Source organism: Quercus suber, unplaced genomic scaffold (genome assembly GCF_002906115.3).
Source record: "Quercus suber isolate HL8 unplaced genomic scaffold, Cork oak 2.0 scaffold_870, whole genome shotgun sequence".
Taxonomy (NCBI): domain Eukaryota; kingdom Viridiplantae; phylum Streptophyta; class Magnoliopsida; order Fagales; family Fagaceae; genus Quercus; species Quercus suber.
In genome coordinates, this window is record NW_027070300.1 from 141017 (window position 1) to 213105 (window position 72089).

General features: G+C 35.8%; 1 protein-coding gene, 1 long non-coding RNA gene and 1 pseudogene across 2 annotated transcripts; 1 reads left to right on the forward strand and 2 right to left on the reverse strand.

Annotated features, from left to right (window-relative positions):
- Positions 1 to 7376: 7376 nt before the first annotated feature.
- On the reverse strand, positions 7377 to 8357 carry LOC136065171 (uncharacterized). Its single transcript, XM_065767966.1, has one exon. The coding sequence runs from the start codon at positions 8355 to 8357 to the stop codon at positions 7377 to 7379; it is 981 nt and encodes a 326-aa protein (XP_065624038.1).
- A 4728-nt stretch (positions 8358 to 13085) lies between these two features.
- On the forward strand, positions 13086 to 13193 carry LOC111984620 (U6atac minor spliceosomal RNA; annotated as a pseudogene).
- A 4613-nt stretch (positions 13194 to 17806) lies between these two features.
- LOC112013976 (uncharacterized) lies at positions 17807 to 24162 on the reverse strand. The gene is made up of 6 exons (XR_010626797.1): positions 24064 to 24162; positions 23775 to 23975; positions 22604 to 22666; positions 20510 to 20553; positions 20321 to 20384; positions 17807 to 20134 (listed from the first exon to the last, which is right to left on the reverse strand). It is a non-coding gene; the product is annotated as an uncharacterized LOC112013976 (long non-coding RNA).
- Positions 24163 to 72089: the final 47927 nt, after the last annotated feature.

Sequence of the window (72089 nt, forward strand, 5' to 3'; positions counted from 1 at the left end):
TTTAAATTTGAAGGGGAAGCTTCAGGGGGACTGCAGGTAATACCCTCCTCAGATTTCGAGGAGGAGGCCGATAGGCAATCCAGTGTCTGCCAACCACTTCTACTAATTACTCTCCCAGAGGACTCTTCGGAGGAAGAAGAGATGTCTGACTTAAAGCTTCTGCTGAAGACAAGAGGTAAGAAGGCTAAGTCCAAAGGGACGGGGAATTTTCGACCAGTGGTGAATTTACCTCCACCTCCACCCCTACCTCAGGTTCTTGATCCGGCCTTGAAACCAATACCGGACCTAAAGAAAAAAAGGCCTCTCGAGCCTGAGGAGCGGGAGGTGGTGGTACCACAAAAAACCACAAAGCAACAGAAGGTGGTAAGGGACCACCGGAGTAAGAGGGCCTCATCTGTGGAGAGTAGGGAGGAGCCTCTTGTGGCCAACGTGTGCTGAGGGCAACGCATGTGGTCTCCCAGATTGGAACAAGATGGCGTTCCTTTTTCCTGGGAGACCTTTGTTAGGAACTACGATGGGGGTAGAGCGGGGCTGATAGCTGAAGCCTTAGAGCAACCACTGCTCCTCCCCCGAGACATGGAGTCATACAGGCGCTTCAGCCAGTATGAACTTTTCATGTCCCTGAAGAGGGACCTGGCCATGGTAAGTGTGCTTATCCAGCTCTTCGATTGGCATATTAATTTTCTATACTTTATGCTAACTCTTTTACTTTACTGTTCAAATTACCTAGCAAGTCTTCGTGGCCGAAGAGTGGAACCGAAAAGCCTACGTTGAAACCCAAGCAGAGGCCCACTCTAGGTCCGAGGCGGAAAAAGCATTGGGCAGCTTAAAGGAAGAGGTCTCTCAGATCTCGGACCAACTAAAAGGGGTGACCCAGGAAAGGGATAGCCTCAATGTTGGTCTCAAAAATGCTGAGACCCAGGCCGAAGCCCAACGCAAGCTGCTAAATGATACTCAGAACAATCTGGCCTCTAAGAAAGCTCTTGTGAAGGAACTTCGAGCCCAACTCCAGAAGGCCAGGGAGGCTACTAAGCAGGCTCAGAGTGACACTCAGCTGGCCAAGGAGGCGACCGAGGCCGAAAAGAAAGCTACCTACCAACTGGGAGTGGAGGTGACCGAAAAAGGTCTTACTGAGCAGTTTGCCTCGGTCAGCTAGGACTACTGCGATATAACATGGGGCAAGACACTGGATGCTGCTGGGGTGTCTGCTGACTCGGAACTGAGGCTGCCTAGGAGCATTTATTACGTCCCAGACATCCGAGAGCTCCCAGAGTCTGATCCCCCTCCTCCAACACAACTCCCAGAGGCCTCGGAGCAACCTTTAGTCAGTTAAGCTCCTCCAACCACCCTTGAGCCTTCCAAGGATTCTGGCCAACCAGGTGATGAGAGCACCCCAGCTGAGCCACCCAAGGATATGGGTGAGGGCTTGGAAAAAAAGAAAACATCCTCAGAGCCCAAGGACTAGGCCCCGGAAGCTGCTGCTACTCGGACAAGCTAGGCTGCCGATCCTAGGGTCCCTCAAGCAGAAACTTAGATACTTAGTTTAGTTTTTTTTTTTTTTTTTACTATTTTTTTTCTTTTGTCTTCCTTCTATGTAAGGGATTGTAAACTATCCTCTTTTGATCAATGAAACAGTTTCTCTTTTACTTTTGGTGTATTTGATGCATACCATATGGCTTACTTTTGCTACAAGTAACTTCACTCTGTAATTATGGTAACGTAGGTAAACATAGTCATTAGATCTGGCTAATAATATATATAACTAAAATTGATTCTGAGGAGGACAGTACATAAAAGTTGCTGTTAAGTAATGAACATAACAAGTATTATAAAAGTTGGATAGATCTTTTCACACGAACACTAAGAATATTAGCATAGTTTAGAGTTGATATTAAATACAGTTAAGAATGTCAGGCAAGAGTCATTCTAAAGTTAACCTTCAGTATTCATAGCAACACAAAAGTATTAACTAACAAAAAAATCACCTCGGCCGAGGGTCACAAGCATGACTGGGTTTAAGTTTAAATACTTAAAGAGAATCACAAAGGGGTATTTAACTAACCCAAATCATCTGGTCCGAGGACTACAGGAATGATTGGATTTAAGTTTAAACACTAAGAGAACCGATAAGAAGTGTTAACTAACCCAAATCATCTGGTCTGAGGACTGCAAGTATAATTGGATTTAAGTTTAAACACTTAGAGAACTGATGAGGAGTGTTAACTAACCCAAATCATCTAGTCTGAGGACTACAGGCATGAATGGGTTTAAGTTTAAACACTTAAAGAACCGATAAGGAGTGTTAACTAACCCAAATCATCTGGTCCGAGGACTACAGGCATGATTGGATTTAAGTTTAAATACTTAGAGAACTGATGAGGAGTGTTAACTAACCCAAATCATCTAGTCTGAGGACTACAGGCATGATTGGATTTAAGTTTAAACACTTAGAGAACCGATAAGGAGTGTTAACTAACCCAAATCATCTGGTCCGAGGACTACAGGCATGATTGGATTTAAGTTTAAACACTTAGAGAACTGATGAGGAGTGTTAACTAAACCAAATCATCTGGTCCGAGGACTACAGGCATGATTGGATTTAAGTTTAAACACTTAGAGAACTGATAAGGAGTGTTAACTAACCCAAATCATCTGGTCCGAGGACTACAGGCATGATTGGATTTAAGTTTAAACACTTAGAGAACTGATGAGGAGTGTTAACTAACCCAAATCATCTGGTCCGAGGACTACAGTCATGACTGGATTTAAGTTTAAACACTTAGAGAACAATTAAGAATGACAAATTATCACAGTGACCAAAGAAATGATTCGATTAATAATAGTACCTTTTGAGGTTATTTACATTTCAGGGGCGTGGTATTACATGACTATCCAAGTCCTCTAGGAAATATGCCCCAATGCCAACCCCTGAAGTAATACGATATGACCCTTCCCAGTTTGGTCCTAATTTCCCCCATGTTGGGTTTTTCGCAGTGCCAACGACTTTCCTGAGTACCAAATCACCGGGTTCTAGGGGCCTTAGCTTTACGTTGGCATCATAGCCCTGCCTGAGTTTCTGCTAGTAATGTGCCAGTCGAACCATTGCATTTTCTCTCCTTTCTTCGATCAAATCCAAGCCTGCTTCTAGAAGTCTATCATTGCTAGTCGGACTGAATGAGCTAGTTTTTAGAGTTGGGAACCCCGTCTCCAAAGGAATGACAGCTTCAGCGCCATAAGTCATCGAAAAAGGGGTTTCTCCAGTAGATCTGTGAGGCATAGTTCTGTAAGCCTAAAGCACATGTGGCAACTCTTCAACCCACTTGCCCTTCGCATCGTCCAACCTCTTCTTCAATCCATTAACTATGACTTTGTTAACTGCTTCAGCTTACCCATTCTGTTAGGACATATATGTTTTAACTTGTTTAAGAACATATGTCACTTATTTATGTATATTGGCTAATCCTTTGACAAAACGCACTCTACTTGTAATTGGGTAGTTCTAGGTGTTTTTAATACTTCAAGAAACAATGTTTCAAGGTCAAGTGTTGAAGTCATCAAGTCTGTCCAAGAGAAAGCAAGCTGAAGTGCAAAGTTTTTAAAGCTCGACACCTGCTCGACAGCTACCTCGACAGCTACCTCGACACCTGCTATCTGTCGAGATTTAAAAATTCAGATTTCCAATCTGATTTTCTTGGAATCCGTGAATATGTTTTTGGGCCTTCTTTTCTTCTAACCCTAAACATATAAAAGGATTATTTTAAGAGCCATCTAGGGTGACACAAGTTGCATTATCATTGAGCAATCGCTGTTCAAGCAAATTGTGATCAACAGACGAAGTTCTTGACCTAGTTCATCTTCCATCAAGAAGTTGCTGTGTATTTGCACCATAGGGTTTTGTAACCAAGCATCTTCCTGCTATTCATCATAAAGGATGAACTGAAGAACTTTGCAGCCAACCATTCTTCCTCAGTTGGTGTTCAGAAGTCGCGTACTTGGATCCGCGCATTAGTTAGTCACGTACTTGGGAGCCATGCATCAAAGGTGGAGACTGTCACTACAAATCAAGTCCAATTGGGTATTGGGGTAAGGGTTCAACTGTAGATTGGTAAGGTACTTGGGATTCCTTTACTTGTAACCGCTTGATTTGATAATAGTGGAGTTTCGGGAGTGGTAACCTGAAAATCACCCGGTGGGATTTTTGCCGTTAGGGTTTTTCCCATTCGTAAACAAATCACCGTGTTATTTAATTTCCGCTGCATACTTAGTTTTTGGTGATTTGTTTGTTCTTCCATAAAATTGCATGATTAATTGATTAATTAATTACTTGGCTAAATTAATTAATTAGGGTTAATCACAAGGGGTCATTCAGATTGTGACCTATCACATTCTCCTGAGGGTAGGTAGGGGTAGAGTATCTATTCGTGATTCCCAGTTCGCTACAATAACTCCGAAACGCATTATGTTAAACTGTAAGCCGTTGTCCGAGATGAGAGTATGAGGAACTCCAAAACGAGTAATGATATTCTTCCATACAAATCTTTGCACATCTATGTCTCGGATATTAGCCAGAGGCTTAGCTTCAACCTATTTGGTGAAATAGTCTGTGCCGACCAGAAGGTACTTCTTGTTTCCTGCAGCCTTTGGGAATGGACTCACTATATCCAAACCCCACTGTGCAAATGGCCACGGACTAGATAGTGGGTTGAGGACTCCACCTGGTTAGTGTATGTTTGGCGCAAATCGTTGACATTGATCGCACTTCTTTACATAATCATGGGCTTCTTTTTGCATGTTTGGCCACCAATACCCTTGAGTAATGGCTTGGTGAGCCAAAGACCTACCTCCAGTGTGACTCCCACAAATTCCTTCATGCAACTCTTCTAGTAGCGACTCAGCTGTCCCTGGATAAATACATAATAGGTATGGTCCCGAATAGGATCGTTTGTATAATTTTCGGTCCTCGGACAGCCAAATCTGGTTGCCTTCCTTTGAATTTTGTCAGCGTCCCCCCGTTCTTCCAGCAAAATGTCATCTTTCAAGAATTTGGTTATTAGGTCCATCCAGTAGAGACTATCTCTGATTTGGTGGACTCGGACTGCATCCCCTCCTGTCCCGGTGGGCTCATGGAAATCCTTGACGATGATAACTCTCAGTAAATTTTGCTCCAAAGAGGTGGCTAGTGTGGCCAAAGAATCTGCATGTGCATTACTGCTTCTAGGAACATGTAGCAAGCTGAAAAATTCGAATTCTGACTGCAGACGTTTGACTCGATTCAAGTATCCTTACATTCTTTCATCCTTCGCTTCAAACTCCCCCTGTACTTGGCCCACAACTAATCTTGAGTCCGAGAACAACTCCACTGCCTTTCCTCCCATTCTTCGGGCCATAGACATTCCCATCAATAGGGCTTCATACTCTGCCTCGTTATTGGTTGCGCCGAAATCCAACCTTAATGACTTTTCAATGATGATCATCTCTGAAGATATCAAGACTAACCCTACTCCAGAACCTTTCCGGTTCGCAGCGCCGTCCACATATACTTCCCAGTGGGCAGGATCTTGTTGAGAAATCATGCCAACCGATTTTTCATCCATGTCTCTCTCTGTCGTTATTTCTTCTAAGCTGGGTTCCATGAACTCAGCCACTAAATTCGCAAGGATCTGCCCTTTGACTGAAGTGCGAGGCATATACTTAATATCAAAAGCTCCTAAGATAGTGCCCCACTTAGCTATCCTCCCCGTGTAGTCGGCACTTCGAAGTACGGTCTTAAGCGGGAGTTGCGTGAGCACAACGACAGTATCTGCTTGGAAGTAGTGGGGCAATTTTCGTGTTCCAAGTACTACTGCCAAAATAGCTTTCTCCAGTGGCAAGTATCTGATCTCGGCCTCATGTGGAGACTTACTGACACAGTAAACCAGCCTTTGTATACTTTGATCCACTCTTACTAACACTAGACTTACAGCATGGGGAACCACTGCGATATAGGCAAATAAGACCTCATCTGGCTCAGGGCTAGACATAATCGATGGCCGAGCCAAGTAGTCTTTAAGTTGTTGGAAAGCTGAGGCGCATTCTTCAGTCCATTCAAATCCCTTCCATTTGTTGATCAGTGAGAAGAAAGGTTTACACCTATCCGCGGACCTGGAGATGAATCGGTTCAAAGCAGCTCATCCCTGTTAACTTCTGAACCTCTTTCGGATTCCGAGGAGGCTACAGATTTTGAATAGCCTTTATCTAATCAGGATTGACCTCAATTCCCCTGTGCGTTACCATGTAACCCAAAAATTTGCCTGATCCCACCCCAAATGAGCACTTCGAGGCGTTCAAGCGCAACTTGTGTCTCTTTAGGGTTTCAAAAATGTTATCAAGGTCCTTCACATGCTCAAAAATAATTTTGCTTTTTACCACCATATCGTCTATATAGACCTCAACGCTTTTGCCCAATTATGATTCAAACATCTTGGTCATCATCCGCTAATAAGTAGAACCTGCGTTTTTCAAACCGAATGACATCACTTTATAATGGTAATTACCAATGGGGTTAACAAAAGCAGTTTTCTCTTGGTCATCTGGGGCTAACGGTATCTGATAGTAGCCTTGGAAAGCATCCAAGAAACTCATCCGAGGATGGCCAACAGTAGCATCTACTAATTGATCGATTTTCGGCATAGGGAAAGAATCCTTAGGACAAGCCCTATTTAAGTCCGTGAAGTCCACACAAACTCACCACTTTCCGCTCTTCTTCTTTACCACCACAGTATTTGCCAACCATTCGGGATAAAAAACTTCTTTAATAGCCCCAGCTTGTTTGAGCTTCATCACTTCTTCTTTGACTGCATCCGCATGCTTTTTGGATGGCCGCCGAGAAGGCTGCTTCTTGGGTACACTCAACGGGTTGACCCTCAAATGATGGCAAATGAACTTTGGATCCACTCTTGGGGCTTCGTAAGTACTCCAGGCGAATACGTCAATATTTCTTTCAAGGAAATCAATTAGCTCTTCCTTTTTTGGTTGAGGTATCTGAGACCCGATTTTAAAGAATCTTTTGGGATTGCCCCCAATTAAAACTTGCACTAAGTCCTCGCATTTAGCGCCTTCATCAAGATCTTCGTCGGGTGACAATCGTCCTCTTAATTGCTATAAGTCTCCCTCCGCCCTAACTGAGGATTCAGTTTCAGGTTCGCGTCGTATGGCAGCCACCAAGCATTATCTAGCTGAGGATTGATCTCCGCAGATTTCACAAACGCACCCTTCGGATGGATATTTAACTTTTTGATGCAGAGTGGAGGAAACAGCCCCTAGCGTGTGTAACCAAGGTCTAGCCACAATTGTCGTATAAGGGGAGTAAACATCTACAACAATGAAGTCCACTTCCACTACTTCTGAGCCAGTCTATACGAGCAGCCATATCTGTCCTTTCGGGGTGACCATCCTTCCCTCGAAGCTAACCAAGAGAGAACAGTATGGAGTAAGTCATTAAGCCTGAGGTTCAGCCCCTTGTAGAGGTCAGAATACATAATCTCTACTGCACTACCCTGATCCACCATCATCCTCTTCACATTATATCCCCCGATTCTGAGGGTGACTACCAAAGCATCGTCGTGAGGTTGAATGGTTCCAGCTTTATCTTCGTCCGAAAAGCCTAAAATGAGCGGGACAGCCTGTCTAGAGCTCCTCGGATCTCGACCAATATCCCCTGCTGGTAGCCGAGCCACTGACATAACTTTGGACGGCCAGGACCCTGTCCTTTCTGGTGCTGCGAAAATGACGTTAATAGTACCTAATGGAGGTTTCGTAGAATCTCTCTTCTCGGACTCAAAATTCACTTGACCTCCTTGGCCACTAGAGTGGTGCAAAAGATGCCTCAACCTGCCTTCACGGACTAGCTGGTCCAAATGATCCCACAAGCTTCTGCAATCTTCAATGGCATGCCCATGGTCTTGGTGGTATTGACAATGGAGATTGTGATTGCGTCTCTTAGGGTTCCCTACCATTTTACTCGGCCACCTAAAGAATGATTCATTTTTGATCTTTTCCAGAACTTGATGAACTGGCTCCTTGAACACTGTATTGACTGCTTGAGCATTTGTTGACCCCGACTGCCCAGCAAAATTTCTCCTTGGCTTATTGTTGTTGTAACGATCCGACCTGAAATCCTTCCTGTCCTGGGGGATAACCTTATCGTTACCCTTCCCTTGTTGCTGATCTTCTTCAACTCTTTTATATTTTTCAATACGGTCTATAAGTTGACGCATGTTAATGACAGGTTTGCCGGACAAGGATGTCCTTAAACCATGATCAGTGGGGAGACCCAGCTTAAACGTGTCTAGGGCCATTGCATCAAAGTTGCCCCCCATATCATTAAACATCTCTCAATATCTATCTGAATACCCCTTAAGGGATTCACCTTCACGCATGCTCAAGGACAGCAGCAAAGACAAGGGCCTGGCCGCCCTCCGGCATGTGACGAAACGTGAACCAAAAGCTTGAGTGAGCTCTTGGTAGGAATTTATGGAGTCTGCTTTCAGGTTGTCGAACCACCTCATTGCCACGGGTCCAAGACTAGAAGGGAACACCTTACACATCAGAGCTTCATCTCTGGAGTAGACAGCCATCCTTTGGTTAAAATGGCTCACATGTTCCACAGGGTCCGTTTTACTGTTGTAAATAGTGAAGGTTGGCTAATTAAAGCGCTGAGGAAGCTTTGCTCCTTCAATCCTGCGCGTAAAAGGTGACCTAGAGATTTGATTCAAAGCCTTGCTCATGGCATCATTTCCCACCCCTCCATGTGATGGCCTTTGAGGTTGCTTCTTGCGAGGGTGTACATCTTCATATGAAAAAGATTCACTGACTGGAGTTCGAGACCTTTGTTCATAAGTGATGTCTTGTTCGTCACCCGAGTCTTCATCAGAATGCGAGGCAGTACGTTTTTTTTTTGCATGGCTCAACTCCTTTCTTAACCTTTCAATCTCTATTTGCATGCTATTCTTCTCTGCATGAGACACATGACTTCCACCACGAGGTTGACTTCGCCCAGTGTGTGTAGTATGCACACTGCCTTCACGATCTTGTCTCCGCTCCAAATTGAGAAAAGGGTCTATATGCTGGGACGCCCTAGATTCTGCCGGTTGTTGCCCTGGTTCAGCCATGACCAACTGCTGTTGCTTCCCCTTACACTCAAACTCCTCCCCACAGACGGCGCCAATTGTAGGGTTAGGATTTGTGGCCCAAGCCCAAGACAATGAATTTGTAGAGAATGGGTAAAAGAGCTAAGCTGATTATGGAATCGACAACAATGAATCACAACCCTCAAGCATAAACCAACATGAATTTACACGTAAAGAATTGGTGTCCGAAAAGGTATATTATTGATTATGTGGTGAATACAAATCTTGGGGTTACACTAAAACTTTTTTGTTTTCTTCTCCCCTCTCCCCTTTCTCAGGAGTTTCTTTCCTTTATATAACCTCCCTTCTCCTCATCTCCATCGTCCACTTGTACCTCATCCGTGAGCCTACTTGAGTATATGTAATGTCAAATATCTCCTTTAGGTCTGAGTAAGTGGCGGTAGGTGAGGATACACTGTTCAGAAGTCTTCTCCACATAAATGCGGCCAGAGAAGTTGTTGCAGTGCCTTAAATGCGGTGGTAGTAGCTTTTCCTTTAGATATTTCATCATTCTTATCTTCTCTAGATATACCCAGAGCTTATCTTGATCAGGAGGAGTTCTCAGAAGATCATTTTGACCTTTTATATGTTCAATTGATCCATACTATTCGCGTCAGAGAAGTATAACCTCTTCAGACAGAAGGCGATCTCTTTGAATTGTAATCACTTTTCTTTTTGGGAGTCCCTCTTCCAGATGGGCCTTGCCCTTACCTCTCCTTCTCTTCGGACGCACAGTAACCCTTACATGGGACTCTAGGCCCACTATGTTAGATTGGGCCTTTTTCCCCCCACACCTGAAAATCAGAAATGCTATAAAAAATATATATAGATTTATTTTAATTTTAGTTAAAGACATTAAGGGGTTGTTTGGTTTTTTTTTTTTTTCATCGCTCATCACTCCTCACTCAATTTTCGTCACTCATCACTTAAAATATCACAATTTCCTAAACCCACCAGTTTGGCACACTTCACTCAACTTTTCATCACTCAATTTTTCCACTTTTTTGTGGGACCCACGCTTGAGCACAATGTCAGGCCACGGTTAACCTACCCGCGTAACATATATTCATTTCAACCCTTCAGCCCACATATTTTTTCCCTTTATTTTTCCCCTTTATCCTACATATTCTCCTAGAACCCTCAACAAACCCAGTGAAGTCGTCGACACAATCATCACTGTCTAGCTTAGCTGCTGCTTCTTCTTTATGCCAAGCTTTGAGGCGCAGAGGAGAAAAGATTCCTCTGTGAATGGTCACTCATTCCAAATGTTGAGAGGTGGGAGGCATTGATCTTGTTGGCTTATCAAAGTTGCTTCTTCTTTATCTTCATCTTCTATTGCTTCTTCTTCTTCAGCTTGGTCTCCGTTTGCTCCGATGGTGAGCTCGAAGCCGCTGGCACGGTGGGGAAAAGATGATATTTGTGGGTCTTTGGGTTCTTCTTCTACGGCTTCTTCTATAACTTTTTTTTTTTTCCGAATCTGTATCCCTAAACCCAGTAAAAGTCATGTTTTTATATTGATTATGGATTTTGATGTTAAATTTTGAGTTGATCTTGAACTTCATATGTTTAGATTTCTAAGTTTAATTTTAGTGAGTTTTGTATGTTTCTATTTGGTGCTAAATCTGGGTTTTTTGGGACTTGAAAGATTATAAAAAAAAAAATCTGGGTTTTCTGGGCGTCACGTTTGCCAGTCTGAGCTTGGGTCGGCGTGGGTTGGCTGAGGTGGGGTTGGGCTGAGGGTGTGTGTGAGAGGAGCTCTGAGGTTGGATGTGGGATATTTTTGTGTGGTTTGATTTTTGGTGTGAAGACTGAGAAGGAGCGGTTGGTGGATTCGTCAAAAGCAGCGCCCGGTGTGACTTTGCACTGACAGTGGGTCCCATGTATATGTGTTTAATTACCAAAATTCCATTGGAAACAGAGTTATGGAAACTGAAAACACCTAAAATGTGTTTTCAGTTTCAATAACTCATTACTCAAAAATAAAATAAAAATTGAGTGATGGAAACAAAAACTGGAAACGGAGTTATGAAAAACCAAACAGACTTCTCAGTTATGGGTCCCACCATTTTTGAGTTATGATTGATGGAAACAGAGTTATGAGTTATGGAAACAAAAAATCCAAACACCCCCTAAATAGTTAATAGCACGTGTCACTATTTAATTGGTCCAACTAGCAAATGTCACAGTATGATGTGGCACTTAACGGACACATCAGCAAACCACTAACGGAGGGTTTGATTTTGCTAAATGGAAGTAAACTTCAGGGTGTAAAATTTAATTTTTCAAACTTCGGAGTATAAAATCCAAGCAATCCCAAACATTAAGAGTGTATTTTGCAATTTACCCTAATTTTTAAGAATAGTACATATTTTCTTAGCAAAAAAAGAGAAAGAAAAAATGAATAGTATAAGCCCGTTTAGTTGGAGATTTCTAGTATCGTTGTTTAAAATTATGTGAAAATAAAAAGTGTTGTGGAAACATGTATTTTCAATTATGTGAAAACTGTGGTTTAAAAAGTGTTATGGAAACATGTGTTTTCAGTATTCATAAAGTAAAAAATGTATTTGGTACCATGTTTTAGTGTGTGAAAAAACATAACTGTATGTTTGGTATGTGTGTGTTTTATTTTAAAAAAGCTGACAAGTGGGCCCTATGGTTAGAGAGAGAAGTCTGTTTTTTCTAATTGAGTGGCCTCATGGTTTTCAACATATTTACAAAAGTGCTATTGAATAACGTTATTTGAAAACTGAAAACTAATTAGAAGAGTTTTCTAAATTCAATATTTAAACATCCTAAAATGAGTAATATTACTCAAACACTCTAGTAAAAAACACCCTTACCAAACTTTTTTTTTTGAAATCCACAATTTTCAGTATTTATACATTAAAAACTGTTGTTCATACACCCTAACCAAATAGGTCTATGTATTTGTCTAGCCTTTTGTGTGTACTTATGCGCATTAACAATTTCTCTAGAAGATTTTTTTTTTTTTTTGGTGAAAGAAGAAAATTCTTTTTAGTTGTCAACAAAAGGGCATTAACAATTTCTCTAGAAGATTATTATTATTATTATTATTTTTATTATTAATTTTTTTTTTTTGGTGAAAGAAGAAAATTCTTTTTAGTTGTCAACAAAAGGTCTTAATATTTAGCTGTCAACAAAAAGTCTTACTAGCACTCTTTTTGCACACAGTACAACACCTTTTTTGCACAATTTCACAGGCTGCATAGAAATAATATCTCCATCCCATTTTTTCAAAGGTATGGTTAATGTGTGCCATAAGGGCACACATTAGCATAATCCTTTTTTCAAAGGAAGTACCAAAGTGAAAAGACTAAAAAAGCCTTAAGTTGATGTAACTCATAAATGCTTTAAAGGGTACAAAAGTGACTTCATGACCTATAGCACCCCACACTCTTATTGGTATCCTACTAAACTGTACATATTCTGACAAAGTTTGGAAGTCCACATGCTTAAGGGAGATCATATCTCATTGTACAAATCTTTCATTTGTGGATGTGGCTGATCAAATAATGCAAAGAAAAAATGACCTAAAGATTGCAATATTTTTTACAACTAGCTGGATGATTTGGAATAAGCAGAATGATGCTTGCTTCGGTACTCTACATCCTAATCCCCCTTTTCTAGTCATGTCTGCTGCAACCCATGCTTTAGAATATTTAGAAGCTAATTATGGAAGTTTGTCTTGAGTAATTGTAAGATGTTTTTCACTCAAACTCTTTTTTTTATTATTTCTGAATATATAGTACACATAAAATAAGACATAGGTCAAAATAATAAGTAGGGACAAAATAAACATTAGCTTCCCATAAAAAAAAATTAAAAAAAAAAAAGAATAATAAATAAACATTAGTTCAACGCCTTCTTGTATTGTAGTGTTTTTCAGGCCCACTAGGAGTGTTTGCAAAATGGACAGATGGTTGGCATCTCCCCTGACAGGGACGGGGAAGTCGGGAACGGCTTTCGAGCTTACGTGTTATATGTACTTTCGAGCAACTAGTTTATGGTTTACTCAATTCAACATTTAAAAATCGTACCCGTTCTGGTAGTTGAAAACAGTCTCACACCATTAATGGTATACCTAACATTAATAAGTGACCGTCTGGACGAGAATTATTTATGGCGTTTTGCGTTTTTTATTTTATTTTTTTATTTTTTAATTTTTTTTTTATTATTCACATGTTTTCTGCTTTTCAGAGATAAATAGCATTATTTATTACTGTTTATATTATTTATGTACGGTTCATAGATGGACCACGACAACTTTATTCAAAAAAAAAAAGGGTCTCATTGTATTATTTACACATTTAAAAATTATTTTACTATAGTTTTTTTAGTTTTCAACAAAATAAGCTGTATCTAAACGGACCCTAGCACTAACCGGGGCTTTTTTTGCTTTGAACAAAATTGTCTTCTTAACACATTTTCTTCCTTTTCACTTTTTATTTCTCACCAAATCTTATTTTACCAATATTTTATTATTAACTTTCTTTCACTTTACCAACATCAAACTAAAATTTTGTTTAGTGGAATGAAATATTTCGATACTGGTCTATTTTGGCGTACCATTTCAAGGTGTTTCGTAGTTTCTAAAAAAAATTAAAAATAATATATATTTTTATTTTCTTATACAACATAAAATTATTGACCCAAATATTTAAACCTCAAATAATGTAAATCATTTAATTATTACATAACAATTACTATTTTAGAATATTAGAACATAAATATGTAATTAAATAATGAAAAACAACAACCAAAGACAGTACAATAAGAGTGTGTGTGTATGTGTGTGTATATATATAGGATTAATATCACATGCAATACCTAGGGGTCTTGCACGGTGTGCAATAGTTTTAATCCCAACCGTTTATTTAATTCAATGCATAGAAAATTGACACCTAATAAGGATAGGTTACAAATCCGCGTGACACCCACCTTCTGCCTTTTCAGCTACCCAAAAAAAAAAAAAAACTCTCTCACACCATTGTTGTGTGTTGTTGTCTTTGACATCAGTCCAAAAATTATTTGCTTGGTCATGAACTCATGATGTATGCTAAAAAATCATTATGAAATTTCTCTCTTTTTTTTTTCTTAATTTTTTTAGGTATCTGATCCTTTTCTAAATTTGGATTGACTATGCTGGTGGGTATTTTGCTAGTGGATAGTATATTTTGTTTCTTGAAATTCATTTTAAAGGTACAAACTGTGGCCCTGTTGGTTTCTAGTGGAAAATATTTGCATTTTTGGTTGCTTGAATTGTTACCAATCACGCCTAACAAGTTTAGTCCAAAATTTTAAGTTTATATGTTAAGGCCTTCCAAAATATTCTGGTGATGCTATTTTGGTTCTAAAGAATGTTCGAAATTTTGGTGATGCTATTTTTCTTTTAATAAAAAAAATTTGAAATAAAAAAGAAGCTAAGGTGTGTCAGGAAGAATAGTCTCGTCACTGAGTGATCTTGTCTAGTAATTCTAGTCATTTTTTTTTTTTTTTTAAATACTAAGTATTTTTAACACACACACGGGGAGAGGAGAGTAAGTTTTATTTTTATTTTTAAAAAAAAAAAAACTTACAGTAGTGTATGATGGTGTAAGTAAACGCCAAGCTGATTTCTCGTCCATATGGCCGTCCATAACAACGTACAAAATGGAGAATGAGTGGTTGTTACGCTCGTCCCTCTCTTACCGTCCTCTTACACTCATCCTTCATTTACTCGTCCAATGAAGGACGTACTAGTAGCGAACCTCGTCCGTCCTTAGTGATGGACAAGTGAGGTTCACCAAGAGTTATGACACTTCCAAAAGCCAAGAGTCATGTTGTTTGAATCAGAACACAAGTCCCGATGAGGTAATTCCCATGACAGTTATGAAGGTTAAAAAAAAATGCCATATGGGTTAGTCACTGTGTCTTACCACATGCGTTTTTTGAGAAAAAAAAGAAAAAAAAATGATATTGTATTATCACTGTTGAGTCGCCGATGGAATCACTGCTATCACTGTGCAAGATATTTTTTTTTTTTTTCTCTTTGAGTTCAGCCACACACGGCTTGTAACTCTTGTCTTATCTGAGACTATTGAGTTGTCTCCTACTCAGCTACTCCTCTTTACACTATGTTTGCTTGGGTAGATTTTAGGGAGGATGCAAAAAAAAAAAAAAAAAGGAAAATAAGAGAGAAAATGAGTGGGAAAAGTGTTTGGTTGAGAAGGGGAGGGGAGAAAAAAGTGGCAGGGCCCAGCTGTTTTCTCTCTGGGCCCACCACAATTCTATCTCTCCAAAATGGAGAGAAAATAAGAGAGAAAATGAGGGAAAGTGAGTTGGACAAAATTGTCCTTCTCCATCAAATGGCCAACTTTTTGTCTTTTTCTACTTTTGTTTTTGTTGTTTTTTTTTTTTTTTTTTTTTTTTTTTTGCCAGGATAAAATTTCTTTTGGTTTACACAATATGTTCGTTGGTTTGGTGTTTTTTTTTTTTTTTGGATAAAATTTTGCACAGTAGACGTTGGTTCTTTTTGTTTGTTTTTATCTTTTTTTTTTAATATCCTTTTAGCATTTGCTTATTTTATAAATAAATAAAAAAAATTAAAGTGTCCAGACAAATTTTTTTTAATAATAAATGTGTTACTTTTTGTTTATATATTTGTAAGGACATAATGATAAATTTATATCAACTTTATTTTTCATCCTCTCATTTTTTATCTCAACTAAACAAAAAAGTTTTCCATCCCTCTACTTTTCCACCCCTCCAACCAAACACAAATGAGGAAAAACTAAATCTTTTCTATTCTCCTACTTTTCCATCATTCCACAATTTTTATCTTTCCACTTTTCCATCCTTTCATTTAAACGGATCTTTAGACTTCTGCCCTAAGGAGATATCGTTTATTTGATGCTGGTTGATTCTCTGTACGGTATACAAGTAGATACTTTTAACTTATTATTATTATTATTATTATTTTTGGCATTGGGTTTGGATTTTCTGTTTCTATATTCTTGGGAAATGGGTAGATTTTGCGGTGGAATAGTGGATGCGTCATATGTGCATATGCTTTTAAAAAAAAAAAAAAAATTCTTTTGGGTTTCCAAATTTTGTATGAACTTCCATTTTTGACCTTTAAAAGTTTATTTTATATCTCAAAATTTTTAAAAAGTTATTTATTTATTTATTTTTAGTGTTTTTTTGAAATGCACTTATAAGCATTTCAAAAAAAAAAAAAAAGTTCTTATAAGCTAGTTTTTTTTTTTTTTTAAAAATTTATTATAGAAGAATTTAAGCTAACTTATTACTTATTTTTACTATTATTTACAGATCTTATGAGAGTCATCTACTTTATTTAACTTTTACTTTTTATTTATTATACTTTTTAGTAATAATTTTTTAGCAAAAACTAGATAAGTTGTTTCCAAATGGACACTTAATTTTTTTTTTTTTTTTTTTTATCCTTTAGTGTCCTTTGGGAAAAATTTATCTACCTTTTGTTGAAAGTACCTTAATATATATATATATATATAAGTTAAATAAAATAAGTAGATGAATCTATGGAACCCACAAATAATAGTAAAAATAAACAAAAGTTAAATAAAATAAATAAGTGACCCGTAAATAGTAAAAAGAAGAAGAAGTAATAAGCTGGTTTATAAATACATCTCAAATGGGCTCTTAGATTATATTTTAAAAAAACATTTTTTTTAGAAACATATAAAAAAAAATTAGTCCTATTTTTGTTGCTAAAATATAAACAAAAAATAATAATTGTGCAAGGCAATAATAGTTACCAGCAACCCAGGGATTGAGGTCTGGGCTTTGGAGGCAAGCCCACTACAATTAATTTTTAGAGATGGGTATAGCGGACCAACATGTGGGTCCCTTAGCCAATGGGCTGAAGTTAGAAGAAAAGATCCATAGAAAAGAAATAGGAACCGAGAAGAAGGATAAGGCAGAATATATATAAGAAGTATATTAATGTCTCCCTCAGTTAGTCGAGGAGAGCTTGTTACACTTTGAAGATTACAAGTTTAAGTGATTCCTCTCTAATCTTTGGGTCTAATCCTTGTTCAATGGGATCTCTCCTCCTTTTATAGTAACTAGCATTTCATCTTGACCTTCCACATGGAGGGTGGTTGATTTCCCCTAGATATTTGTCCCATCCCACCTTTGGAAAAAGTGTTGAGTGAGCTACAAGCTGTCTTGGCACTGTTTAAGTGTCATTCAACCATTAATGTGGCAGACCTAATTGGTGTAGTGCATTCAATGCGGAAGTGATGGGTGCTTCCTTGACACGTTTCCCACTCTCTTTCCTTCCATAACTCCAAACCAGGGGCAATACTCCTCTTCATTACCTCAGGGTGGTTATCACTAGGACATGGCTCCTCTCTTCTTCCTTGAGTCGTTTAGTGGTCCTCGTTCAAATCCTTTTTTCAAGTAATGCCAACTTTCCCACTATAGCATCTACCTATTGGGCTCATATGCTCCTCATGCATGGTCTAGCAAGGGTGTTGTCCTCGAACCCCCCACAATAATAATAAAACTTTGTATGCATTTTGAAGAAAAAAGAACTAGAAGAAATTTACAATGTCATTGAAAGTTTGAAACTGCAAAGTGATTAAAATCAAATTAAAAAATTTATAAGCAACATAACCATTGACATTAAGCATGAATATATCCTAAAACAAGTTTAACATTACAATGAAAACATAAGTAAATGAAATTGGAAGCTAAAGCAAATCATAGCAAGATTTTAGTTCATTGAACTAAACTAATCTGCATAACTACAAATTACTTATGAGAATTTCATCATTTAAGAGCATTGAACAATGTAAAATGATTTTTATTGATATGGGAAAATAACCACTACATGTGGAGAGAATCCGGGGAAACTTAACAACTTTTGATACACTTGTAAAAGTTTAAGTAACATCTTAAGTGTTTCATTTTGCATAACCCGTGGTTCAGCAATAACCATTTTCTCCAACACCTTTGTATTCTTAAGTAGAAATTCTACCACTAAAATGAATACTTCCTTTGTGTGGAAACTTTCTCCAAACCCAAAAATCTTGATAGTCTTAAGGCATCGTAGCAAAGAATTGAAATCGATCTCCTTTGATTTCAAATGGTTCACCTCATAAAAGCATCTTACTAGAAACTACAAAATAAGAGTACATTAGCTTGTTTTAAAGTTCACTTTTAAATTATGATATCTTGTCATGTTACGAAGGAGTTGGCACAGGAGAAGGGGAAGGTAGTTAGCTTTGAAGATCTTTGGTTTTGAGGATTTAAGGTTAGGCTTTAGAAGGAAAAAGACTGGAAAATAGTAAGAAATAAGGATTATAGGGTTTATAATGAGAAAATGAATAATAGGATTTGGAAATCCAACAAAGGGTAATTACTAAAACTTGGGTTGCTGTTCCAGGACTATGCAAAGTAACACGGGCACAGTATTTAGCCTTTTCTTGAGGGTATTTGAGGCTATTTTCATGGATTGGTGATTTTGGATTTTGGGGTTTAAAGGGTGATAAATCAATAGACAAAGATTGGGTCTACTGCTTCTGTATATTGGACCTTTCAGGATTATAATACGTGTCCACTTTTGGCTAAGTGTCATTATCTTGAAGGGTCCATGCAATGGGCCCAAGCCAAGTACTAATCAATGTGTGCATGCTAGGTTTCAACTTGCTAAAAAATTTGAAGATAAAAAAGAAACTCCTAAGCAGATGACTAATTCCTATTGCTAGTGGAACGTGTTGGACTTTTACAACAAAACCCAAACTAAATCACTAAAATTAAGTTAAAGAAAAATTAGACCAGATGGACAATTAGAATAGCCAATGTATAGACACTAGAAACTTACAGAGTTGCCCTTCACATTTAAAACTAGAGGAAATTAAAATTAAAATGAAATTGGCTTCTTGTTGCACTACAAAAAAACTGGCCTATTGCGGCGGGCCAAAACCGCCGCAAAAGCCAAAAAAAGCGCCGCTAAAGGTCCATTTGGCCTATTGCGGCAGGGACTATTGCGGCGGTTCTACCCGCCAGCCTTGCGGTGCCGCAATAGCTCTATTGCGGCGGTAACAAAAAACGCCACAATAGATCTATCATTTAACGGCGGTTTTGGTCTATTGCGGTGGGCAGAAAACCGCCGCTATATGTGGTTACATTTCAGTTCAATTGACCTTTTAGCGGCGGGATATGCGCGCCGCTATAGGTGACAACCTTTAGCGGCAGGCAACAAGTGCCGCTATAGGGCTTCATGTACAACTGACCATATGCACCTTTTAGAGGCGGTCACGCCCGCCGCTATATGTTTGAAGATTTAGTGGCAGGCTATAAACACCACTATAGAGCTTCAATTATAACATAATTTTAGACCTTTAGCGGCGCTTTTTGCCCGCCGCTATAGGTTAATTTAAAAAAAAAATTTTAAAAAAAGTCCCATTACAAACAACCCATAATAATTTTAGTCCTACTAATACCACAAATGTCTCCAAACAAACATTATATTGACATAGAAATATAATTGTATTTGTGGTAGATTTTCTAGTAGTAACAAAAGGTGCTCTCATTGGAAAATACATAAACACAAAACAGAAGAGTGATGCAAAATCCAAAATTGAAAAGGGAGAATGAATAAATATCATACAAATCTAGAGTACATGATTCGAGTTTCTCTTGTTGTTGGGGAATGTCCCAAAAATTTCAATGCTTTAAACTCTCAACAATTTTGGAGAGGGCTGAATATGTCCCAAAGGAACATGATACAACACCTATTGAAATAATTATAATACAAAGTGCTGCTTGAAAAAAGAAGAACCATATAAATAATGGAAGTGAGAAGCAAATATGATAATCAAGCTGTCAATATTGCCCACAAGACACAACAACAATGTAATGATTGAACTTCTAGTTTAAGCTCCATAAATCATTTGCATGCATTTATAAATCCTATTACCCTGCAACCCCCAATGCAAGGAGGTGTTCAAATTCAGAGTGATTCAACATCAAAATGGTATAAAGGGGGTTCATAGCTATTGGCTTCAAACAAATTCCAAAATGGGTAGAGTTGGAAAACCATGATTTACAAAGGACATACATAACTATAGTTGTAAATCAATAATAATAATATGTAGATGCCATACCTGCAACCGGGTTATTTTCCCTCTCACAATGCTCAGGAAACAAAGCACAAGGAAGTATCAATGTCTGCCATAGAAATAAGTGTTAATATAATAAAATAGACAAGTTTCAGAATTATATATCCTTGAACCAAATGCAACATAACTACCACGAGAAGGAGCAGACACATGAGTTTGCAGAAAAAAACTTACTACAAGCATTGTGAACAAAGATCCAATCAATGACATTACCAGACCTGAAATAAGATTAACAAAATAATTTATTAACTATAATTTCCTTTATTTTTAATTTAATTTTTTTGGTACACAAATGCTTACATACATACATATAAGTTGCATGATCCAGCATCCTGTGTTCAAGTAGAAACACAACAATCATTTCTTTCCCTTATAAACATAAAAGCTACACACTATCATCCCATACATAAAACTTTAATCCCACAATGTGTTTAAAAATCTCAAATAACACAGCCAATCTTAACACAGCCAAATCTCAAACAATTAGTCCAATCTTAACAGCCAAATCTCAAATAATTGTATTAGAACATAATGAATTCTTTAAGAAAAAACACAAACATTGAGATATAATTTTAAGGAGAAGAAACTAACCAAAGAGAGGTACAAGAATAACTCAAAAAAAAAAAAAGAGAGAGAGAAGTACAAGAATTTCTGGCTTTTGGGCCTAGTAAAAAATGAGAATATCTCCATATTAAAAGAAGAAAATCACATACATTGCCCATTCATTCAAAAGTCTATCTTCTTTCTTTCTTTCATCCAATATATCATTTTATTCTTGATATTCATACATTTCACTTCTCTCTATCTTATTTTGTTCATAAAATTGTAAGGATGGAGATATTTGTTTGTAGATATTCAGAGAATAAGAGACATAAATTCTTCATGCACAAATATTCACATGTATCCATAAACTAGCTTAAATTTATAGCTAGAAAAATCATATTAGGCTAACCAATTTTCTTATTTTTGGTTTACAACAACTAAGCCTTAGCTCCAAATATATTTTAGTATCAGCAACATAAAGTCATCAATAAATCTTTGTTGTTTAGAGTCATCAATACATTTTTATTTGGAACTAAGCCTTAGTTCCAAATACATCTTTGTTTAGATTCATGGAAGGTGAATTTGGTTGGATTTTATAGCTGGGAGATGATAAAGCTCTAATGATTATAATAAAGGATTAATAATTTTTTAAAGAAATACATTGCTGTTATAATCATATGGACCCAACGAGCGCTCCTCCTAATTTCCCTTTTGATTTATTTGAGAGAAATAAAAGAAGACAATACAAGAAGAAAACATTTGTTATCAAAAAAATTAAAGCAAACATGTGGGTCCTAGGTTTTTTTTTTTTTTAATAATTCAATACTTACGACAGAAAGTAAAGATTTGAAATCGGAATGTCTTCATTGGAAACAACAAAAAATACTAACTAATTAAACTATAAGATGCTTGTCTATGTGAGTTTTAATTAATTCAACTAATAGAGTCTATAAAAATTAAAAACAGAAAAAGCATACACAACTTATAATATATGCTATAAGCCTATAACCTTAAACATATTAGTTGATGAGGTGCTGAAGTTCAATACAGCTAGCACAGTGTGTTTGAAAATCCTAAAATAAAGTGGACTAGTGTTGGTCAGAGGGAGAAATATCAAATTAATGTGTTTGCTTTTTCAACAGTTCACATATATTGTATAAAAACAAATAAAGAACATAAACAATTATCGGATTTAAATATCTATATTGTATAAAAAAAAGTGATCTGATAAAGTCACCATCAAATAACAATACTTTATTTCAAAATAGTTAATAAATTCTAGAAATGAGCATTGAGCCACACATAGTCTGCATATGGTCAGCTTTCTATTGTCAGCCAGGATTTGAAATGGGCCATGCCTCAAAATTTCATCAATGAAATAAATGAGACAGCACTATTACCGCATAAATAGCATATCTTGATGGCAATTTACAGCCTAAAAGGCTAAAACACATACACATACTAGAAATTAATAAAATGATTTTTCATTTACAGAAATAATCTTTAAGGTAGGGATAAATCATCATTCCTACTGAGATCTGTGACATTTAGACAAATAATAAAATGAAGTCATTCAATTATACTTTGCAGAAAATAAAGTAGTAGAAACCACAATCATAGAATGAAAATTGGTGGCCATTCACGAGTTACTGGTAGAGTAAGGGCCTTTTGCAAGCTGTAAGGAGATAAATAACTTACAGAACAAAGTTTAGATAAATAACTTACAAGCATTGATGTCAACTTGCGCATTACTAAATCAAGGCTTTCTCTTTGGGCGCCAACGGTTTGCTTTCCATGGAGATGGAAGAATAAGTGAACTATTTATTTATTATTAATATATATATATATAGTATATTTTACGAATCAAGAGTAAGTGGACTANTTGATTTGAAAAAAAAAAGAAAAAAAAAGTACTAAACTCAAGTGTGTCTTAACTCCAAATCCTTGGGTACTCTTAGTTGTGTGCGTGTGTGCCTGTATGTAATCTATAAAAATTCTTTGGTATTCTTTTACATCAGAATTCTGTCTTGAAAAGATATCCTAGAATAATAAAAAAGCGGGCTTGATAATAGAGGTGAGTCTAAAGGTATAATTCTTAACCTTAACCAAGATTTTTGAACGAAAGTCGAAAACAAAAAGAAATGTGAACCGGTTGGGCATATGAAGCTTTTCAAAACAAAATTAAAAGTTAACATTTAAAAGAGAGAAAAGTTATATATATCTACCAAAATAATGGACCAAACTTACAATAGGGTGAAGTAGCCAATCAAGCTCACGAGGAAGAGTGTGAGGTCCTTGAGATGAGGCCAAAGAGCCATTGTAGTATAACGATTACCACATGCACACGAGGCATACCAAATTACGATACAAAACATGCAATTTGATAGCCTTTGCAGTCATCAATTGTTTCTTCCACCAACCTTTTAAAACTACTTTTTACGAATCAAGAGTAAGTGGACTATATAGTATAAATCTATAATGAGATTGAAAACGAAACTGAGTACTTTGAAGTATTGGAAATTGGATTCCTGACTTTGGCCATATTTCCAATTCCAATATCAACCCATTAATGATGCTTATTTGACAAGAAGACAGCCATACACAGTGATTGCTTATTTGATCTGATGCAATTTAAATCTAGATACTAAAAAGAATATTTGAACAAATGAAATCCCATAAAGCTAGTGTATAGCATTAAACCAAAAGTCAAAACACTAATATTTACAATCTCTTATCTCACATTAAACATTTTGATCACACTAATAGAGGCCAAAACAATCACCATGAGCCCTTACCTCAGATACGTCATTATAATTGCAAATAGATACTTCAAACCTTTCTTGCTTTAACACACACGAATATATAATTGACAATTAAGAGAACATCGTTCACTGACCTTTGCCTTAGTTTAGAGTTTATTTGCGAATAACAGGTACAGCTTCAGTGAATAATCTTTTGAGTTACCAAGTGCCGCCACCATAGCCATTCTCTCCGGTGCCGGTGCCACCTCCCATCTTCGGAAATTCTAAACCGTCGATCACCGAAGCTCTGCCACGCAACTCTCTCCTACACTGACGCGTCCTCCTCAGAAGGAAATCTCGCCAAAATACAGAAAGTAAGGAAAAAAAAAATTAAAGATTTAAGAAATGGAAAATAGTATACAAGATAGCCAAATAGGGACTTACGGGCATCGACACGCCAGGAGGAGGGTCGGTGAGGAGGAGCTGAAGAGACTTAGAGAGAAAATTAGGGATGGAGGCGGCTGAAGAGAAGAGGAGAAGATAAAATGTGGTATTTATACCATACTACTAGGGTTTTAAAAAAAATAATAATAAATAGTGAAAAACCCACGCGAAGGCTCGAACTTGGGATTAGTTAGGCAAAACACCAGAAGCATACCAGTAAGCCACTGATCACTGCTGCCTTTTAAATATATATATATATATATATCGGTTCAGTTCAGTCCATGACACTTTTATGTGGCAAATGAAAGACGTAAGTGGGAAATAATTTTGGGGAAATTTTTTGCGGGAAGGGAAAAGACAATTGGGAGGAAAGAGTGAAAAAAATAGTTAGGCGTGGGAAAGAGTGAAAAAAAAAAAAAAAAAAAAAAAAGAAGGTATAAATGCATTTTTTGTCTCTATATTTTTGGGTCATTTCTATTTTAGTCTTTATTTTTCTATTTTATCGATTTTAGTCCCTAAAATGAAAAATGCGTTCCAATTTGACCCTTATCATCATCTTACTAATGGAAATTGCTTATGTGGTAAACGGAGTGCACTGTTCACACACTAAATGCTAACATGACTATTAAAAAAAATTAAAAAAATCGTATTTAGCATATTAAAATTCCAAGTCAGCATTTAATAAATAATAAAGCACACGTCCATCATAACCAAATTGGAAAACCAGATTGAGTAAACATAACCATACAAGTACACATCACAGATCCATCATGCGCCATACTTTGATTTGAAATCTAACCGTTAGATTTGAAGAGTATAATGAAAGGTTAATTATAGTAAATTATTGTCACAATCAAACGGTTGGATTTAGAGAAAGGCGTGGTCAATAACTTATTATTGAATGTTACACCAACCAATAACTTATTCTTGAATTCATATTTTGAAAATCCAACCGTTGGATTACATGTTCTATATGTTTTTAACATGCATGCCAATTTTCATGCCAATCGTATATAATTTACCATTTGATCTTTAAACTCATCTTTTATGCGTTATTTTAAACTACAAAAACTTGAATTTAAACAATTCACTGATGACATGACTATTAATATTTGATCACCTTGAAATTTTGCAAGCATGAAAAATATATGAATATAATGTAATCTAACAGTAAATTTGTCAAAATTCACATCGAATTAAGAAATATAGGGTTAGGTTCAAGTTACACTTGATGTAACTTTAAAAAATGTTACACCAACCAATAATCTATTGTTGAATTCATATTTTAAAAATCCAACTGTTAGATCACATTTTCTATATGTTCTTAACGTGCATGCCAATTTTCATGTCAATCGGGTGTAATTTACCGTTTGATCTTTAAACTCATCTTTTATGCGTTATTTTAAATTACAAAAACTCAAATTTAAATAATTGATTGATGACATGGTTATTAATTTTTTATCACCTTGAAATTTTGTAAGTATAAAAAATATATGAAAATAATGTAATCTAACGGTAGATTTGTCAAAATTCACATCGAATTAAGAAATATAAGGTTGGGTTCAAGTTACACTTGATGTAACTCTAAAAAATGTTACACCAGCCAATAATTTATTGTTGAATTCATATTTTGAAAATCCAACCGTTGGATCAGATTTTCTATATGCTCTTAACATGCATGCCAATCGGATGTAATTTACCATTTGATCTTTAAACTCATCTTTTATGCGTTATTTTAAACTACAAAAATTTGAATTTAAACAATTGATTGATGACATGGTTATTAATCTTTGATCACCTTGAAATTTTGTAAACATGACAAATATATGAGGATAATGTAATCTAACGGTAGATTTGTCAAAATTCACATCGAATTAAGAAATATAGGGTTGTGATCAATTTACACTTGATGTAACTCTAAAAAATGTTACACCAACCAATAACTTATTGTTGAATTTGTATTTTGAAAATCCAACCGTTAGATCACATTTTCTATATGTTCGTAACATGCATGAAAATTTTCATGCTAATCGGATGTAATTTACCATTTTATCTTTAAACTCATTTTTTATGTGTTATTTTAAACTACAAAAACTTGAATTTAAACAATTAATTAATGATATGGTTATTAATCTTTGATCACCTTGAAATTTTGTAAACATGAAAATATATGAAGATAATGTAATCTAACGGTAGATTTGTCAAAATTCACATTGAATTAAGAAATATAGGGTTGGGTTCAATTTACACTTAATGTAACTTTAAAAAATGTTACACCAACCAATAACTTATTCTTAAACTCATATTTTGAAAATCTAACCGTTGGATTAGATTTTATATATGTTTTTAACATGTATGCCAATTTTCATGTCAATTGGATGTAATTTACTATTTGATCTTTAAACTCATCCTTTATGCGTTATTTTAAACTACAAAAACTTGAATTTAAACAATTGATTGATGACATGGATATTAATTTTTGATCACCATGAAATTTTGTAAGCATGAAAAATATATGAAGATAATATAATCTAATGGTAGATTTATCAAAATTCACATCGAATTAAGAAATATAGGGCTGAATTCATATTACACCTGATGTAACTCTAAAAAATGTTACACTACCCAATAACGTATTATCAAATTCATATTTTGAAAATCCAACCGTTGGATTACAGTTTCTATATGTTCTTAACATGCATGCAAATTTTCATGCCAATCGGATGTAATTTACCATTTGATCTTTAAACTCATCTTTTATGTGTTATTTTAAACTACAAAAACTTGAATGTAAACAATTGATTGATGACATAGCTATTAATCTTAGATCACCATGAAATTTTGTAAGCATGAAAAATATATGAAGATAATGTAATCCAACGGTAGATTTATCAAAATTCACATCAAATTAAGAAATATAAGGCTGGGTTCATATTACACTTGATGTAACTCTAAAAAATGTTACACCACCCAATAACTTATTATCGAATTCATATTTTGAAAATCTAACCATTGGATTACATTTTCTATATGTTCTTAACATGCATGCAAATTTTCATGCCAATCAAATGTAATTTACAATTTGATCTTTAAACTCATCTTTTATGCGTTATTTTAAACTACAAAAACTTGAATTTAAACAATTGATTGATGACATGACTATTAATCTTTGATCACGTTTAAATTTTGCAAGCATGAAAAATATATGAAGTTAATGTAATCTAACGAAAAATTTGTCAAAATTTACATTGAATTAAGAAATATAGGGTTGGGTTCAATTTACACTTGATGTAACTCTAAAAAATGTTACACCAACTAATAATTTATTGTGGAATTCATATTTTGAAAATCCAACCGTTGGATCACATTTTCTATATGTTCTTAACATGCATGCCAATTTTCATGCCAAACGGATGTAATTTACCATTTAATCTTCAAGTGGGAAGGCGAAAAAAATAGTGGGAAATTTAAAGGTCTATTGCGGCGGTCTAACCCGCCGCAAAAAGGAGTACATATTGCGGCGGGTCATTGACCCGCCGCTATATCTATGCTTAACGCCGCTAAAACAGGTCTATTGCGGCGGGTCTTTGGCCCGCCGCTGTAGTACGCCGCAAAATACTAGAACTATTGCGGCGGGCATGTAGAACGCCGCAATAGATCTCATGTACAGCGGCGGGCCAAAAACGCGCCGCAATAGGTGACATATAGCGGCAGTTTTTGCACCCGCCGCAATAGGCCCGCCGCAATAGCTCGTTTTTCTTATAGTGAGTAGATAAACATTATCGGCTAAAATACATAATCAGTTATATGGTGATTAGGAACAAAAGGTACCATAGGATTAAAAAAATGACAATCTCAGATGCCATTCATAACATGTAGACCAAACCCAATACACTCCAACGGATACTAAGCACAACTCATGTTTTGAATCTTTTTAATGACGTACGTAAGTCCTTATGAAATTCCAAAGAGTGAACCCCAGGACTATAAGACCAATAATAGTTGCAGTGCCTCTCCAAAGATTGGAGAAATAGCTACTTCTCAAGTTTCCCATATTACGATTGCAACATTCGTCATAGTGCTTGTTAAGGTCTTGAGCGAGACCAAAGTAACAGGAACCCGTTTCCACAATTTCAAGTCCAAGTTTGTTTACCATTGTGGCAATTGCTTCATTGCTGCCTAACATGTTAATTATAATCTTTTTGTCAACGAGCAACTCTACATCTTCTCTAGCGTCGATAAGATAATCCAAGAGACATATATAATTTCATATGTAAACTTCAGATGGATAATGACATTGCTCCAGGGCCATGAGGTTTCAAAAAAGGCTTTCAGTTTTGTCTTCTACCAAAAACTGAGGAACATACAGGAAAGTTTGAGTACCTTCCAAGCAAGGAAAGCACTTCAAGCATGGTAAGCAATTTAAGAGCCATGAGCAATTGAAGCATGGACTTCTTTTCAAGGGCATGTTTGGGAATTGAATGTCAAGTAACATTCTTCCCTTTTCACTTGTTCTGAATATCACTCCTGCCTCGTACAACTCTGTTGCACTATGTAGATCAGAAATGATGCCATTTCCGCTTTTGAGGGTAGATGGATAGTAGAAATATCTGTTCAAATCTGTGAAATGTTTTATTTCCTTCTCGAGCAATTTCTTGCCAGTGAGATGAAAAAACTTGCATGCAAGCCTACGAAAGGAAATATTATTGTTTTCTTCAGACCTGGAAAATTGATTGTGTAACTCCTTTAGGATAAAAAATGGAAGCTGATTCGCAAGTAATATCAAGTCATGACTTATGCCAAGCTTTAGCCATGGTTTACTTAATATATAATCATTTTCAAATTCTTCCCCCATGTAACTCCTCAAGAAGAGCTCAATGATAAATGTTGAATCCAATAGAACCATTTTCACGAAATCTTCACGGCAAATATCAAAGCTTTCTGAGCAACAACGGCGAATATTGTCTTCGTTTTCTTCAATGATCCTTGCTATTTCCTTTTGGGATTTCCTAGTTCGATTACAAAATTTCTTTAAGCATCCCACTTTCAGCTTTTCCATTTCCCTTTGTTCTCTTTCATCATCCTTGTCTCTTGGTTGTTTTCCACCATAGTGAAAAGGGCCTATTGAGATTAGCTTTGGAGTGTAGGCCTCTTTATTTACCTCACGAAGTTTCTTGGGGGCCTTGTTGATAGGCCACAATCTGAATGACTTTTTGTGATTATACTAATTAATTAATTAGCAAAGTTATTAATTAATCAATTAATCATGCAATTGCGTGGAAGCACAAACAAATCACCAAAAACTAAATATGCGTGGAAATTAAATAACACGGTGATTTGTTTATGAATGGAGAAAACCCTTACGGCAAAAACTCCACCGGGTAATTTTCAAGTCACCACTCCCGAAACTCCACTATTATCAAATCAATCGGTTACAAGTAAAGGAATCCCAAGTACCTTACCAACCTACAGTTGAACCCTTATCCCAATACCCAATTGGACTTGATCTATAGTGACAGTTCCCACCTTTGATGCACGGCTCCCAAGTACGTGACTAACCAGTTTGATGCGCGGATCCCAGTACGCGGCTTACTCCTTTGCACGAATCCCAGTACGTGACTAACTCCACAACAACCCTTTGATTGTTGTAGTTGATTTGCAGCAGCTTCACATAAAAACACCAATAAGATCTTCAATGTTGGTGTAAGAGACTTTGTTTGGTCACAAAACCCAAAGGTGTACAAGAAACGCAGCAAGAACTCTTTCTTCTGTAGGAGGAGGCTAGGGTTTCAAAAAGAAAATCTTATGAAGCTCTCTAGGGTTAGGTTTTTCTTTTTCCTACCTCCTTTAAATAGGAGCTTAATGGGCTCTCCTATTCCAAATAGGTTTACACAAATCTTGGGCTTTCCTAATCCAATAAGGATTATACAAACCCATAAACAAATAGCCTTTTAGATTAAAAACATTGTGGCTATAATCTGAAAATCCGTAAGCTCGATCGATCGAGACATCTATTAAGATTTAATGAATCTTGACAGATAGTGCTTCTGTCGAGGAGGTATCAAGACCTACAGATTGCATTTTTCTTGAGCAGTTCTTGAGTAATCTTCATGTCTTCAATTTAACCACTTGTGATGATCATCTTGAACCTACTTAGATTTACCCAAATACAAGTAAAGTGCGTTTTGTCAAAGGATATGCCAATTATATAAAAATATGTCCCCAACAATCTCCCCCTTTGGCAATCCGTGACAAAACCACAAGAGTATATTGAATGTTTTAGAATACATTCTACTCAAGATTATAGAATAAATAAGCCTAGTCTAAAAGATCTAAACCTTGGAAGTTGCTGCAAAAAGAAGGTTCGGAATCTTGACTTGGCTTTAACTTGTCTTTCCTGAAAGGCATTAAACAAAACACATCAAGGTACCATATGGAAAATAATAACAAGTTAAATAAACAAGAAACATGTGCATAAAGAGAGAAAAGAAACAACACATGTGAGATAAAGAATGAAACACATACATCATCATCAAATATAGAAACACCACATGATGTACGTAAATGGTTACAAAACCAAAAGATACACAACACAAAAAATATATCAATATCAACGTAAGTTAGTTACATCAAAAACATTCTTCCCTTTAACATGAAATTCTCCCCCTAAGTCTATTACTCCCCCTGAGGAAAGACATTCAATTCTCAAATTTCTCCCCCTTTTTGACATGATTGTCAAATGGCATAAAAAGCCAAAAGACATGACAGGAGATAGACAGAAAACTGGCAAAGAAGGAAACAAGGAGAACAAGGAACCATAGACCTACAAGAAAAAGAAAAACAAGATGCTATGGACACAAAAAAATGCAAAACAAAAAAATGAAATGCATGCAAGGGAATCTCGATCGATTGACCAGGTATCGATGAGGTATCAAGAAGACAGGAACTTTCTCGATCGATCCACCAGGTGTCGAGACAGGTGTCAAGATTGCGATAAGAAAAGGCTTGAGAAGCTCGACAGATAACTAGGTATCGAGGAGGTGTCGAGCTAGCAGAGAAAAGTAGTTTTTCGAGAAGAGAAAAACACAGACATGAATGCAATCTATCATACACCTCACCCATAGATCCAATCAACATATAAAGCTCTCAAAATTATCTCTCAACAACAATTTAAGCACATGGATCCTCAAAAACACACACACACACACTAAACAAGTTTAACCAATTTTATTTTTCAAAAACAAGTTAAGACAGTTTAGTGAACATACATTAGCACATGTAAAACCTTTGTGATGGCCAAATCACATTGTACCTGCACATGTATCAAAAGTAGTAAAGAATATTGCGTGTTGTGTGTGAAAAATATCGCAAGATTGCATATATGTATACATGTTATGACGATCTGAGATATGAGAAAATAATTTTAACTCACACACAATCATAACTGTTTGATGGGGACTATCACCTTCAAGGTACATCCTATAACTCCCACATCTCCTAGAATACACGCTTGCAATCATATTTAAAGCATTTTTAATCTTTTTGCTTTTTATTTTCTTTGCATGTTTTCTTTTATTTTTAGTATATCATACATGGGCATAAAAAGGAGAAAAGAAATACCCAAGATGTTAAGCATGTGACATCGCACTTTTGCCATGCCGAAGCATACGAATGTCTTTGACACTGCACTTTTGTTATGCCGAAGCATACAGGTGTCTATTTATGATTGGCGGGCAACAGTGGGGAGATGGTTATTTATGCATTTCTCTTAGGATTTTCTAGTCCTACCCGTCAAAAAGAGTGATATGAGTGTTAAGTTTTAAGAGATAACTTAATCTTACTCATCACAAACAAGAGCCATAAAGCTCACTTGCTTAGTTGTGCATAGAGATGCTCATCTAAGCTACAAAAGATACAAAGTTTAGAAAACTTTGTTTCAATGGCCATCCAAGGTATACAAGTACCAAAGTACACAAAACACACACTGTTTTTGTATTTTTCTGATTTTTTAAAAATTTTTATTTTTTTTTATTTTCATATTAAAAATAAAATAAACAAAACTGAAAGTAAACACACAAAAATATGTTAAGAAGAAAGAAAGATGCATATGCATGAAGGCATGATAGAATGGTGCAAATGCATGAAAGCATGATTCCAAAAGCAGATAAGAAATCAAGCAAAGAGAGTCCTACTTTAGATAGAAAGAATTAAAGCAGAGGACAAACAGAAAAGACAATTAAGTCTTAGGATCCTTGATCACCCACACAGCACGAATCTTTGGCCGTGAAGATGAAAAAGCACGTGTCCTAGTATGATTACTAAAGGACATAAATGAATTAGAATTCCCCTGAAATTGAGTCAAAAAGCACAAAGTTGTTAATAACTCACCAAGAATAGGTACAGAACCTTTATACAAAGGATGAGACCTATTGGACACTCGCTTATGAGGAAACAACCTGAAATAATTAGGGCGAGTGTGACCAAAATCACCACAATGGTGACAAACATGAGTAGTTTTAGAGCTACTCGACTTCAGGATCCTTGATCACCCACACAGCACGAATCTTTGGCCGTGAAGATGAAAAGGCACGTGTCCTAGTATGATTACTAAAGGACATAGAGGAATTAGAATTCCCCCCGAAATTGAGTCAAAAAGCACAAAGTTGTTAATAACTCACCAAGAATAGGTACAAAGCCTTTAGACAAAGGATGAGACCTATTGGAGACTCGCTTATGAGGAAACAACCTGAAATAATTAGGGCAAGTGTGACCAAAATCACCACAATGGTGACAAACATGAGTAGTTTTAGAGCTACTCGACTTCCTAGAAGGAGGTCTAACCTTAGAGGTTGACAATTTAGGACAATTTGGCCTAATATAACCAACAATATGACAATGATGACAAGTGGGGACAAATTCAGAATTTTTATTCAACCTAGGAGAAGTTTTAGACATAGGTTTAGAAACTTCAGCGTTAACATCAGAAGTTTTACCATTGTCTATCCTAGCAATATTAGCCTTCAACTCTTCATTATTCCTTTTAATTGGGAGAATATAAAGATCTTTTTCTTTTGAGTTAGGCTCAACAACAAGTTTGGCACTAGTTAATTTTTCAACTTTAGTTTTAAATTCAACTAGTTGCTCTTCCAAACTCTTAATTTTGTCCACCTGAGATGAAATTTGATTTTTAAAACTCTCATTCAAATTATTTGCTTCATCCAATTTTGCAATCAAATCATCTTTTTCAAGTTTGACCTTTTTAAATTTAGCTTTTAATTTTGCAGAACATTCAAGAGATTTCATACAAAAATTATAAAACTTGCAATAGGCATCTTGAATATCATCAGCATCATTCAACATAAGATCATACAAATCAAAACAATCAAGAGTTTCCATGACAACAGGGGTCAATGGATCACACAGTAAAGATTAAAACCTAATCAGAGTGTGCCTGCTCTAATACCACTTGATAGGCCACAATCTGAATGATCTCTTGTGATTATACCAATTAATTAATTAGCCAAGTTATTAATTAATCAATTAATCATGCAATTGCGTGGAAGCACAAACAAATCACCAAAAACTAAATATGCAGCAGAAATTAAATAACACGGTGATTTGTTTACGAATGAGGAAAACCCTTATGGCAAAAACCCCACTGGGTGATTTTCAGGTCACCACTCCCGAAACTCCACTATTATCAAATTAATCAGTTATAAGTAAAGGAATCCCAAGTACCTTACCAACCTACAGTTGAACCCTTACCCCAATACCTAATTGGACTTGATCTATAGTGACAATTTCTACCTTTGATGTACGGCTCCCAAGTACGTGACTAACCAGTTTGATGCGCGGATCCCAGTACGCGGCTTACTCTTTTGCACGAATACCAGTATGTGACTAACTCCACAGTAACCTTTTGATTGTTGTAATTGATTTGCAACAGTTTCACATAAAAACACCAATAAGATCTTCAATGTTGGTGCAAGAGACTTTGTTTGGTCACAAAACCCAAAGGCGTACAAGAAATGCAGCAAGAACTCTTTCTTCTGTAGGAGGAGGCTAGGGTTTCAAAAAGAAAACCTTATGAAGCTCTCTAGGGTTAGGTTTTTCTTTTTCCCACCTTCTTTAAATAGGAGCTTAATGGACTCTCCTATTCCAAATAGGTTTACACAAACCTTGGGCTTTTCTAGTCCAATAAGGATTATACAAACCCATAAACAAATAACCTTTTAGATTAAAAACGTTGTGGCTATAATTTGGAAATCCATAAGCTCGATCGATCGAGACATCTATCAAGCTTTAATGAATCTCGACAGATAGTGCTTCTGTCGAGGAGGTATCGAGACCTGCAGATTGCACTTTTCTTGAGCAGTTCTTGAGTAATCTTCATGTCTTCAATTTAACCACTTGTGATGATCATCTTGAACCTACTTAGATTTACCCAAATACAAATAAAGTGCGTTTTGTCAAAGGATATGCCAATTACATAAAAATATGTCCCCAACACCTGTAAATGCTGTCACGCTCCGAACCCAAAGGAGTCCAAAACATGAGAACTACATCCCAAAGATACCTGTAGATTTTTCATTTCTGGACAACCAACTATAGGAGATCTTTATTTTCCTTTCATTTTCACATGATAAGAATATATAATCATAAGTCTCCACATTACAAGTCAGAGCTCTATAACACATTTAAGAATAATAACTAAAAATCATGTGCTTCCACATAATACATGAATATATTACAAAACTCTTGGATTACATAAAGTCATAATCTTATCAAGAATAAAGAATCTTAATATCGACTCTAGGCCTACCACGCCTAAGGCTAACAAACCTTAAGTGACCAACCTCCAATAGAATTAATTAATATCTCGGTGAACATAGCAAAGTCGAGTCACCAACTATTTACAGCAAAAGTCTCCAAATTTAACATAGCACTTCAATCATCACCAACGAAGTAAGCTTTATATCCAAGGTATAGCTAATTACTCTGAAAAACTGTTAAAGGGTGGGATGAGCTAATGCCCAATAATAATGAAACACAAAGAATGAAACACAAGAATGATTTAATAATGAAACACAAAGTTTCTCAAAGTAAATACATTAAAACTATATACTATAATCTGTGAACACCAACAATATAATTTCCAAAGCCATAATATCTAACATAAAGTAAATTATCTCAAATATACCATACTACCACATAGACCAGTCAGGAGATCCACCCATTCACAACTGGCATGATATTGTCCTCTCTGGTATGCAGACTCTTGACTCCATGGACAGTAGCTTCACCCATACCCTCAAGGTTTTTCTCTCACCCCATGGGCAGCAGAGAGAGCACGTCAAATAAGATCTCTCTTGCATGTGGTCTCTTGGCCCCATGGGCAGCAACCTCACCCACACACAATCAAAGAATCCTCTTCCCCCCATGGACAGCAGGGAATAATGCATCATCCAAAGTGAAAGGATACTGACCTAGCCTTGATTTCCGTTGTCACAAAGACCACGAAAACCAACTCGGGTGATCACCGGAAAATCACACATGGCATGGTGCTAAAACTACATAAGTTCACAGGTTACATTATTTTGAAACACATAGTTCATATCCAGGTAGTTTCAAAAAACCTTAAATAATCTAACTTCTACAAAGTTTGTAAGGTTTTCAACTTCATTCTTGTCAAGAGATTTTCTATCAATTTCCCAAATAATACAAGACAAGTTAAGCACCTCTAAATTTTCAATATACCATAAAATCAATGATTTTCTTATCAAAGATTAAATAAAAGATGTTTATTTTTCCATATCAACAATTCATACATTTCCCAAAATGCAATACCAAATATGATGCATTTTCATATATAATCATATATATATTAAGGTTACGACACAGTAGTTTTTAGAAAAATATAGTTTCCATAAGTAATTTCCAAAAACGTGTCTAACCCAAACAACATTTATGTTATTTTCAAAAATTCCATTAAAAAGCTACTTACTTCGCAACCGCAAAATCCTAATTCTCCAACCTCCAAGGAGATTAGTTAGAACCTAAACAATATCAAGTAAACCTATCACAATAAGTATAGAGTTTGAAATTGCGTCTAGCCACAATTTAGGAATTGCCAAATAATTACTTAATTAGGCAAACCTAGTATTTAACCTCATCAATAATAATATATTCCACTTCTATAGTTTCTCAATAAATTGATTCACAAGGCATAAACTCCAATTTATAGAGTTAACCCATTTAATATCATCTCCAATATCATGACTAGCTTTCATAAAATTTACACTACATCATTAAAAGACACATGAAAGCAAAATCAAAATATCCTCCAAGACAGGAAATTTAGAACTTTAACTAACTCCAAATAAACCCAATGACAATGGAAAAAATTAAATTTACCCACCATCACATGTTATAACTCAAAACCCCCAAAATTTCCACCATACATAAACTTTAGGTAGTCATCATTAGCACAAACCATAAACTCACTCATCAAATAATTTCACTAATACAAAACCCATACATATAAACACATAAATATTACTTTCAATGCTCATAAATCACATGGGTATCATTATTAAAGTTTAGATAAAAATAACCTCAACTAAAAGCATTTAAAGCCACAAAAAAAAATTTGAAACTTTTACCTCAAATTAAAGATGAAGATGCTTAGAGGTTCTTAAAGATTTTCCAGTGATATTGCCAGAAAAATGATGGTAGAGATGGTGGCATGGAGGTATTGATGGGAGAGTGGGAGAGTGTGAGGGAGTGTGAGAGAAGTGTAAGACAGAAAATGAAAAAGAAGAAAAATAAAGAAATGTGGGGTGAGGAGATTTGGCTGGTCCAAGAGATAAAGAGATAGAGTGAAAAAAAAAAATGAGTGGTGGGGAAGGGTGGGGTAGGTGGGAGCACGTGAGACCCATAAAAAATCTAACTTTTTTTTTTTTTTTTTCCTCTGGCTCCATGGCTAGAGAAACATCAATGATCTCTTCCATAACCTTTGGAATGTCAATGCTCAGCTCTTTGCACATATGATTATTTTTAAGTGAACCAGCAACAGTAGTATGCACTGGATCGCCAAGTTCCTTTTTTTCCTAATGACAAGCAGAATAATCACATGCACTATGATAAAATCTTTTTTTTTTTTTTTAACTCAATTTTTATAATGAATGAGGGGAGATTGCAATCCTATTCTCCTAATAAAGAAAACTAGGTAATGCTATTAAATTACAATATTCTTAACTACTATAAGAATAATTCTAAGGACACAACCAACTATAGACTCAAATCTACAATATGCTTAAGCGTAATCTTGTAACTGGAGAACCTAGAGTTGTTTGTTTGTTTTTTTTATTTTATTTTATTTTCTTTTCTTTTCTTTTTTCCTTCAGCAAGTATTCGTGGTAGTCTCACATGTAAGTCTTGAAATCCAATCAAAAGTTGATAGCCAAGCATGTTGTAAAATTAGGTGTGAGTTTAAGTGTGTCAGTAGGTGGATTGCCATTATAATGGAACCAATAACTTCAATTATGATACCATCTATTGCTTCTTTTTTGGAATTTTTAAAAAATTCATTATAGTGAGCCCCACTCAAAATAAGATATTCAATTATGCAATAGAAAACATGCAATATTTTTAATAATGACGAGCAACTATCGTCCTACGCATAACACAAGATGGAATACAAGATGAACGCATGGCCATTTTAGAATAGCTTTACTTGCAGTGCAGAAAGGAAGCTAAACCCTGAGGACAATAGCAGACCTTGGTGAAAAGGAAATAAAATTTTAAACCTTTTGCTAGGTTTCGTAGACTCTTTGATTTTGTAGTTTTATTTTTTATTTTTTGACGTAGAATCTTCTAGAAACGTGAACCCTATTTCTTATCCCCCTCACCCAATAAGAATTTAGACTTGTGGAGTGATCATTATGCCAAGAGTGCATGGTGGTAAAAATTTTGTAGTTAATATCATTATCATATGAAGAAAAGGAAAATTAATAAATAAACATTTAATGCCTTAAAATATTTTTTTACAATTCTGCTTATAGAAAAATGTTCCAATTGCAATATTTTGTATTTCACCATTAAAAAGACAATAGTAAAGCCAAAAGGTTTTTTATTTTATTCTTATAGAATGATTATAGTGTTTAATGTTTGCATCACAATTATCAATAGAGAACTTTTATGTGAAATTTGACACATAATAATTACAACATGATGATCTGTACATTGTCTTAAGCCAAGGAATGTAAAAGAGTGAAGCTCATATGATAATTAATTGATTTGATATTAGGAAGCTATAAATACAATATCAAATTAGAGCAAGAGAATCATTCACCTCTTAAACTTTTTAATTATAGAGTAAATCAGTAAATAGTATCAAATATATTTTGAAATAATATTTTGAAAAATTCCTTACAAAGTGTAACATTTGTATTTTCTTGAATGCTTGGACTTCTATCATATCTTTTCTTGAAAGTTAATGGTAACATTATACTTTTCTTTTCAAGCCTCTACTCTAGAGTCTAGACGTGGTTTTTTGTTTTTGATAAAAACAATTACACACACTGTTATCCACATGTGAAAAAGCAATGGAAATTATAATTTGAAGTTTAGATTTTCAACTTAAAAATTATGACTTCAACTCTTCAAGTTATAGTTTTAATTTCTTTTTCATGTGCATGTAAATATGTGTGTAATAGAGTATATGTACTAAACTTACTTTAAACAATAGGATCTAATTTATCAAAAATTTAAATAGAATTTTGAATCTTAATAACAGATCTAAGTCTTACCTAGCAAAGAGACCCGAAAATAATGAAAATATTTTACCCTTGAGAGTTGAGAGTACCTCGTAAATGGTAAATAAGTACTTATATTGTTAGAAATATTAAATGAATGTATTGTATTTCTCAAATAATAAAATATACATGAGTGTCTTTATATAGGAGGCAAAGTGTGTAGTACAAGGATGTGTGCTATACAAGTAAACAATGTGGACCTAAAGCCCACAACCTATTAGACATTAACAGCCCCCCTCAAACTCAAGATAGGTGGGAGACTAACTTGAATTGTCAACCAAAGCACGAAAGCGTCCCTTAGGATGTGACTTGGTGAAGATATCTGCAAGTTGATCTTTAGAGGAGACCGAGAATAACTTGAGAGCACTATGGACAAGATGATAACAGATAAAATGACAATCGGTCTCAATGTGTTTATTCTGTTCATGGAAGACATCATTGTGAGCAGTATGAATGGCACTCTAGTTGTCACAATAAAGAGGAGTAGCAGAGGATGTAGACACACCTAAGTCCTTAAGAAGCCATCGTAGCCAAAGGAGCCCAAATGTGGTATCAACAAGGGTTGGATATCCTGGTTCAGTACTAGAGTAGGCCACAAGGGTTTGTTTCTTGCTTCGCTAGGAAATTAGAGAAGAACTAAAAAGAAAGCAATAACCAGTGGTGGACCTGCGATCAGTGGAATGTCCTACCCAATCAGCATTAGAGCATGGAGAACAAGATGAGACTAAGCAGAGTAGAAAAGATAATGGAAAAGAGTGCCCTTCAGGTATTGAAGAATGCGCAAAACAGTAGTATAATGAGTCGATCATGGAGCAGATAGATATTGGCTCACCTAGTGAACAACATAGGAAATATTTGGATGAGTGAAAGTAAGATAAACTAGACTGCCAACCAATCATCTGTAAAGAGAGGGATTAGACAATGGTTCCCCCCCCCAAGGGAGTCAGATGCGCATTAAGTTTAACTGGAGTGTTAACAATCTTGCTATTAGTGAATCCAGCTCAAGATAAAAGTTTAGAAGCATACTTGGCTTGAGTAATATAAAGACCATCTATGGAATGAGTGATTTCAAGACCCAAGAAGTAGCTGAGATGTCCAAGATCATTCATCTTAAACTGTTGATTGAGAAAATCCTTGAGTTCTTGAATGCCATTAAGGTCATCACTAGTTATGATCATATCATTAACATATAGGAGAAGTAAAATGGTGCCTTTGTCAGTGCAACGAAGAAATAAGGCAGAATCATAATGACTGGCAATGTAACCCAAACGAGAGATGGTAGAGCTAAATTTGGCAAACCAAGCTCGTGGATCTTGTTTAAGGCCATAAAGTGCATGTCGAATGTGACAAACCTTGTTCGGTTCAATAAAGAGACTAAGAGGAGGTTGCATATAAACTTCTTCACTTAAATTCCCATTAAGGAAAGCATTTTTGACATACATGTGAAAAATGTCCCTTTTACTAGCAGTGGCAATAACGAAGAGGGCACAAACAGATGAGATTCAAGTAACTAGAGTAAAGGTCTCTTTATAATCAATCTCATACTCCTGTGTAAAACCTTTTGCAACAAAAAGAGCTTTATATCACTCAATGGACCCATCAGAGCGAGTCTTGATCTTATAGATCCACTGACAACCAACCACAGATTTCCTAGGGAGAAGGGTCACCAAATCCTAAGTATGGTTTTGAGATAATACATCAAGTTCTTCTTCCATTGTAATCTATCATAAAGGGTCAATGAAGGCCTCACGATTGGTGTGACGCTCATGCAATGTAGCAAGGGCAATATAACAATGATAGTTAAGTAAATGTGCAGGAATAGATCTTACCTGAGTTGAGTGACGAAATGGACTGTCTTATGCAAGATCTTTAGGCGGAGCAGGAGTAGGGAACCCATGTTCAGGGTTGGGTGGCTCATCTTTGACCTGTTCATATTTCACCTGTTCATTAAAGGGTGATTTAAGAGAGACATTAAAAATATCTGGTGGTTGGACAGAGAAGTGTATAGGAGAATCAGGAGTAACTATAGAAGGAATATGTGACTCATCTAGAAAAAGATCTAAGATAGATGAGGTAGATAGGGAAGCGCGAAAGTGAGAGAGCTTGACAAAGGAGCTATGTTCCCAAAAGACAACATTGCGGGAGATACGAAGACGATGAGGAACAGGATCATAACACCGATACCCCTTTTGAGTTTCGCCATAGCCAAGAAAACAACAAAATTTAGACCGAGGCTCAAGTTTGTTATGCTCATGTGGCTAAAGAAGAACAAAACAGGCAGAACCAAAGGAGTGAAGGTGATGTTAGTCTAGAGGTGACCTAAAAAGTTGCTCATATGGAGTTTGATTTTGGATGACAAGATTGGGAATGTCATTAATAGCATGAATCAATAGCATGAACAGTATGAAGAGCAGCTTCACCCCAAAAAGGAGCGGGAACTTTGGTAGAGAGAAGGAGAGCACAAATAGTGTCAAGAATATAATGAAGTTTTCGTTCGGCTCTACCATTTTGCTAAGAGGTACTTGGACAAGTTAATTGATGAATCGTACCATAGGAATGCTAAACAGCTTGGAAAGCATATTGAGTGTATTTAAGAGTATTATCAGATTGAAAAATTTTGATACGTTTGGAAAATTGAGTTTCATCCATTTTTGCAAAATTAGAATATACTTGCAATAATGTAGAACGATGTTTCATATGAAAAATCCAGCTATATTGAGAATAATCATTAATAAAGACAACAAAATATTGAGATCCACCAATAATAGAGACAAATGAAGGCCCCCAAACATTAGAATGAATTAGGTCAAAGATATCAGTGGACACAAATTCACTAGTATTGAAAGGCAAAGCTGGTTGTTTTCCTAACTGACATGAAACACAATCAAAATTTTCTGTGGACATTGAACCAAACAAACCTCTAGAAGCCAAGTGTTGTACCTGAGAGGAAGATGCATGACCAAGTTGGGCATGCCAAAGTGCAAGGGAAGGAATAGAAGAAATTGTAGCAGCTGCAGCAGCAATAGAAACAAGAGCAACAGGTGGAAGACGAAAGTTGTGCATGGGAAACATACGCCCAACTCTGGGACCGGTCCCAAGATCCTATCCCGTCCTCGGATTTTGCACAACACACCCAGAATAATCAAAGGTAATGTGATAACCCAACTCAGCTAATTGTCCCACAGAAAATATATTGTAAGAAATGTTAGGAACATTAAAAACCCTAGGAACTGAGAGGTTGGAAGTCGAGATAGAGCCTATATTATGACCAAACATTGTGGAACCATTAGTTGTGTGAAACTTAAGATGGTATGGTGCAAGTTCAAGTTGAGAAATAAGGATGAGTGAGGTATCATGTGATTGCAACAAGCAGAATCTATAAGTCAAGAGGAAGGAGACATACCAAATGAAATTGAGAGAGAAGAGGAATAAGATGCATTACCAACCATATGAAGGGTATTAGCGATAATGTTTTGTAGGTCAACTGTGGAAACGGTGATAGTGGATCCAGAAGATGTGGGCTTTGCGGAGACAGAAGCCATTGGTTGGATACTCTTAGTGTTAGCGATAGTAGCAGCAAAAATGGAAATAGTTAATTTGTTGCGTTGATAGCAAGTCTCAATATTATGGCCAAGACATTTGCAAAAATTGCAAAAATGTTTGTTGGATTGTTGACAACAATTATTGCAATAAAAAGAAGACATGTTCTTATTCTTCATTTAGATGCAAAATATGCAAAAATGGACTGCAAAAATGAAATTTACCCAAAAAATTGGGTAAAGAGCACCTGTACTGCAAAAAGTCAACTTTGACAAAGAGTCAACAATCAAAGTCAATGGTTAACAGAGGCAGTCAAAAGTCAATGGGGACGTCGTCAGCGGAATGACGTAATCACTAACGAAGTGCTAACATGGCACTGACTGGGTGATGATGTGGTGCTGACACAAGCAAGATGATGTGGCGCTGATTAGATGATGTGGCAATGATGATGTGGTTTGATGACATCACTAAGGCTGACATGGCGTAATTGATGACATCAGCAGATGGAGTTCTGGCATGTGCAAGTGCGTGGATGTGCATGAAGAAGAGAGGCGGCGTATGGAGGCATGTGATATTACCGTTGAGACCTGTAGTGGCGCGTGGGGGCGTGTAAGAGGTCCGATGAAAACGATTTTTTCACAGACGAGCAGATTGGAGAGAGTACTTTCTAATGGTGCAATCTATGGTCTGATCAGAGAAGCGGAAGTGGTGGTGGTGGCAAGGCAGTGGTCATTGATGTACTGGAATCACAGTAGATGCAGTGATGCTGTTGACAACGTCGCTGTAGTGGATGACACCCAATAAGACAAGACTACTTAAGAGCGGCACACCATAGGATTAGAGCAGTGGTTCTAATACCATGTTAGAAATACTGAATGAATATATTATATTTCTCAAATAATAAAATATACATGAATGTCTTTATATAAGAGACAGAGTGTATAGTACAAGTATGTATACGATACAAGTAAACAAGGTGGGCCTAAAGCCCACAACCTATTACACATTAACATATATAATTGAGTCTTTCGCAGGTGATCTCTCTTCTTGCAATCCTATTTATAGACTTATAGTTTTTGTGATCCTCTCTCTCTCTCTCACAGACGAATAAACACTAAACACGTCATGGTACACCATCAAATAGTTGGAGAACATTCTTAGCTTGTTTACACAATCGTACAGCAGTACAACTTCTTGTTTTAAAAATCAAAATCAATTATACTCACATTTTCCTGGACTTTCAATCCACACCGTGAGTTCAAAACAAAGAGTGTAATGTATATGTCGCAGAGCAACCAAATCACTGTCAAATAGCTGCAGAAACATTCTTAGCTTAGCTTCCACAGTCTTACTGTAGCAGCTTCTTGATTTAAAAAGCATAGTTAGGGCATTACTTATCACATTTACACAGACTTTCAACCTGCACTATGTTTGTGAGTTTAAAACAAAGAGCGTACGTGCATGCATGAATGTATATTACACTTACGTAACATACTATCAACTTCTTTCTAGCTAGATAATGTCCCTAGCTATAATCGAGTTTATGATTGGCTTTGGTTTTATTTAGATTCATTGCGTAAACTGGTCTCAAGGAACCGAAATCGATCCTACATGATCTAGGTAGGGATATATACCAAATTGGTTATTTTCCCTTGCATAACATATTATTGGTCTTAGAAAAAAAAAAATTGAGCTGTGACTGATACACGAAAACCTATTCTTCTATGACTGTAAGTTTTGTGCTATAATTCTGACTTGGCAGATTATAAGTAATTACCTACCAATTTTATATAGACCCACCTATTTTTCTTGACTACTTAGAACCAATAACATCCACAAAAGCTGTATTTCTCCATTAGCAAGCCTGATGTACGAAGTCCAGTCACTAAAGTACCGAATGCCCTCTCTCAAGATAATTCTCCATACTTTGGGCCCAAATCTTTTACAAAAAAAATACCGAAGTCTTTGTTACTGGATCGCTTTAAGGGTAGACTGGCCCATCTTCCTCAAATATCATTTCTAAGCCCATACCATAATTTTCCTATAGAACAACCACATTTAGGAAAGGCTAGAAAGCTCTACACAAGCCGAACACATTGGGGATTTTGACATTTAAATATCAATTATAGCTACCAGTGAAGGGACATTGTGGCAGAATTTGTTACGAAATTCATATAGCTGGAAGAAAAAACTGTGGCTCCAATTAGGTGAACAAAAGAGAAACCTAATCTGCATACGAATGTTCATTGGCCTTCAAATTGTTGTGAAAACGGGGTCGGGCTTATTCTAAATTCCTCAAATTTAATAAGAGTTAGTATGTAAAATATTATATCTTAGGGCATGATTTGAGTTTAAAGATGCATCTTCTTTTGTTCCAAGCTTAGGGTTTGATTTATTTTATTTTTTAAATGACTCAATTTATTGCTTTTTAAATCACAAGGTTTAATTTGTAACACCTCAAAACTATAAGGTTTTAATTATAATTTTCTTAAAAGGATAATACTACGTATATGCTGCCATCCTGGGAAAATTCTTGTTCTCTCTCCTCTCATATTTGTGGTGGATCTTATTATGAATTTAATAAGTAGACCCCACTATAAATGTGAGAGGAGGGAGCACCATTCTCCATGCTCCGAGAATACCTAAGAATTACTCTTCCACTCGTGGCCAAAGTTTTTAAACCCGGACCGGACCATACTGTCCGACTAGAAAAACCTCGAACCGCTCAGAATTACGGTCCATTTAACATCAAAAACCGCTCCATGCAAAAAAAGCAAGGACCCGTACGAACTGCGGTCCGACTTGTTAGGACATATGTGTTTTCACTTGTTAAGAACATATGTCACTTATTTATGTAAATTGGGTAATCCTTTGACAAAACGCGCTCTACTTGTAATTGGGTAGTTTTAGGTGTTTTTAATACTTCAAGAAACATGGTTTCAAGGTCAAGTGTTGAAGTCATCAAGTCTGTCCAAGAAGAACATGCTGAAGTGCAAATTCATTAAAGCTCGACACCTGTTCGATAGCTACCTCGACACCTTCTATCTGTCGAGATTTATAATTTCAGATTTTCTGATTTGATTTCCTTGGGATCCGTGAATATGCTTTTGGGCTTTCTTTTCTTCTAACCCTAAACATATAAAATGATTGTTTTAAGAGCCGTCAAATAGAACACAAGTTGCAAAAGTATTGAGCAATCTCTGTTCAAGCAAATTGTGATCAAAGACGAAGTTCTTGACCTAGTTCATCTTATCTGAAGAAGTTGCTGTGTATTTGCACCAAAGGGTTTTGTGACCAAGCATCTTCCTGATCTTCATCGTGTAGAATGAACTGAAGAACTTTACAGCCAACCTCGCTTTCTTAGTTGGTGTTTTGAAGTTGCGTACTGGGATCTGCGCATTGGTTATTCACGTACTTGGGAGTCGTGCATCAGAAAGGGAAATTGTCACTACAGATCAAGTTCAATTGGGTATTGGGGTAAGGGTTTAACTGTAGGTTAGTAAGGTACTTGGGATTCCTTTACTTATAACCGCTTGATTTGATAATAGTAGAGTTTCGAGAGTGGTGACCTGAAAATCACCCGGTGGGGTTTTTGCCGTTAGGGTTTTCCCCATTCGTAAACAAATCACTGTGTTATTTAATTTCCGCTGCATATTTAGTTTTTGGTGATTTGTTTGTGCTTCCACGCAATTGCATGATTAATTGATTAATTAATAACTTGGCTAATTAATTAATTAGTATATCACAAGGGATCATTCAGTTTGTGGCCTATCAAATGGTATCAGAGCGAGCACACTATGATTAGGTTTAATCTTTGTTGTGTTAATCCATTGACTCCTGTTTGTCATGGATAGAGGACAATTATTAATCATACCTCCTTTATTTGATGGCACTAACTATGCATATTGGAAAGTACGCATGAGAGCTTTCTTACAGTCTTTAGATGAGAAGGTATGGCAAGCTGTAGAGATTGGCTGGACTAAGCCAAAAGAATAACCGGCTGATTGGGATGACGCAAAGATCAAGGCGGCTAACTTCAACAGCAGAGCATTAAATGCCCTATTTAGCGCAGTCACCAATGATGAGTTCAAGAAGATATCCTTAACTGAAACTGCTAAGGAGGCTTGGACCATCCTCCAGATAACCTATGAAGGAACAAAGGCTATCAAAGATTCAAAACTTTAAAGGCTCACTACAAGCTTTGAAGAAATTAAGATGGAGGAGGATGAGTCGTTTGATGAGTTCTATGCCAAGCTTAAGGACTTAGTGAACTCAGCCTTCAATCTTGGGGAAACCATTCATGAACCCAAGGTTGTAAGGAAGGTGCTCAGATCTCTACCTAAGAGATTCCATACCAAGATTACGGCAATAGAAGAATCAAAGGATATTAACAAAATTCCTTTGACTGAGCTAGTTGGAAACTTGCAAACCTACGAGCTAGGACTATCCAGGATTGGCAAAATGGGTAAAAGTAAGAGCATGGCCTTGAAGGCAAAGAGCAGTGATACAGATGAGTCTTCCGATGATGAAGATTCCAAGATGAAGTCCTATATTACAAGGAAGTTCAAGAAGTTTATGAAGAATGCCAATGGGAGGAACATCGACAAGGACCACAGACAATCCAGTTCTTCTTAGTTTAAGAGTTAAGACAAAGGGAAGAAGGATGCTAAGGATAGCGGTCAGTACACTGTTCCTGCAGGACCAAAGTGTTTTGGATGTCATGGATTCGGTTACATGAAGCACGAATGCCCGACATATCTTAAGAGCATTGGGAAGAGTAAGGCACTTGCTGCAACTTTGAGTGACACTGAGCCTGAAGATGATTCCAACAATGAGGATGACGGAATCTTAACTGCCTTCACTGCCACAGTCAATCCTACTGAAGGGATTGTTGAAGAAATGGATGAAGAAGAAGAACTGGTAGAGTCCAAATTTGAGAAGATGGATGATCAAGATGATATCCATTCAGCCTATGAGAAGCTTTACAAGCTCTCTGAGAAGTATGAGAAATTGTATAGGCTGGCCACCAAGAAGCTCAGTGATGTGGAACTTGATCGTGAAGAGTTGTCTACAAAGTTTGATGAGGCGAATCAAAATATTGGAGCACTGAGGTTTGAGAACAAATTTTTGGCTGAGAAGACCAAGAAGCTTGAAGCAAAGTTGTCTCAAGTCAAAGCTCAATTGGAGAGGACTTCAAGTGCAAAACTTGATGAGATGCTTAGCAATCAGAAATCTGCTTCGGATCGAACAGGCTTAGGGTATGGTCTTTCTTTCTCTAATATTACTTCTATTGGCAATACTGTTTTTGTTTCTCTTGCTAATAACACTGAAATTGAGAACACTGATGTTAAAACTGAATTAGCTAGTGAGAACTTAGACAATGGTAAATCTATCTTAGGAGTACACCCTAAGCAAGATAAGAAAGATGCTAAAAACCTAGAGCTAAGAATGCTAACTCTCAAAAGTCTAAACAAAAGAAACAGCATCTCTGTCATCATTGTGGAGCTGTCGGTCATACTTGACCAAATTGCTATAAGTGGCTAGCCACTTAACAGAGCAACGGCATGATAGCATCTGGAAGCCAAAATTAGATTCAATCCTCTCTTACTCCTCTTGGAGATCTTCTGAAAGCCTTCATGTTCTTTTCAAACTTGAACAATTTCAATTCTTCCCCCTCACCACCGGTTCAAGGGATCAATCAAAGGAAAGGCTCTTCTAAAGTGTGGAAGAAAAGGGACTCTAAGTGATTTCATCACTTTCTTTTCCCTTCTTATTTTTCTTGTTTATTGCATTGCTTGTGTGTTTTGCATTTTTGTTGAGTCAATCTAGTTTTATGCTTGCTTTGTTTAACATGTTTTTGTGTGTTTACTTTCAGTTTTGTTTATTTTTTTTTAATATAAAAATAAAAAAATTTTGAAAAGTTGAAAAATACAAAAACAGTGTGTGTTTTGTGTACTTTGGTACTTGTGTACCTTGGATGGCCATTGAAACAAAGTTTCTAAACTTTGTATCTCTTGTAACTTAGATGAGCATCTCTATGCACAACTAAGCAAGTGAGATTTGTGGCTCTTGTTTGTGATGAGTAAGATTAAGATTATCTCTTAAAACTTAACACTGTTATCACTCTTTTTGATGGGTAGGAGTAGAAAATCCTAAGAGAAATGCATAAACAACCATCTCACCACTGTTACCCGCCAATCATAATATGACACCTATATGCTTCGGCATAGCAAAAGTGCGATGTCAAAGGCTTAACATTTTGGGTATCTCTTTTCTCCTTTTTATGTCCATGTATGATATGCTAAAAATAAAAGAAAACATGCAAAGAAAATAAAAAGCAAAAAGATCAAAAATGCTTTAAATATGGTTGCAAGCGTGTATTCTAGGAGATGTGGGAGTTATAGGATGTACCTCGAAGGTGATAGTCCCCATCAAACAGTTATGATTGTGTGTGAGTTAAAGTTATTTTCTCATATCTCAAATCGTCATAACATGTATACACATATGCAATCTTGCGATGTTTTTCACACACAACATGCAATATTCTTTGCTACTTTTGATACATGTGCAGGTATAATGTGATTTGACCATCACAAAGGTTTTACATGTGCTAATGTATGCTCACTAAACTGTCTTAACTTGTTTTTGAAAAATAAAATTGGTTAGACTTGTTTAGAGTGTGTGTGTGTGTGTGTTTTGAGGATCCATGTGCTTAAATTTTTGTCGAGAGATGATTTTGAGAGCTTTATATGTTGATTGGATCAATGGTTAAGGTGTATGTTGGATTGCATTCATGTCTGTGGTTTTCTCTTCTCGAAAAACTGCTTTTTATTGCTGGCTCGACACCTCCTTGATACCTAGTTATCTATCGAGCTTTTCAAGCCTTTTTCTTATCACAATCTCGACACCTGGTGGATCGATCGAGAAAGTTCCTGTCTCTTCGATACCTTCTTGATACCTGGTCGATCGATCGAGTTTCTGTTCTTTGAAACTGGTTCTTATACCTCGACACCTCTCAATACCTTCAGCTGTCGACGGCCATTTCCTCAACACCTTCCTCGATACCTCTCGACACCTCAGCTGTCGAGATTTATTGAGGTGCCTATTTAAGCTCTTGTCGCGATTCTCCTCTCATTTCACTCAATCTCTCTCGATTTGTTCGTGGCGGTTCCTCTCCTAAACACCTTTTTCTCACTCAAAACTTCAAACCCACTTGATTTTCGGTCTTTCCTTGGTTCTAAACACTTGGTAAGATCTCATTTCCCTTCCTTTCTCATGCATTTCATGTTTTGAAACTTAGGTTTTGGGATTTTTGGAAATTTTTGGGGATTTTCAAAATTAATGAGTTTTTCTTGAAATTTTGGGTTGGGTTTCACTTAAATGTTTTCAAAATTCATACATTGCATTTCATGTGCATTAGAATGATATTTACATGCATTTAGATGTGTTCTCTATGTTTGTGTGCTGGTAGGATTGGATTAGGTTGAGCCATGATGCCTTTTAATTTGCATGTCACATGTTCATGCATTCCCATACATACGAACTTTTTGTTCAATATATTTGAAAGATGTGAACTATGTTGGGACTTTTCTGATTGTCTCCCTCTCTATCTCTTTCTCATTCTTTTACGTTAGTAGTGTCTATGTCACCCAAACGTAAATCCACTCCGGCTTAGAACCCTCTGCGTTCTGGAGCTTCCTCTTCTTTTGATTCTGCTCCTCTTCACTTTCGGTTCTGTGATGGAGATGCCCACAAGGCATTTTCGAAGAACTTTTCTCGACGAGGTGTTCATTCGGAACGTCAAGTTATTTTGGCGGACTTCGCCGACACTGACCTTCCCTCTATCATTCATAGTAGGGGATGGGAGTTACTGTGTGACGTCCTGGTCACTTGTCCTCTCGTGCTGATTCAGGAGTTTTACTCCAACATGCACGGGATAGATCATTTAGTACCTCTCTTTTTCACTCGCGTTCGAGGTACGCGCATCCCTGTCACACCGCAGCTAGTTGCGGATGTGCTTAGGGTTCCTAGGATAGATTTTCCTGACTATCCTTCCTGTGAGTGTCTGAGGACTGTGTCCAAAGATGGGCTCATTTCTGCTTTTTGTGAGCACCCTGCTGATTGGGGTGAGCATCAGTATACATCATGTAGGCCTTTTCCTAAAGGTCCTAGATTTCTAAACATGGTGATGACTTTTGTACTCCATCTACTCTTTCACTACAACTCCATCACAGAACCTCGTGCTTGATTTTTGTTATCTCTTTTAGAGCATCTTACTATAGATTTCCTTCTCATTTTATTCTTTCTATCATAGATGTTTATCTAGATTCAGCGTCCCGTGATAAGCTCATCTTTCCTTCCGTTATCATGAGAATCTTACACCATTTTTCTATTCCCTTTCCTCTGTCCGACCACTTCACACACATATGTGCCATAAATCCCGCTACCGTAAAACGTAGTGAGGCTCAGTTTAAGTCGTGACAGATGAATTCCACTCCTCCCTCCTGTTCAGCTCCATCCAGATCAGCTTTATCTACAGCTGCTCCTTCTTCCTCTACGGGCGATGTATCTCTCAGAGACATTATGGCACAGCTACAGCGCATGGATACTCGCCTCGATATACTCTCCATTGAGTTGTATCAGGTGAATGTTCATGTTGGTCATATTGCACGATGGCAGGTGACCATGGGTGGTTTTGCTCCTGAGGCTACTCTTTCACCACCTTCTCCAGCGGCTTCAGACTTTGAGGATGATGATGATGGTGATGATGATGACGCTTCAGATGATGATAATGGAGATGCTATCTCTATTGATAAGATGTCTACATGACACTTTACCCTTTGTCACTCGTGACAAAAAGGGGAAGTGGTTTTGAGTTATGAGAGTAGTCATATTAGGGGGAGAGTTAGTATAGGACATTTTTAATAGGGGGAGTGTTGATATTTTGAGGGATGTAGTGAGGTTTTGATGTATCTTTTCTTTTCTATTCTTTATAGATACATTGATCTTGTATATGAGGTCTTATGACCAGTTTTACATACATTGTACTTATTTTCTCTCTATATGTGGATGTATGTTTCTTTTACCTCTCTCTTCATGTGTTGTTTTTTCTCTATCTTTATACACAAGTTCTTTATATTTGTATGCAATCTATTATTTCTGTTTTACACAAAGATGCCTTGATGAGTTTTGTTTAAAGTGTTTCAGAAATACAAGTTGTCAAAGTCTACTTGCCATAAACTCTCTTCTTGCAAAGTTTTTCAAGAATTTGTGTTAGGATAGATTTTATTGTATTCAACAAGTGAATATGAGTTGAGTGATTTATGACTTCTCTCATATGTTCATTTGTTTGTTGTGGTTTTGTCACGGATTGCCAAAGGGAGAGATTGTTAGGACATATGTGTTTTCACTTGTTAAGAACATATGTCACTTATTTATGTAAATTGGGTAATCCTTTGACAAAACGCGCTCTACTTGTAATTGGGTAGTTCTAGGTGTTTTTAATACTTCAAAAAACATGGTTTCAAGGTCAAGTGTTGAAATCATCATGTTTGTCCGAGAAAAATAAGCTGAAATGCAAATTCATTAAAGCTTGACACTTGCTCGATAGCTACCTCGACACCTTCTATCTGTCGAGATTTATAATTTCAGATTTTCTGATCTGATTTCCTTGAGATCCGTAAATATGCTTTTGGGCCTTCTTTTCTTCTAACCCTAAACATATAAAAGGATTGTTTTAAGAGCCGTCAAATAGTACACAAGTTGCAAAAGCATTGAGCAATCTCTGTTCAAGCAAATTGTGATCAAAGACGAAGTTCTTGACAAAAGCATTGTGTAGAATGAACTAAAGAACTTTGCAGCCAACCTCTCCTTTTTAGTTGGTGTTTTGAAGTTGCGTACTAAGATCCGCGCATTGGTTAGTCATGTACTTCGGAGCCGTGCATCAGAAAGGGAAATCGTCACTACAAATCAAGTCCAATTGGGTATTAGGGTAAGGGTTCAACTGTAGGTTGGTAAGGTACTTCGGATTCCTTTACTTGTAACCGCTTGATTTGATAATATTGGAGTTTCACGAGTGGTGACCTAAAAATCACTCGGTGGGGTTTTTGCCGTTAGGGTTTTCCCCATTCATAAACAAATTACCGTGTTATTTAATTTCCGCTGCATATTTAGTTTTTGGTGATTTTTTTGTGCTTCCATGCAATTGCATGATTAATTGATTAATTAATAACTTGGCTAATTAATTAATTGGTATAATCACAAGGGGTCATTCAGTTTGTGGCCTATCACGACCGCCCGGTTCTGTGAACTGTGAGAGGTTCTAGCGGTTCAAATCAAAGCTATTTTTATTAAAATTAAAAAAAAAAAAAAAAAAAAAAAAAAAAAAAAAAAAAAAAATACAGCATTACGGACTCACAGCACCAAATCACCATTGTTGAAGCTTCAACCATAACATTCTGTCAAACGTTGAATTCGCATCAATGTTTTGGATAGTTTCAAGCGAAAATTTCTTTTCGGCAATGAGAGCTTCTGCGAAATTTTTTTTGACCAAAAAAAAAAAAAAAAAAGAAAAGAAAAGAAGAAGAAAGGAGTAGCCACTGCACAGTGACAATGTAATGCTTTGCAACAGTTTTTGACAAAAAAAAAAAAGAAAAAGAAGAAGAAGAAGAAGAAAGGAACAGCTGATGCATGGTGACAATGTAATGCTCTGCAAGAGTTTTTGACAGAAAAAAGAAAAAAAAAAAAAAAAACAATGATTGTTTCCATGAGTGAAACTAAGAAGGAGGCAGAGGAAAAGTTTTTGTGAAGAAGAAAGAGTGAAGAGGGCTCATCAAAAAAGAGAAATTCAAAAAGATAGAACACTGAAGAAGAAACGTGTAGGCAACTAGGCATTGGGAAAGTAAAAGTGCATTGGAAAGGTAAAATTTTTAAATGGGTGGATGAGAAAATTTTAAGATATTAGTAAGAAAATAAAAGAAAAAAGAAATAGATAAAGATGTAGAATTATAAACAGTGGAGGAGATAAATCAATCAATCAAACAGTGGAGAAAAAAGAAAGAAAAAATAAAAGAAACAGAAAAAGGAAAAACGTGTACTTAGGCAATTTGAAAAGGTGAAGTGCTACGTCCACAATATTTTTACAACAAATTTTGGGTGGTTAGTTATTATTGGTTCAAATTTAAATTTAGCACTGAAATTATTTTTTTAACTCAACAATAACAATCAATAACAACCTACCATTTAGGATTTATTGTAAAAATATTGTAAAAATGTTGTGGAAATATCATTTCTCTTTGAAAAGTATAAAAAATTTAAAAAAGAAATGAAATGTCCACAGTATTTTCATAACAATATTATAGTGGATGATATAATGAGTGTAAAACTTTTATACTCATTATATCATCCACTATAATATTGTTATATACTTATTTATTTGTTTATTTATTAGGTTTGCTTAAGATTTAATATTTTTTATGTGTCTTATGAAAATTATGATATGAAAGATATATTTGAAAGATAAATCCCATATTTATTTGGAGATTATTTTAGCTAATTTTTCTATTTTTACTAATTTAATGTATTTATTTATATTTAAAATAATTATTAAATTAATTATGATTTCATCATGGTTCGACTCCAGTTTGACCTCAGTTCGACCTCAAAAACCTTAAACCTCTCTCTTTTACGGTTCAATGAACGGTCCGGGTTTCAAAACCTTGCTCATGCCAAGAAAAATTAATTTAACAAAATGACAAAACATTATAAATGCTTGACTTCAAAAACCAGCATTGTCATTTCCATAATTGGCTACTAAAATTGACATTTCCATTATCAAGATTAGCACCGATCATTTGAGAAAAGTTAACAGATGTCCTAAAAACATTGGTTTATGAAATATTTTTTAAAATTTGTTTTGGAGATAGAAAACAACAACTAACTTTTTGATTTTTTTTTCCAAAACTTTTTATATTTCCCACAAAAGTAGTATCAAAACTTTCTTAAATTGTCTATTAACAAATATTCTAAAGATACCTATTAACATTACTACGTTGGGAAAGGAAAAAAAGAAGTCTACTTGGCAGGACAAAAAAATGCTAGTCGATCTGCATTTCCTTATATAGATGGCTAGGTTCTAAAAGTTTAGAACAATTGGCAAGCCATGAATACAAACTTGTCTAGGTATAAATAATAAAATTTATAAGTTATATTAGACAATACTCAAGGTGTTACAAGTCAAAATACAAGAACAAAAAAGTTGCAAGTTTAGGAATCTGAAATAAGATAGACTCGACCGATTAAAAGAAAAGCTCAACCGATTGAGATGCAGATCTGTAGAATTTAAGTTCGGCCAGCAGCCCATTGGCCCATCAAGTGATTAGGGTTTCAAATCTTATTCACATAGTATTTAGAGGAAACCCTAAAACATGTTATTAGGACATATGTGGAACTTGTTAGAACATATGTTATGTAAATTAGCTAATATTTTGACAAAATGCACTTTACTTGTAATTGGGTAGATCCAGGATGGGTTTAGTACTTCAAGGATCAAAAGTTCAAGTCTAGTATTGAAACCATACAAATCTGTCCAAGAAACAAGTGAAGAAGTGTTGTTCATTAAAATTCGACAGATAGATATCTGTTGAGGTTTAATGCTTGATCTCCATAGCTACTTGACAGAAACAATATCTATCGAGAATTACAAAATTCAGATTTCTAGATCTGATTTCACGCATATCTAAGTGTATTAGTATAAGGTTTTTTTTTTCTCATAATCCTAGATAAATAAATATATATATATATATAAGGATTATTTTAAGGGCCGTCAAAGGTGATGCAAAGCGACGCAACTCAATGAAAATTGATTGTACATGCAAATTATGACCTGAGACAGAATTTATCCTAGTTCATCATATTCCTTGTAGAAGCCGCTGCGTCTTTGCACCAAGGGTTTTGTAACCAAAGAGCTTCTTGATCTTCAACGCTGGATGAATTGAAGAACTTAACAGCCAACATCTTCCTCAAGTTAGTGTGTTAGTCACGTACTTGGATCTGTGCATCGATTGGTTAGTCATGTACTTGGAGCCATGCATTCAAGGAGAGATTGTCATTACATTGCAAGTCCAATTGGGTATTGGGGTAAAGGTTCAACTGTAGGTTGGTATTAGGTATTGGGATTCCTTTTACTTGTAACCGCTTGTTTTGTTAATAGTGAATTCTTGGGAGTGGTGACCTTAAATTCACCCGGTAGGGTTTTGCCTCTGTGGTTTTCCCAATTCGTAAACAAATCACCTGTGTCAAATTTATTTTCCGTTACATTTAACTTAGTTGGTTATTTGTTTGTGCTACCACACTTATTGCATGTAATTGAATATAATTAATTTCACTTGACTAAATTAATTAATTAAGTTACCAAAGGGTTCAATACATTCTTGGCCTATCAACGTTTTGTAGACACTTTAGAGATTCTCTTTTGAGATAAAAAAATGTTATGTGCCTTTTCCTTTCAAAGTCATTACCAAAAATCTTTCTACCCACAATTTGAACAAATATACTGAAGTTGCTGCATACCAGTCATCAAAAGTGCTAGATCTAAACCTTCAAGAGTGGTCTTGGAGTCATAGACTGGAGGTCTATGTTGGAGATATAAAGACATAAATTGGAAGTTCATATTGGAGCAGATCCACATCCGAGAAGTCTGAGGGGTTCAAAGCTCAGTTTGGTAATTGTAGATAGATTTACTACGAATTGGTATTCTTGACTATAAATCTCAATTTGATATAGTGAATTGTTCTGTTGGGATTCTTCCCCCTAGGTTTTTATCTTGAAACTGGTTTAATTTGTTTCATTGGTGTTCCTAGGTCATTACATCTTTTGTTATTTAGATTTCTATTGTGCATATTATTTGTGATAAATATTTAACCTAAATATGAATAATTAACCTAAGTAAGAACTTGGCTAATAAATTAAGCTAAACACTATGTTTTTCTAGGGGTCTAAAAAGAACATAGACCGCAAGGTATGGAGATAACAATTCATACAGTGCCCAAGATCTTTTTGTCTAAAGTGAGAGACCTGGCATATAATGTCATTAGGTTAGTACACCTATCCACCATTGCTGGGTACACCCCACCTGTTGGTCTTTCTAAGGTCCTTCCAAGGACTGAACTTTCTTTAGTTATGTACTTCCTAACTATGGTATCAAAGAAAAAATAAACAAAAACTTGAAGTGACTGGACATAGTGTTTACTTATTGAGATTACACTCTATAAAGATGTGATGTAAAACCCATGTTTTACCCCTCCAATCCTAACATGTCATATCATCTTATTACATATTTAAAAATAAGCACAATTACACCCAATCAAATTAGGAGTTTATTGAGATGTTATTAGATATGGTAAGATCTATTAAATTTTAAGTAAAATGTTGATGTGACATTTTCTTATTGGATGGTGTAAAACATGAGTTTTACATCCCGTTCTTACCAAATTCGAACTCTTAATTATTTGGTTATTTTCCAAATGCATTGCATTTAACTTTTTTTCAAATAAATAAAAGTTTCCCCTTTGACTTGTAATTTTCTTTGCTTTTGCTATACAATTTAGTTTGAAAATAGAAAGTTCCTCCCACCTTTTATGTGGTGGTTTTTAGTAATACGACTAACTCAATAATCATTTGATCATTTGATTTAATACATGTAAAAAGCTATCACCAGGAGCCAACGTTATAAGTTAAAACTCTCTTTAAAGAAAAAAAAAGTTTATATATTGAAATTATTGGAATAACATTATTATCAATTTTATATATACAAAAAATTTAGGATTTTATAATAAAGTAAGTGTGTCTATTTCCCTTTTAAAAGATTAATATTTTTTATTTAATGAAAAAGTCAGAAAAATACTAAATTTATATAAATAGTATTTAAATATTCAATTATAGGCTAACTTGATCTGTTATGACATGTTTAACTGAACTCATGGTTAGATAAACCGGGGGGGGGGGGTGTGGGGAAGAGGTTTAGAGTTTTTATTTTATTTTATAATAATTTGATAGTTGGGGAGGGGAATTTTTAAACCCTAAATATCTCCAGCCATGGGAAACNTAGTCTAGTATTGAAACCATACAAATCTGTCCAAGAAACAAGTGAAGAAGTGTTGTTCATTAAAATTCGACAGATAGATATCTGTTGAGGTTTAATGCTTGATCTCCATAGCTACTTGACAGAAACAATATCTATCGAGAATTACAAAATTCAGATTTCTAGATCTGATTTCACGCATATCTAAGTGTATTAGTATAAGGTTTTTTTTTTCTCATAATCCTAGATAAATAAATATATATATATATAAGGATTATTTTAAGGGCCGTCAAAGGTGATGCAAAGCGACGCAACTCAATGAAAATTGATTGTACATGCAAATTATGACCTGAGACAGAATTTATCCTAGTTCATCATATTCCTTGTAGAAGCCGCTGCGTCTTTGCACCAAGGGTTTTGTAACCAAAGAGCTTCTTGATCTTCAACGCTGGATGAATTGAAGAACTTAACAGCCAACATCTTCCTCAAGTTAGTGTGTTAGTCACGTACTTGGATCTGTGCATCGATTGGTTAGTCATGTACTTGGAGCCATGCATTCAAGGAGAGATTGTCATTACATTGCAAGTCCAATTGGGTATTGGGGTAAAGGTTCAACTGTAGGTTGGTATTAGGTATTGGGATTCCTTTTACTTGTAACCGCTTGTTTTGTTAATAGTGAATTCTTGGAGTGGTGACCTTAAATTCACCCGGTAGGGTTTTGCCTCTGTGGTTTTCCCAATTCGTAAACAAATCACCTGTGTCAAATTTATTTTCCGTTACATTTAACTTAGTTGGTTATTTGTTTGTGCTACCACACTTATTGCATGTAATTGAATATAATTAATTTCACTTGACTAAATTAATTAATTAAGTTACCAAAGGGTTCAATACATTCTTGGCCTATCAACGTTTTGTAGACACTTTAGAGATTCTCTTTTGAGATAAAAAAATGTTATGTGCCTTTTCCTTTCAAAGTCATTACCAAAAATCTTTCTACCCACAATTTGAACAAATATACTGAAGTTGCTGCATACCAGTCATCAAAAGTGCTAGATCTAAACCTTCAAGAGTGGTCTTGGAGTCATAGACTGGAGGTCTATGTTGGAGATATAAAGACATAAATTGGAAGTTCATATTGGAGCAGATCCACATCCGAGAAGTCTGAGGGGTTCAAAGCTCAGTTTGGTAATTGTAGATAGATTTACTACGAATTGGTATTCTTGACTATAAATCTCAATTTGATATAGTGAATTGTTCTGTTGGGATTCTTCCCCCTAGGTTTTTATCTTGAAACTGGTTTAATTTGTTTCATTGGTGTTCCTAGGTCATTACATCTTTTGTTATTTAGATTTCTATTGTGCATATTATTTGTGATAAATATTTAACCTAAATATGAATAATTAACCTAAGTAAGAACTTGGCTAATAAATTAAGCTAAACACTATGTTTTTCTAGGGGTCTAAAAAGAACATAGACCGCAAGGTATGGAGATAACAATTCATACAGTGCCCAAGATCTTTTTGTCTAAAGTGAGAGACCTGGCATATAATGTCATTAGGTTAGTACACCTATCCACCATTGCTGGGTACACCCCACCTGTTGGTCTTTCTAAGGTCCTTCCAAGGACTGAACTTTCTTTAGTTATGTACTTCCTAACTATGGTATCAAAGAAAAAATAAACAAAAACTTGAAGTGACTGGACATAGTGTTTACTTATTGAGATTACACTCTATAAAGATGTGATGTAAAACCCATGTTTTACCCCTCCAATCCTAACATGTCATATCATCTTATTACATATTTAAAAATAAGCACAATTACACCCAATCAAATTAGGAGTTTATTGAGATGTTATTAGATATGGTAAGATCTATTAAATTTTAAGTAAAATGTTGATGTGACATTTTCTTATTGGATGGTGTAAAACATGAGTTTTACATCCCGTTCTTACCAAATTCGAACTCTTAATTATTTGGTTATTTTCCAAATGCATTGCATTTAACTTTTTTTCAAATAAATAAAAGTTTCCCCTTTGACTTGTAATTTTCTTTGCTTTTGCTATACAATTTAGTTTGAAAATAGAAAGTTCCTCCCACCTTTTATGTGGTGGTTTTTAGTAATACGACTAACTCAATAATCATTTGATCATTTGATTTAATACATGTAAAAAGCTATCACCAGGAGCCAACGTTATAAGTTAAAACTCTCTTTAAAGAAAAAAAAAGTTTATATATTGAAATTATTGGAATAACATTATTATCAATTTTATATATACAAAAAATTTAGGATTTTATAATAAAGTAAGTGTGTCTATTTCCCTTTTAAAAGATTAATATTTTTTATTTAATGAAAAAGTCAGAAAAATACTAAATTTATATAAATAGTATTTAAATATTCAATTATAGGCTAACTTGATCTGTTATGACATGTTTAACTGAACTCATGGTTAGATAAACCGGGGGGGGGGGGTGTGGGGAAGAGGTTTAGAGTTTTTATTTTATTTTATAATAATTTGATAGTTGGGGAGGGGAATTTTTAAACCCTAAATATCTCCAGCCATGGGAAACACCTAAAAGTGTCAAATTGTTGATCTACAAGGCTCTTGGCATGTAAATGAGATGAGATTTAGATGGAATTCCTCAAATTTAATAGGTTTTAGCAAGTAAAATTTTTCTTGTATTTGAGTTTTTCTTTAATAAAACAAAAGGCAATTCTCTATCTTGAACTTGATTGTTTCCCACGGCCAAATCAAATTTTAATAGTGTTTGTTATGTAAAATATTTCTAGTATTTTTATAATTAAATAATTATTAACTAAATTATTTATGATGTAACCGATTTGATCATTGGCTTGATTCTAATTGGACCAGAGAACCAAAAACCACCCCTTCTCTAGTTCTTTGTCTAGTCTTATTTTTAAAACCATGCTCATAAGCTTTTATCACACCCCGTCTATATTACAGTGTTACTATTATTCATTTATTCATCGTACTTAATTTTATTTATTTCTTTATTTGTTGGGCTTGTGAAGAAGAACAAAGCTATCACAACAATGTTCTCAAGGTTGTTAAAACTAAAGGATAAAACATATTAGATGGGGAAGTAAAAGAGGGAACACAAAGCAAATTATGTAGCTTAGCATGATGGCTTCATTTTTAATTTTAGGCCTGATAGGCCAAACACATATTGACCCCTTGTGATTAAATTAATTAATTAGCCAAGTTGAATTAATTAATCCAATTAACATGCAAAGCGCGTGGTAGTACAAAAAAATCACCAATTAATCTAAGTGTAGTGCAAAATAAATTTGACACGATGATTTGTTTACAAATGTGGAAAACCTACACGGCAAAAACCCCACTGGGTGATTTCAGGTCACCACTCCCGAAATTCCACTATTATCATAAAAGCGGTTATAAGTAAAGGAATCACAGTACCTTATACCAACATACAGTTGAACCCTTATCCCAATACCCAATTGGACTTCTTTTGTAGTGACTTTTTCTCATTTTGATGCAGAGCTCCCAAGTACGTGACTAACTAATTGTGCTATTCTAGTACGCGACTTCAATCACCAACTAAAGAAGATTGTTGGTTGCAAAGTTTTTTAGTTCATCCACAAGATGAAGATCAAGAAGATGCTTTGTCCCCGATCACAATTTGCTTGATCAAACTTTTCTCAAAGCTTGCGCAATTTGTGTACTCTTTGACGGCCCTTAAAACAATCATTTTATATGTCTAGGGTTAGGAGAAAAGAAGGCCCAAAGACACATTCACAGATCCCAAGAAAACAAATCAGAATTTTTGTTTCTTTCTTAAACCTCGACAAATGGGAGGTGTCAAGAAGCTGTCAAGCAGGTGTCAAGCACACGGGTTGAATAGCTTCTTAAACTTCGACACATGCTAGCTGTCGAGTTTTAGTAAACTTGCACTTCTCAGCTTGTTTCTTGGACAGACTTGATGATTTCAACACTTGATCTTGAAACACAGTTTCTTGAAGTATCAAGAACACCTAAATTTACCCAATTACAAGTAAAGTGTGTTTTGTCAAAGGATTAGCCAATTACATAAAATAATGATATATATTCTTAACAAATGAAACATATATGTCCTAACAATCTCCCCCTTTGGCAATCCGTGACAAAACTACAACAAACAAATGAACATATGAGAGAAGTCATAAATCACTCAACTCATACTCACTTGTTACATACAATAAAATCTATCCTAACACAAACATTTGAAAACTTTGCAAGAAGAGAGTTTATGACAAGTAGACTTTGACAACTTGTATTTCTAAAACACTTTAAACAAAACTCATCAAGGCATTTTTGTGTGAAACAGAAATAATAGATTGCATACAATTAATAAAAAAACATGTGTATAAAGAGAGAAAAGAAACAACACATGTAAGGGTAGGTGAAAGAAAAACATACATCAACATATAAAGAAGATAAATACAATGTATGTCAATAAATGGTCACAAGACTCAATGTACAAGAATAGTATATCTAAAAAGGAAGAAAAGACAAGATACATAAAGTCCTCACTACATCCCTCATATCAACACTCCCCCTAACAAAATGATCCTATACTAACTCTCCCCCTAAGAATGACTACTCTCACATCCCAAAACTACTCCCCATTTTTATAACAAGTGACAGAAGGTAAAGTATCAAGTAGACATCTCATCGGTAGAACTAGTATCTCCATCATCATCATCAGAAGCATCATCATCATCACCACCATCATCATCACCCTCATCTGCAGAAACAAAAGCCACTAGAGGAGGTGGAGGAAAAGCCTCAAAAGAGAAACTACCCATGGTCACCTGCCACCTAGCAATACGGCCAACACGAACGTTCACCTAATACAGCTCAGTAGAGAGTGTATCAAGGCGAGCATCCATGCGCTGAAGCTACACCATGATATCTCCTAGAGTCACATCACCCATGGAAGATGAGGGGGTAGATGTGGATGGAGCAGATCAAGATGGAGCCGAGTGGGAGGGAGAAGCTGTTGAATCCGACTGCTATGACCGAAATTGTGCCTCACTACATTTTATGGTAGCAGCATCTATGGCACACATAAAAGTGAAATGGTCGGACACTAGAAAAGGGATGGAAAATGGCGTAGAATCCTCATGATAGCGGAAGGAAAGATGAGTTTATCACGAGAAACTGAATCTAGATAAACATCTATAATAGAAAGAATGAAATGAGAAGGAAAGTCTATAGTAAGATGCTCAAGAAGTGATAATAAAAACCGAGCACGAGGCTCTATGATGGAGTTATAATGAGAGAGAGGGTGGAGTACAAAGGTCATCACCATGTTCAAGAATCTAGGACCTTTAGCAAAAGGCTGACATGGTGTAAACTGATGCTTACCCCGATCAAAAGGGTACTCATAGAAAGCAGACATGAGCTCATCCTTAGACATAGTCCTTAGACGCTCACAACTAGGATAGTTAGGAAACTCTACCCTAGGAACTCGAAGCACATCTGCAACAAGTTGCAGTGTGACAGGAAAGCGCGTACCTCGAATGCGAGTGAAGAAATGAGATACTGAACGATCAATCCCGTGCATGTTGGAGTAAAACTCCTGGATAAGCACGAGAGTACAGGTGACTGGGATGTCACACAGTGATTCCCATCCTCGACTGTGAATGACATCAGGAAGGTTAGTGTCAGCGAAGTCCGCCAAAATGACTTAGCATTTCGAATTAATGCCTCATCAGGAAAAGTTCTTCGAGAAAGCCTTTCGGGCATCCTCATCATGGAATCGAATATTAGAAGGAGTAGGATCAGATGAAGACGATGCCCCGGAATGAAGAGGGTTCTAAGACAAAGCAGATTTACACTTAGGTGTCATAGACACGACTAACATAAACAAAAAGAGAGGGAGGGAGAGAAAGACAATCAGAAAAGCTCCAACAACAATTCAAATATAGCAAGTATATTGAAAAGAGAGTACGTATGTATGGAAAATTCATGAACATGTGACATGCAAAGTAAATTGCATCATAGGCTCAGCCCATTCCAATCCTACCAGCACACATCTAAATGCATAAGAATACTGTTATAATGCTAATGTGATGCAATGCATGTGATTTTAAACTCATTAAAACAAAAACCCATCCCAAAATTTCAACAATAACTCATCAATTTTGAAAAACTCTAAAACCTAGGTTTCAAAACATGAAAATGCATGAAAATGAGAGATTAGAAGCTTACCAAATGAAGGAAAACTTGAAAAAGCTTGAAGAAACCTTAAGGAAAGGATTTGGAGTGATTAAGAAAGGTTTGGAAGGAGAAAAGACAGAGGTATCGAGAGAGAGAGATCGAGAGAAATGAAGAACTGGATCACACAAAACCTTTATATAGAGGTTCAGTAAATCTAAACAGACAGAAGTGTCGAGAGGTGTCGAGACATCTGTCAAGAAATGTGTCGAGAAAAACAATGTAGATAGATGAAGCTATTGAGAAGGTGTCAAGAACAAAGCAAAGACACAAGAACAGAAGCTCGATCGATCCACCAACTATCGAGAAGCTATCAAAGGGACAAAAACTTTCTCGATCGATCCACCTAGCTGTCAAGGAAGTGTCGAGATTGCGATAAGAAAACGCTGAGGAGCTTTACAAATAGCTAGGTGTCGAGGAAGTGTCGAGGAGCTGTCGAGATTGCTTTTGAAAACAGTTTTTCGAGAGGAGAAAAACACAGACATGAATGCAATTAGACATGCAACTCAACCAATGATCCAATCAACATATTATGCTCTCAAAATCATCTTTCAATAATAATTTTATGAACATGGATCTCAAAAACACACACACACACACTAAACAAGTCTAACTAATTTTATATTTTAAAAACAAGTCAAGACAGTTTAGTGAGTATACATTAACACATGTAAAACCTTGTAATAGCTAAATCATATTATACCTGTACATGTATCAAAAGTAGCAAATAATATTGCGTATTGTGTGAAAAAACATCGCAAGATTGCATAAGTGTATACATGTTATGACGATTTGAGATATGAGAAAATTACTTTAACTCATATACAATCATAACTGTTTGACGGTGACTATTACCTTCGATGTACATCCTATAACTCACACATCTCCTAGAATACACGCTTGTAATCATATTTAAAACATTTTTTATCTTTTTGCTTTTTATTTATCTTTGCATATTTTTTCTTTTATTTAGCATATCATACATGGGCATATAAGAGAAAGAAAAGAAACACCCAATGATAATTGGCATTCCAATTTTGCTATGCCGAAGTACACAAATGTCCTTGACATCACACTTTTGCTATGCCGAAGCATACAGATGTGTTTCATGATTGGCGGACAACAGTGGTGAAATGGTTATTTATACCTTTCTCTTAGGATTTTCTAGTCCTACCCATCAAAAAGAGTGATACGAGTGTTAAGTACAAGAGATAACTTAATCTTACTTATTACAAACAAGAGCCACAAAACTCACTTGCTTATTGCTTAGTTGTGCATAGAGATGCTCATCTAAGATACAAAAGATACAAAGTTTAGACAACTTTATTTCAATGATCATCCAAGGTACACAAGTACCAATGTACACATAACACACACTGTTTTTATATTTTCTGATTTTTCAATTTTTTATTTTTATTTTTATATGAAAAACAAAAATAAGCAAAACTGAAAATAAAGAAATAAAAATTTGTTAAGCAAAGCAAAGCATAAAACTAGACTGACTCAAAACAGTAAAGCAAAACACACAAGTTATGCAAAAACAAAAACACAAAGAAAAAGAAGAAAGTGATAGAATCACTTGGAGCCCTTTTCCTTCCACACGTTGGAAGAACATTTCTGTTGATTAAACCCTTGAACCAGTGGTGAAGGGAAAGAATTGAAACCGTTCAAGTTCGAAAGGAGCATGAGGGCTTTGAGAAGATCTTCAAGAGGAGCAAGAGAGGATTGAAGTTGATTCTGGCTTCCAGATGTTATATGTCGTTGCTCTGTTGAGTGGCTAACCACTTATAGCAATTTGGTCGAGTATGACCGGCAACACCACAATGACGACAGAGATGCTGCTTCTTCTGTTTAGACTTTTGAGAGTTAGCCTTCTTAGCCCTAGGGTTTTTAACATCTTTCTTATCATGCTTAAAGGGTGCTCCTAAGATAGATTTACCCTTGTCTAAATTCTCACTAGCTAATTCAGTTTTAACATCATTGTTCTCAATTTCAACATTATTAGCAAGAGGAACAAAAATAGTATTACTAGTAGAAGCAATATTAGAGGAAGAAAGACCATACCCTAAACCTGTTCAATTCGAAGCAGATTTCTGAATGCTGAGCATCTCGTCAAGCTTTACACTTGAAGTCCTCTACAATTGAGCTCTAACTTGAAACAGCTCCGCTTCAAGCTTTTTGGTCTTCTCAGCCAAGAAATTGTTCTCAAACCTCAGTACTCCAATAGTCTGATTAGCCTCATCAAACTTTGTGGACAACTCTTCACGGTCAAGTTCCACATCACTGAGTTTCTTGGTGGCCAGCCTATAAAGTTTCTTGTATTTCTCAGATAGCTTGTATAGTTTTTCATAAGTGGTATGGATATCATCCTGATCATCTATCTTCTCACACTTAGAATCTACCAATTCTTCTTCTTGGTCCACATCTTCAACAATCCCTTCAGTAGGATTGACTGTGGCAGTGAAGGCATTCAAGATTCCTTCATCCTCATTGTTGAAATCATCCTCAGGCTCAATGTCACTTAAGGTTGTAGCAAGTGCCTTGCTCTTCCTAATGCTCTTGAGATATGTGGGACACTCTTGCTTCATGTGTCCGAAGTCATGACACCCAAAGCACTTAGGTCTTGCGGGAACAGTGTACTGACCACCATCATTTGCATCATTTTTCCCTTTGTCTTGGCTCTTAAATCGAAAAGAACTGGATTGCCTACGGTCCTTGTCAAAGCCCTTCCCATTGGCATTCTTCATGAACTTCTTGAATTGCCTTGTAATGTAGGACTTCATCTTAGAATCTTCATCATCTGAAGACCCATTAGTGTCACTGCTCTTGTCCTTACCCGACTTGCCAATTCTTGTTAATCCTAGCTTGTAGGTCTGCAAGTTTCTAACCAGCTCAGTTAAAGGAATCTTGTCAATATCATTTGATTCCTTGATCGCTGTGATCTTGGCATTAAATCTCTCGGGTAGAGATCTAAGCACTTTCCTCACAATCTTGGGTTCAGGAATGATTTCTCCAATATTCAAAGCTGAGTTCACTATGTTCTTAAGCTAGGCATAGAACTCATCAAACGACTCATCCTCCTCCATCTTTATCTCTTCAAAGCTTATAGTGAGCTTTTGAAGCTTTGAAACCTTGATAGCCTTTGTTCCCTCATAGGTTGTCTGGAGGATGGTTCATGCTTCTTTAGCAGTTTTAATGAAGGATATCTTCTTAAACTCCTCATTGGTGACCGTACTGAATAAAGCATTCAATGCTCTGCTGTTGAAATTTGCCACCTTGATCTTGGCTTCATCCCAATCGGCCGACGTTTCTTTTGGCTTGGTCCAGCCAATCTCTATAGCTTGCCACACTTTCTCATCTAAAGACTGCAAGAAAGCTTTCATGCGTACTTTGTAATATGCATAGTTAGTGCCATCAAATAAATGAGGTATAATTAATGATTGTCCTCTATTCATGACAAACAGGGGTCAATGATCAACACAGCAAAGATTAAACCTAATCAGAGTGTGCCTGCTCTGATACCACTTGATAGGCCAAATGCGTATTGACCCCTTGTGATTAAATTAACAAATCCCTTGCATGCGTACTTTGTAGCGGAAAATAAATTTGACAAGGTGATTTGTTTACGAATGAGGAAAACCTACATGGCAAAAATCCCACCGGGTGATTTTCAGGTCACCACTCTCGAAATTCCACTATTATCACAACAAGAGGTTACAAGTAAGGGAATCTCAGTACCTTATACCAACCTATAGTTGAACCCCTACCCCAATACCCAATTGGACTTGTTCTGTAGTAACAATTTCTCCTTTTGATGCACGGCTCCCAAGTATGTGACTAACCAATTGCGCGAATCTCAGTACGCAACTTCAATCACCAACTAGAGAAGATTGTTGGCTGCAAAGTTCTTCAGTTCATCCACACGATGAAGATCAAGAAGATGCTTAGTCACAAAACCCTATGGTGCACATATATAGCAACTTCTTCAAGAATGAGGAACTAGGGCAAAACTTTTTCCTTAAAACAATTCTTTTATATGTCTGGGGTTATGAGAAAAGAAGGCCCAAAGACACATTCACGGATCCCAAGAAAACAGATCAGAATTTTTGTTTCTTTCTTAAATCTCGACAGATAGGAGGTATCGAGAAGCTGTCAAGCAGGTGTGAGCACACAGGCTGAACAACTTCTTAAACTTCGACACATGCTAGCTGTCGAGTTTTAGCAAACTTGCACTTCTTAGCTTGTTTCTTGGACAGACTTGATGACTTCAACATTTGATCTTGAAACACAGTTTCTTGAAGTATTAAGAACACATAGATCTACCCAATTACAAGTAAAGTGCATTTTTTCAAAGGATTAGCCAATTACATAAAATAATAACATATGTTCTTAACAAGTGAAACATGTATGTCCTAACAAGCCCTACGTGTTGTACAATGAACCCTAACAATGTGTGTGTGTGTGTGTGTATAGTTATATAGTCAGATTCAAGTTATATCTAGTGTAACTTTAAACAATATTACACCACTTAATATTTTTTTATTTGATGAGAATTTTAACAAATCCACCATTGGATTACATTATCATCTTATATTCTACATGATTGAAAATTTTTGAAGTGAACAAAGATCAATAACCACATCATTGATAAATTGTTCAAATTCAAGTTTTTGTAGTTTAAAATAATGCATAAAAGATGAGTTTATGGAGCAAATGGTAAATAACATCCGATTGACATAAAAATTGGCATGTATGTGAAGAACATATAGAATATGTAATCCAATTGTGCAATATTCAAAATATGAATTCAATAAAATTTATTAAGTAGTGTATTATTACTTAAAGTTACATTAAGTGCAAGACGTTGAACTCAGTGATCTCGTTGCCACTAATCCACTACATCCACTATGTTGGTACCTACATTCTAGCGAAGGAGGTCACTATAAACCCCTATATAAATACCAAGATATCAAAATTTCAAGGGATATGAGTAAAATTCTCTTACTCTTCACACTTCTAGAATTCTTAGAGATTACTGTGAAGTACTGACTTAAGCATTGGAGGGTCATTGGCTGATAGGTGGACCCCACTCTAATGCTTTTGGAGAATGTGTTCATCCTTACAGGTCTTTTGGAGCTTTCCATTTGGACTTTCGGCTCAATGATGACTTTTTGTGCATCACCAGATATCACATAGCAGAAATTTCAATATTTTGTTTTTTGACATGCCTCTCTCTTGGATTAAACCGGTGGTCTCTTGGTTGGTCTACTTTCTCCAAAGCTAGCCTATGTAGACTAGCAACTCAAACATGTTTTTTGCTCTAGCCTGAGTAATGCACAATCAAATTAGTTCATCGATAGTGTTGCACACTTCTAGAGTAATGCAAACTATACTCACAACTTAAGAGCCTCACCAACACTTAGGGGTATGCATAGGTCGGGTTGAGGAGATTTTTTTACCCAACCCACCATGGTGGGTCAAAAAAAATTCAACCCAACCCAATCCACATGGTTTGGGTTGGGTCGAGTTGAACCCATGGGTTGGACAATTTTTTTCATTACTATTATTATTAAATTGAGCAAAAAAAAATATATCACACTTGCCACCTGAGTTGATAAACAAAATATACATTAATATATAAACTAATATTCCAACTTAATTGTGAACAAAATATGTTTATGTATCCAATTGAGTTGATAAACAAAATATAAATGAACTAGTATTCTAATTCACTTATAAACAAAATATACATGAGTTCCTAACTCAGTTATAAACAAAATATATCTAAAATTTAAATTTTTTTTATTAATTATATAATATATTTAAATATATATTACAAATAAGTGAAAGGAAGGAGTAAAGTACTGCAAATTTTTATCTTGAAAAGAATTCTTGTATTCTAAACTCCAAGGGACAGTAGTGTCAGCTAGAGATTATGCCTGATGAAGCAAGCTCTGCTAATTTGGATCTTTCACTTTCTCTCTGCAGTGCTCATACCTAAAACTCATTATAAAAGAAATATATTGTGCACTTGATAGCACTTATAGGGCTCCTATTTATAGAGGAATGTGCAAAATAGCTGTGTAAAGGGGTTGTATATAGTTAGTTAGGCAACGTGTGAAAGAATAATGGAAGTAGCATCTCGAGTTTTAGAAACTCGAGTTCCACATTAAAAATCGAAAACTTGCTTTGTACTGATTTTGTGGTGCTCGGTTGGACGAAAATGCCACATAGATCTCGAGTTTTTGAAACTCGAGTTCCATGCAAAAAAAATGTTAGTGTGATCGCCCCTATAATAGCGTTTTTAAGTCCTATAGTAACATTTTAAAGCCTATAGTGGCGTTTTCCTGCAAAATTTTTTATAAGTAATCAATACAGGTTCAGGGAGCCCTATAGTGGCGTTTTTAAGCCTTATAGTTACGTTTTAAAACCCTATAGCGGTGTTTTCCTGCAAAATTTTTTATAACTCAATTTTTAAGCCCTATAGTGACGTTTTTAAGCCCTATAGCAGTGTTTTCCTGCAATTTATGGAACTCGAGTCTTTAAAACTCGATTTCCACGTGGATTTTTTTCCACATTAGATCCATCCACTTACAAATTGAGACTTAAAAACTCGATTTTTATCTTGGAACTTGAGTTTTAGACACTCGAGATGCTAGTTTCACACATTCTTTTGAACTCGGGCAACTAACGATATTATTAGATATCCTTTGTTATTTGGCAAGGGTGTTCCTATTTATAGTGATCTCTCTCTCTCTCTCTCTCTCTCTCTCTCTCTCTCTCTCTCTCTCTCTCTCTCTCTCTCTCTCTCTCTCTCTCTCTCTCTCTCTCTCTCTGTGAAAGCTAAGAATATCTTGCTTATGATGACATTATTCTAACAAGTCTACGGGAGTAATTTTTTACCTAATAAAGCACCAAAACTTTGGTCCAATTATGACATGTGCATGGTACAATGTGGCTAGTAATTTTTCATTTTCATATAAAATATATATTAAAAATTATAACTTTTTCCACTATTTATAATCTTTTATGTGGACTGTTAGAGTCTATTTAATATCAGCTTTAACTTTTAGTTTTTATCTTCTATATATACAGCTTTTCAAATCATACTTTTTCAAAAAAAATTCACTTTTCTCCTTTTTTAAGGTACAAATATAATTTAATACATTTTCAGTAAAAAGTTTTTAACAAAAAACTGAATAAGTTTTTCCCAAACAGAACACTTAGTTATGACAAAAATTGTGATATTTTATGTGATACGAGAATTTTTGAATTTAGTCAATTTACAAACATATCATAATGGTAATTTTCACCTTTTCCAACTTTAAAGTTACAATTAAAAANATCACCTGTGTCAAATTTATTTTCCGTTACATTTAACTTAGTTGGTTATTTGTTTGTGCTACCACACTTATTGCATGTAATTGAATATAATTAATTTCACTTGACTAAATTAATTAATTAAGTTACCAAAGGGTTCAATACATTCTTGGCCTATCAACGTTTTGTAGACACTTTAGAGATTCTCTTTTGAGATAAAAAAATGTTATGTGCCTTTTCCTTTCAAAGTCATTACCAAAAATCTTTCTACCCACAATTTGAACAAATATACTGAAGTTGCTGCATACCAGTCATCAAAAGTGCTAGATCTAAACCTTCAAGAGTGGTCTTGGAGTCATAGACTGGAGGTCTATGTTGGAGATATAAAGACATAAATTGGAAGTTCATATTGGAGCAGATCCACATCCGAGAAGTCTGAGGGGTTCAAAGCTCAGTTTGGTAATTGTAGATAGATTTACTACGAATTGGTATTCTTGACTATAAATCTCAATTTGATATAGTGAATTGTTCTGTTGGGATTCTTCCCCCTAGGTTTTTATCTTGAAACTGGTTTAATTTGTTTCATTGGTGTTCCTAGGTCATTACATCTTTTGTTATTTAGATTTCTATTGTGCATATTATTTGTGATAAATATTTAACCTAAATATGAATAATTAACCTAAGTAAGAACTTGGCTAATAAATTAAGCTAAACACTATGTTTTTCTAGGGGTCTAAAAAGAACATAGACCGCAAGGTATGGAGATAACAATTCATACAGTGCCCAAGATCTTTTTGTCTAAAGTGAGAGACCTGGCATATAATGTCATTAGGTTAGTACACCTATCCACCATTGCTGGGTACACCCCACCTGTTGGTCTTTCTAAGGTCCTTCCAAGGACTGAACTTTCTTTAGTTATGTACTTCCTAACTATGGTATCAAAGAAAAAATAAACAAAAACTTGAAGTGACTGGACATAGTGTTTACTTATTGAGATTACACTCTATAAAGATGTGATGTAAAACCCATGTTT

What these genes read in the sequence shown, in the direction of transcription:
- LOC136065171 (XM_065767966.1), bottom strand. Translation starts at nt 8,357, where the DNA reads ATGGGGGGCAACTTTGATGCAATGGCCCTAGACACGTTTAAGCTGGGT.